The 72,089-nt window shown below is 46.1% G+C and overlaps 2 protein-coding genes and 1 pseudogene across 2 annotated transcripts; 1 reads left to right on the plus strand and 2 right to left on the minus strand.

The window, feature by feature from the left end:
- Positions 1-14,254: 14,254 nt before the first annotated feature.
- LOC115316795 (protein Mpv17-like) lies at positions 14,255-14,800 on the minus strand. Its single transcript, XM_029976290.2, has one exon. It carries the CDS (start codon positions 14,798-14,800, stop codon positions 14,255-14,257), a length of 546 nt encoding a protein of 181 aa, XP_029832150.2.
- Positions 14,801-17,544: 2,744 nt separating this feature from the next.
- Positions 17,545-45,323, plus strand: LOC115315577 (annotated as a pseudogene).
- Positions 45,324-47,766: 2,443 nt separating this feature from the next.
- On the minus strand, positions 47,767-51,385 carry LOC120840697. Its single transcript, XM_040501278.2, has 4 exons — positions 51,285-51,385; positions 49,643-50,339; positions 49,152-49,354; positions 47,767-48,413 (listed from the first exon to the last, which is right to left on the minus strand). Exons 2-4 carry the CDS (start codon positions 49,946-49,948, stop codon positions 47,933-47,935), a joined length of 990 nt encoding a protein of 329 aa, XP_040357212.1. The 5' UTR covers positions 49,949-50,339; positions 51,285-51,385; the 3' UTR covers positions 47,767-47,932.
- Positions 51,386-72,089: the final 20,704 nt, after the last annotated feature.

Here is a 72,089-nt window from a genome sequence, read left to right on the forward strand (position 1 = left end):
CGAATCTACAAATTTTGGTAATCCATCCTCCTGCCGGAGATTTGGTTCCAGGATTCTTTGGTAGGAAACTTGTATGAACAGGGGCACCATTAAATACAGGGAAAAAAAGGACTAACGGCTACAAGTAACTTTAGCACTTCTCAAACTAATCAGATTACCGCCGTGATTACTTCCTAGCAAATGGAATAAAATTACTACGAAATTACTCTAAAACGTATCGGATTACAAGTAATTTAATTACTTGCAATGAGTGCCGTACACAAGTCTTGATGTCAGTGACATAAGGAAGTTTTAGGGAACCTTATTTGCACATCTGATACGCTACGAACTGCGCATGCGCTGCCACAGAACACTCGCACATGCGCAGTTTGTACCAGAGTGCCCGTCGTATACCGCATTGGGTGTGAAAAACGGTTTCCCTAAAACTCTGGAATTGCGGATGCTAGGGAGAGCTCTTGCCGTCACGTTGGGCGCAACGCAAGCGCCCTCACGTCGGATCGGCACAGGAGGCGTCCACCATTTTACAGCGGAGCTGTTAAGGGCTAGTTTCCCAGTTTCGTGTCCGTGGACAAATAAATCTCGACAAAACCCTTTGGACAGCTACCGCCATCTATGAGTGACAGTGGCCACCAGACATCCGGCGAGCCGGTTGTCTGATGGACACTGTCACTGATAGATGCCGTCGTCGCTTATAGATGGCGGCACGTAGTACGGCTCCGCTGCTCTTTTTTCTTCACCAGAGTGGAAAGGTTGAATTTGTTTTATTTATTCAGGAATACCGCGGCTCTCCATTGAGAGCCGCAGGATGGCGATTGGAATTTGCGATTCAATTTCAAACACACTTCGTGGTTTGCGTTGCTCCCCCTCTTAACTGTAGGCTCTCTAAAAGTGCTAATAGTTTCACTCTTAGGACCGCAACGAGGTAATTTTGGATATCTGCGGAAACGGCTTAATAAGTTTGCTTTTGAGATTATATTAAACTGCCAAGCTTTTTCCATGAAACGTTCAAAGAGAATAAGCTAAAACTTAGTGCAAACGTAAAGCAATTTTATTACATTGCCGCCAACGTAATTAGGGAAATAGTAATCGCTTTTTCATCGCTTGTCGCTCTAATCATCTAATGGATCGGCCATCACTCGGGACAAGAAACACATTTCGTTCTTGAGCTTAGGTATTTGGACGGCACGCGAAAATAATGGCCTCCTTTTAAGTCCTTCTTTTAGAAAAGAAAGATTAACTAGAAAGTTTCTTATTTTATCTCTTGTCGTTGTCGTTTTTATACATTCGCCAAGCCGTGGTTAGGCAACAGTATCGCAGATGTCTCTCTGTACTGTTTTTGTTCGACTGTTCTAATGCACCCGTTACCGTCCCCTGACGGTAAAATGTGTCTTTTTCTTTTACTTTGAGGCAGGTGTTTCCTGAGGGGAGGGGAAGAGGGAGGGAAATCACAGTGTTTGAGTGTATGCTCCCTTTACACGATGGATCGCTGAGGGACGCGACGTTTTATCTAAGCCAATGCAATTGCTCACGAGTGTCACGTGTCTATCGTGAGGGGCTCAGCTTCGCGCGGGTCACGGCGTCTGTTCGCGGCGCTTTATTGGCTGAGATGGCTCGTAGCATTCGCTCCGGTTCATCTTAAGGTCAAGTACAGCGTACAATATGACGCGCATGAGCTCGCTTCTTTATCACAAAAAAATAAAAGCAGTGTCTTTTTTTTTTTTTGCTCTTGCTGTTTTCCCGTCTTGAGAGTTTCAAGATGTTTCAAAGGATGTCGACATGTCTGTCTGCGCCATGTTTACGGCACTCTATTCGAGAGTATTTTTTAGCGTTCCGCAACGAGACGGAAGACATAAAGAAACTATAACCTTTCCACGTTTTTCAGATCCTTAGAGACGAAGCGCATCTTGAAGTCCTTTGACCTCAAGTACTGTTATACTGCAGTCAGACGGGCACATTAAAGGCCTTTAGAGTGAACTCTTCTTAAAGAACCGGCCAATTAGCTCGCGGTCTTTGCGCTTATCGTCGTGCCCTGGTTTGCCGACCCTTTAAAGAAGTTCGTTCGGAAGGCCTTTAATGCGTCCGTCTGACTGCGGTGTTAACCCTGTTTCATTAAACTCTCGATATGTGAGTGAGCATAGCAGAGTGTTTATAGCCGCACACTGATGACACATCATACACAAGACACGCGGTTTTTTCGCCGCACACACGAAGACAGAACTACTCGCGGTTATGACTCGAGCATGTTGGAACTAAAGCCCGTTGGAACATGTCAGCAGGCAGCTTTTGCGTGAGCAATCTGAGCGTCGTCCAAAAAAGAAACACGCTTCAGACAGTGTGTGCAGGCTGTCTTTTGTATGTTGTATTAGCAGTGAAAGCGAGGCTTATTGTTATCGTATCTTAATATCGCTACACAGTCACTTAGAATGCGACATTAGCTGATAAGAACGCAGGAGGACGAATCACGATGAAGTACCGTGGACGCAATAAGCCAAGCCCTGCATTCTTTAAGTTGTCGGTGACCGTAGTTAAGGTAGTCTCGGTGGGAAATGGAGCGTCCTCCTTTTGGCCACTGGGACCATATACTGCCAGTGGTACGTGAGGCTGATCGCGCTTGTCATCGGACGAAGTGATTAAATTAAGCCCAGTGGATGCACTCTAAGAAATTTGCTGCGTCTGCTTTCCGGTAGGGCACTTGGGGGAGCCAATCTGTTTAACCTTCGCCAGAAACTCGGCGAATCACTTGGCTGAAAATGTGTTAGACCTAAAAAAAAAATTGCGTTGTGACATTCAGCGTGGCGTTTAACGTGCTTCCCGCACGCACAATGTTGTGTCGCTGCGCGGATCTTCTTTCTTTTTTTTTAAGCGTAAATATAGTTTAATTTTTCTCACTCGCCCAGCTCCTTTCGCAGATTGGTTCTTGGAATTGCTTTGCTGGAAAGTATACCCTTATTCACCTTAAAAAAAAACGTTGTAAAAAAAAAAAAAGAAAAAAAAAGATTGGCGCTTTGCGGAATGTTATTAATTTCCCTTTTCAGGTGTTGAATTAAGATATATGTAGATGGTGCCTTTGATGAGGTGTATGTAATTTTATCAAGACGTACGCGTTTCAAACGCCAAAAGCATCGTTTCTTCCTTCGACAGCCAAATCTAGTCGGAACTACTTTGTGCAGCGCAAGAATAATGCGCAAAAACTTCCTTTTCTTGGTGTGGCAACGATTATTAGACGCATTGGATTTCTCAAAGTGTATAGCGTCAAATCACGCAATGGCGAACGTTTCAACGCTGAATTTCCAATCTCCAAATTTTTGGAAACTTCTATAAAACGTTACGGTCAGTGACAAGTTCAGAAACGCGGCGCAACGAGTCCTGTGTATTTAATTATCGCTCCTTAGCCAATTAGGTTGCGGCATTAGCGGAGATAAGAGCGTCGAAGCGCTAATTGCAGAGCGAGAAGCGCGACCATACTAAACCACGCCCTTCGTTTGTTCACCTGTCCGTGCCTATAGATTTCAAACGCTCGATGTCGCGACGTTTGATCGGTTATCGAACATCTCACCCCGTGTTTTGGGGCCGGTTCCCAATGGCAACGAGACGCCAACCCTGTACCTGCCAACTTCGTCTCCAAGGAAACATCCTTTGTAAGCTGAGCTTTCCTTTTTTTCTTTCGTTTTTTTGTTTTCTTTCGTCGCCGTTCGCGTTTCTTCGTCTAGCATTCCTTTGTCCGCCCGCACGAAACCCGAGGAACCTCCTTTGATGCTTGCTAATCGACCCGCTTCGATTCTCTCGACATTTTAAAAGAGATCGCCCCATCTGCATGCATTCGCGATGCGACGACGCCTTGTTCCGTAAGGCTCCCGCCCCGTCTCGAGCTGAAAAACACTGTTCACGCTCACTAACGCTGTCTTTCGTATAAGAGATAAGATCTGGGTGTGTCTCGCTCGCCGGTCGGCGCCACCGTCGTGAACGCTACGCATTTGCACAAACCTGTTTTGTGTTTGTTTGTTATTTTTTGTAGGAAGGAAACATTTGAACGCGTCTCTTTTGAAAAGCCGGAGCCACCCACTCCCTCATAGACACGGTCCATTCGCGTGAACCTGTTAATGTAAGAGTGTAAGATTTGAGCGTGCGTCGATTGACGGCCGTCGTTACCGTCGTGACCCAACATCGGTAAGATAAGTTGGAGTGTCAGTGAGACAGCTTAAGAAACGGGCGAGTGCCGTGCATATAATTATCGCTCCGCACCCTATCGGGTTGCGGCATCGGCCGATAACAATGCCGAAACGTGAATCGCGGTGGAAGAAGTGCAAAGGTCCCATGACACGACCCCGTTTCTGAAACTATCGGTGACGAGAAAAAAAATTCTCCTTTTTTATTATGCCTAATGTTGGATAGTCAGTTTGATTTCGAGTTGATACGTTCTTGTTTCGGAATCGTTAAGTTTTAGAAGCGAAATTTAACACGGGGCTATACCTGTTTTCGGCCGAAGAATAAAAACAAGTTTTGCGCTTTGTTCGTTCTAGCGCGACGTAGTTTTTACGAGATTTGGCTGTCGGAGCAAGAATATATGCTTTTGGCGTTTGAGACGCGTACCTCTGGATGAGATAACGTATAGACCTTTTCACACTTCGTCGCATGGGCGCTGCCATCTTGGAGTCACGTGACGCGGTCGCCATAAGATGGCTTCTTCTCGTCTCTCCGCCCTCCACTCCTCGCCTTGGCGAAGGCTTTGTATTCGTGCATTTCGTCGCGTTTCACAGCGTTTCTCACCTTATTTTGTAAAATGTCCTGTGCTCTGCATTTCCATCGCTATGTGCTCAAGGTGTGCGGGAGTTTTGTAACAGGTTTTGACTATTTTCATCGTGGGCCTACGAGACGCGAGCAGGGGGGTGGGGGGAGGGGAGGGGGAGGGAGTGGGAGCAGGAATGTGTTTGCCCTGACCCACACTGATTATGTAGGTGGCTCTTAAGTCAGCGCGAGGGTTGAAAGCCCAATTCCTTATGAAAACTCAAGTCTCCTCAGTGATATAGAAGCGGAACATTTGATATAATCAGCGCAATGTATATTTATTGTCGCGCGTGTAGGACCTTGACAGAAATAGAGTGCCAGAGGAGCTACTATGTCTCTTACCTGAAAGCATCGTGGTCTACCTTCAATAAAAATCAAAAACAGTTTGTTTTGATTGTATGAGAGAACTCTCGTATACACATAACGAATTTATAACCGGAATATTATCTGGTCCTGGGAATAATGATAGCGCCAACATCGGGCGTTGTGTTTATTCACGGTATTATATCAAAATGTGTTAGACGTTCATAATAGTTTTTTTTGCGATATAACCCGTAGCATATAATAAATCCGTTTATTTATAAATTTAAAGTAACTGCACACCGTGTTGGGTGTGCAGTTCATTCCAGTGCTTTGACGAATTTCTTCAGACATGGAATTCAAATAATTCATTTCGACTATTTCAATAAAAATGTGGGGACTATACACCGACAAGAATACCGCCAGAGGTAGGTTGGTCTGCCTCAAAGGGCAACAAGTCTCCCAGCTGTAGATGAGCAATTTGGCCAGTGCAGTACAACCGCTAGCCATGGGGTCTTTAGCGTGCACCACGCAGTAGTGATACGAACCCAGGATCCCTGGGTTCTGCAGCCTGAAGAGGTGGCTTGAGAGCGCTCAGGACCCGGAATATGTGATATGCCGAAAAGAAGGCACCCGAGTGCAGCATTGTCGATTCCGAAATGTGGAGAGCGCATCTGTTTCAACGAACAAGGGTTTGTCTACACAGGTTCATGAAGTGCATGGTGCCTAAGATTCGACTTCAGGCAAACTTGTCGATGGTTACTTCTCTGGCTCCCTTTAACATAATTTGGCGAATTTTGGACGCAAGACAAACGTCAGACTTCACATTATGTTCCTTTCCCTTATAGGATGTCTTGGGTACGTCGTGAGCAAATGTTTGTAAAGCAACTATACTATATTTCTCGACGCCAACATTGTGAAATGCTGTTAATAAGTGTGTTTGCAGGACCGATAGCTAAAATAATTTCCCGTCGTTCCTACGATGGACTATGAAAATGCTTCTCGAGCACCTTTCTTTCTTTTTTAAGAAAACAGTTTGAGATGTTATTACTTTTTTTTATTATTTGCGTTAGGAGATTTCTCCAGTGACTAAAGTTCACAACAGGATGGCGTCCGCGAAAATGAAACGGTGAGCAGCGACTTGTTGCGTTCTTCACAATCAAGCACATTCCTAATCTGGTTGTCTATCTGTTTTTTGTTTTGTTTTTACTATGCTCTTCATTAGTTTATTATTCTGGAAACTAGGGTCAGCGGGTACGGCAATAGACGACGGAATCCTCTCCGTTCATCAGTTTGTACGATTCTCCACCGAAACTGGCAAAAAGATGATGATAAGCATGGTTAGATGCCTCGCTAAGTTTTCGTAAATGTCGCCAAATATGGCTAGAAACGACTTCATAGTTGTCAAGTGATTCATTACCACGTTTACAACGGAGAGATTTGTATCGAAACCCTAATCGAAAATTACATAAAACACCAACACGGCCGCGAGCGCGCTGAAACCGAAACTAACCAAACTGAACCCACCCAATGGTGGCGAGTACACCAGCGCCCTCTGTTTCCCGGTCGGGTAACTACTTAGATGAAAAGGTCAATGTCTAATATAAATTACACTTACCTATATTAATTCTCTACATTGAGGAGGGAAATTAGTAAAGCACCCCGAGCCGCGGGACTCTTTCACTACAGTTCTTGAGGTGAATTCTGTTTTCAGTAAACACCGACAAGCCCCGAAAATTAACCCCCTAGCCGGTTAAATAAAAATCGAAAAAAAAAGAACGTTTGAACTATACCTGTTCTTGAATATAAAACGGGAAGAAAATCTTTGTCTACAGCTTTGTGTCGTGTTGAATCTCCGTCAGCCAGAATTCTTCCATTGGAACCGCAGATCTTATCTGTTTTTTGTTTTGTTTTTCCTTTAACGCTACCGGGAAGTTTTCTAATATTTGGGTCATCCGTGTGTTTTCTGAATGTTTGAAAATCTCATGCCCTTGTCCTATTTTTTTCAGTATAAATCGCGGTAAACCCCGATTTTTTTTCGGCGCCAAACATTTTCGCCGCATCTTTGGAAGAAACTAAACCCCCAAAACACGCCCCTAGAGTTGAAGAAAAATAAGCCCCGAAAATTCACATTTTTTTCTTAAACATGTGCTGCCTCCTATACTCGTGTTTAATGAAGTTTTGCACACTGTTCACACGCCACACGAAGTAGTTCTTACAAGATTGGGTTGTCAGAGGGATAAGCGATGCTTTTGGCGTTCGAAACGTATACGTCTTGATAAGATAACATATCTCATCTAAAATGCACCTGCGTATACCCTAGGGTGTAAGATAGAAGCCTACAGGTGGGGAAACGGCCCATAGAAGCCTACAGCAGCGCCGTGACCGTATTATGTACTCGTCTGCTTGCGGGTACCCCCGACTTGCGACAGATGGCGCTGCGGCAAGAGGAAAAAAATCGGAATCGGATTTGCATGGAACTTTATCGGAGAGTGCGCAAAATAAACCGAGAGCACGACAGTCCTCCATTGTAAATCCACGAGAAACCATCTCCGTCAGTTTAGCCGGTCGCGATCGGTCACCCACCCGGAGTGAGAGTTCGCGGTGCTCCACATAGATGGCGCCACAGAAAAAGAGAAACCCGAGAGGGACACAGTCCGGTCGCTCATTTGGCTCTCGTTTCCCCACCTGTCTATCTTACACCCTGGTACACCCTAATTCTCTGCATAAATTGGGAAATTAGTAATGCCCCACGAAGAGCCGGACGTTTTTTTACTACAGTTCTTGAGCTGAAAATGAGTATGGGCACGCGACTGGGTTCGAACCTCGAGGCCGTTCAACACCCAAAACGTTAGCTACATCCGGTTTGCCCATTGAGACGATGGGGCCTAGATACGGCTCCCCCAAATTTCGCCTTTGTCCCCATCGTGGGTAATCTTCGGTCACGAAGTAGGTAGAGAGAGAGAGGTGGTACCAAATTCATTTACCTTAGAAGCGATATTTCTGCAAAAGGTACATTAGCGGCAAGTAATAGAACGAATTCAAAGTTGTTCGTTCGGTATAAATTGATATCCTAGAAGGATAATAAACAACATTTAATTTATACTCGAACCGTTCTAGCGCTAAACGCATAAATGAAAAGAAGCAGTAAAATTGTACCGACGCTATGTTTATAGGCTAGATTAGAGAACCAATATTGCGAACAATAAATATCTACTTGGGAGTACAAAAAAAAAAAAAACACGTAAATGTTTGCCTTTATTTTATTTTTATTTTCGGCTTGCGAGGTTTAGATAAATATTTCAGAGCATGTGCGCATATTTTAGCCTTGTTATCGGGGTTCGCGTACTTGTTTTCGTTTATGCTTTTTGTTTGCTGTTGGAAGATTTACTAAGATGGCAAGCAATTTGCAACGGTGCCATTACAAGGAACGCAGAGTTATTTTTCTCCTTGAGATTTCTTTAGTGTACCTTGTACTAGCGTGTTTGTTTAGGTCGTTTCGCCTTGTTTACACAGGCGCGAGACAGGTTATTTGTTCCTAATTTTTTCCCCTTCGAGTGGTAGGACTGCGATCGGAAGTAATCGAATATCTGGCGGACTTTTATTTGTAGAAACTCGGAATGTTTTAGGTATAAGAATCCCCTCACATTTCCGCTTTGATTATACCATATTTAAGTTGATGATACATTTATTAGAGCATTCTATTTTAATTAACACGTACAAATATACCAATAAAATCGGAACGAGCCATTTTCAACCTCTACAAAATGAACGTTGAAGGTTCGCCACGGAAAGCCAACTTCGGCGTGATGTTTTCTTTGTTCTACACTGTTGTTCTGCGTTTGAACTTATTAGGCTGACACGATTTGTTAATGATCATAAATTCTTAATTTGAATGAAAAAAAGAAAATTACGATTTTAATCACACTTCACTGTAACGCGAGATTTAATAGTAATGAAGAAAATGCTAAAGCGTAGCAGCCATCGGGTGTATCAATGTGATCTGAATATGCAGCAGAGGTGTGATGGGACATAAATAAAGATGGCTCGACACATGAACCAAAATACGGACGAGCGCATACATCAATACTAATATACTCTTTAAATCAAGCAAAATAAATGTAAAATCTTCTGTTTCTTTTTTTTTTTTTGGGGGGGGGGGGAGTTTATATATTGAGTAACAGATAAAATGCACGTGACGCAATAACTGAGAAATTTACAAAATTAAATCACCATACAAAACAAATTAAAACAAAGAAGAAGAAAAAACTTCAGGCGAGGCACCCAGGAAATTGTCAAAACAGATCCATCTCCGAGTTGAGACGGCGTTGGTTCTCCGCCTCTGTGGGGAGCGGTGAGCGATTAGCAGACAAGAGATTCTGCAAGGCAGAAGATCCTCCTCGCCCTGGGGGAGGAGGAAACAGGCAACGGTGGACAGGGTACAAGGGGGGAGAGGAGGAAGTGGGGAAAAAGTGGAAAGCGCGAACTGGTCGTCGGTCTTCAAGGTACAGGTCTGAATATAAAATTAGTTAAAGCGCGGTTTTATAGTTTTTAGCTGGTATATAAACAAAGTAGAACTCAAGAAAGCTATCTTAAGTTGAGTCTAAACGATTAAATTCTTCGAGGTAATATAGACCGCTTTCACCAAATGCTGGGCGCATACGTGAAGCCGCCGTAAGTTTAGTTCACAAGAGGCAGGCAGCAGTGCCTGAGACGGTTCGTCCCGCCTCGTGCTCTTCAAGCGCACAGTTCCAGCGATCGAGGCTCGGGCACGTGCGGAAAGACTAAAGTTTCCTCAAAGCATTGCGGCAGCGTAGTCAAACCGGCCGATGAGATCGGTCTATTACGTGCCCACGTATAGGGTCACGAATAATCGAAATTGAAGTCTCTGGCGATCAGTAACCTTATTTATAGCAAATATAAAAACAGCACTTCTAAAATGTATTTTTATAGTAAGTGACACCCCCTACCCGCTATCTAAGGTAGACGAAACGGTTGCAATGAATATATTATCTTTCGTTGCCAGCAAGACTCGTGTGCTTAAGTGTGAGCTCAGAAACCGTGCCTGGTGAAGCATTTCCTTTTTTGTGTGTTAAGATAAAAGGTGGCATTTACTTACGCACCTATTTCTATTACTGCCTCCTGCTACAGGAAACGTGAATAGCATTTCCTTCGTGTGTGCTTATTCAGACCACTAACGTTTTTCCTTTTTAGGCAGGTATTTATTAAGTACGTTCACAGCTCAAGTGGGGCCAGCAAGATGATGAATTGACTTCGGATTAATACTGCCTGTTTGCTTTTTCTAGCACGTGCTTTCAGGTTCTATTAGGCAGTTTCGCGTTCTATTTGCCAAGTAGCTAAATAAGTTGATGCAGAGTGGCGAACTTACCAGAAGACCAAAATCGACAGCATGGTGCATTGGAGGCTCGGCGTCGCTGGGATCGGTGACCGTGTGTGCACGTACTAGTGCGCTGCATCTCGCAGCTCTTAATTACCATCAGTATATTTTGATATAAACGCGCATTATACTCGGCGTGTGTTTATGTAGTTTTGCTACTGCGTGATACACACCAATGAGCCTATAGCAGTTGCACTGTATGGGCCATACTGTCTCAAGAGAGTGAGGCGCTGCGTTTTACCGACGATGGCTGCAACGCCGCTTCGATCGGTTTGTTTAGAGTCGTATGCATTGAAAAGAGACCCGGAAATGGCGAGATGGTACGTCACAAGATCTAATCTGTCATGCTGTCAGATGTCGCGATCCTGACGGGTGGTGGTGTAAGGGTTGCCGAAACAGGCGAGTCAACGCAAGTGTCGCTCTCGTCGTCGCGGCGTCACAACTTGTCACTGCCAAAGTTTTCGTGGAGTATAAAGCAGAAAAGCGATCTACAGTAGAACGGGCGTCTGCCATATTTACTTCGGCCGCCGTGCCGCCGCAAGGATTGCGACAGGCGACATCATGATGCTTGTGTGACGTCAACAAAAGGAACTCGACGGACCAAAAACGGCAGTGTGTAAACACACCAGTCAGAGACGCGTTCCAAGTTCCCCACTTCAACTAGAAAAGAATCTACAATAAAGACGGAAAACCCTTTGGTAATGTGGAACGCTTTTTTGTCTATATGTTAGGCATTTCGTGAAGCGCCCAAAAATGAAGCCTAGATAAAAGCGTGGCCACGAGGATCGACACTGCGCTGTAAAAAAGCGTTTGCGCCAGGTGGGAATCGAACCCAGACCATTTATATTATTAAGCGAGTGTCTTCCCAGCATGTCACGACACTTTGTTTTTTTTTTTTTCATTGCGTGGCATGTCATCACACATCGCCGTGAGTTGAGGTGCTATTCGGCGGGAAAGCCCCGCAGGGCATCCGCTTTGCATCCCGGCAGATAGCGACAAAACACCCCGTTATCGTTTTTTTTTTTTTTTTTTTTAATTTGGGTTAGCGCTGGTATCTCCGTTCCAGGAATTGCTATCGAGTGTACATGCCACTAGTTAAGGGAAAGCTGAAACGGTTTTGAATATGATTAAAAACACTCGATTTGTTTTAATCCGACATCAAGCTTTAGGAATATCACGAAAGTAGAATATTTCATGCCCTTATCATCCAGAAAAACGCATTTCAAATTACATAGAAACCACGCCCCTCCGCGGCAGCGGGAGAGGGCAGTAAAAGGAGAAGAGAAAATATGATACCGAAAGGAAACCAAAAACTGATGTCACATTATTTTTTCTTTTAAAAGTAAAGCAAATGATTTATATGCACGTTTTTCGATCATTATAACATTTAAGACAAAACAAAGCAAACTTTTTTTTTTTCAGGGTAAAGAAATGATAATCGGAACGTTTCACACGAATACAAGCAAGAGAGACACAACGAAAGTCATATCGGCACCGACATCACCATGGCCGCCCTCGCCGAGCTTTGGCTTCCACGACGCGCCGTGACCGCTCTAGCGGCAGCTCTTGCTCCCGAATCATACCTCTTCCGACAATATTTGCGGCACGATACTCTCTATATACCTCTCTCAAACGTTTGCAATAGTAAGGGCTTCGCTGATGCTGGCCATGGGCGCCAATGAGGCGGACGCCGCCATCTTTAGTATACTGCAGCAAACCACCATAAGTTAATTGAGGTAGGCCAGTTCAGTTGAACTCAATAATCGTTAGCGGCTCAATGACAGTTGGCGCCGCCTTGTAACCCCGGCCGCCCTGCCGATCGCGATTAAGTCAACTGGCTTTGGCTTAATGGCAGTTAAGAGTGCTAGAATAATTGGGGTATAAGTCATACGAGCCATCGCAGGACAACCGCATACCATCCGCGGATGAATGGTTTGACTGACTGACTTAATTAACAGGACGGTCGCTGACATTATCGCCATGTTCGTAGACGCGAAACACAAAGCGCGGGATGAAGCTCTGCCGTATGTTTCGTTTCCGTACAGCGATGCGGTTCAAGGAGCCACGGGGATGACGCCATCCCATCTGGTGCACGGCCGAAGATTTATCACCATGCTCGACACCATGCTGCCTCGCGCGCCAACCGACGATGGCAACGACGACATTCAACTGATCTCTCAGCGTGCCGAGGAGTCTCGTCAGCTTGCATTGGTCAGGATTCAAGGTCAACTGTGAGTCTACGCACACCGGTACAACCTTCGTCGCCGCTATGTCCACTTTCAAGCACGTGACCGGGTATGGGTGTGGACACCGATACGGGTGCCGTGGTCTCGGCGAGAAGCTCCTGAAACGCTATTCTGGACATTACACAAGATTCTTCGCTGCCTTGGGGATTCGAACTACTAAGTGCTACCCGACTGAACGCGTCCTTCAACACGCCACCCACCGCGACCCGAGGTCATTCACATCGTTCGCCTCAAGCCGTACTATGAATTCTGTTTTGATTCTTTAGGAATCACGGTTGTTGTTATTAATGTTGTTTCTTTCTTCTTTTCTTTGTTGCATCGGGGCGATCCGTTTTTCTTGTGTCTTAAAGGGGGGAGCAATGCCCGGTGCGGTGACCGAGTAGGCAGTGCGCGCGACTCCCAAACGGATCATCCGGGATCAAATCCCGCCAGTGATGTTTGATGTTTAGTTTTCCTTTTGGTTTCTCCTCTTGAAGGTTCCAGATCGCTGCAGTAATTTGTTATGTCTTCTGGTTTAGAACATGCTGGAACACAAATCGGCGATAAAAGCAGCCGCAGCGAGTTGCTTCAAGTTAGTCTTTCCCCACTCTCGATCATGCTGCTACGCCGACATCGACGCCCGCGACGCCCACTTACTGTAACTGTTGTTTCGTCTCAAGTTCGCCCCCAACAAATCTTTAGTTCGTTGAGCTTTCTCCCGCCTCATCGTCTGCCATTCGTGACAATATGGCCAGTGATCTGACCAAAAAGATAGTTTGACTCTCTCAGGAGGCTCACTCTCTTAGCGAAACGTCGTCTGTCATTCTGAGGCTTGCAGCAAATTATTTTCGAAGTTTTTAGACCAGCATGACTACTTCCGTCATTTCGTTGGACGTCAATTGAAGCCAAAGCAAGTAGGCAGGCGACATGGTTAAGGGAAAACACGGTACTTCTGGAGCGATGGGACAAAAAGGGACGGACAAGCACGGAGCTTCATGTCCGTCCGTCCTATTTGTCCCCTCGCTCTAGCGTGACCACGTCTATTTGAAGCCAGACTACTTTGGCTTACAGCACTGCCATCCACTCAACAACCGAGGTTAATCTCTCTCCATCTGATTTATGAAAACAACCATCATCCACCCTCGATGCAATTTTCCCGTGACTTTCTTGATGGCAATCTAATGTTGCGAGCTACATCCAAAGTTTTGGAGTTTCTGGCCTGATGGCCCAAGCATGGACATTTCCGCAACAAGCGTTGTCCAATAAAAGGTACGACGCCCACCACCGTCATCTTTAGTATTCACCTGGTAAAGTCGTCTTAATATTTTTACCACTTCATCAAGTCAGACGCGGTGAAAAATGTATCCCGAAATATTAAATGTCCGCGTCCGATTCAATGCCCAACTTCTTCCGCAAATCTATACTCCTAATCGCCAGACATACGGCTACCACATTGGCCCCGTCAGCCGAGTGAAACCCCTTTTACAAGAAATTTGAAGGTTTATGTCGCTTTCTGAAGGCTGGATGCACCGGTGAAGGCGTGTAGCTACAGTTCGTGAGGGTTAAAGCGGTTCGCCTTCCAAGACATGTACGTGTGCCAGACCAAACTTACACAATTCATGTACAAGAGACGGTACGGTGGCGGTACGTATTGAAAGTTGATGACCTGTGCCACCGGCCAGAGCTTGTAGAAGGTCTTCATGATGGTAGAGTACTTTTCGCGGATGTTCCGTTCGATGTCCACCCTAGTCCTTCCCTGGAGGACACCCAGAAACACAAGGAAACCGAACACGGAAACCGGAGAAAATACGAGCTGACCCAGGACCACTTTCTTGACCGTGGCTATGGGTCCGGTGCTCCGCACGAGGCGCTTGTCCACCAGGATTAACCAGGTGCGTTGAGTCGGTCCGCTGTACGCGAGTCCCACGAGGAAGAACCTGACGGCTCGCTGGGCGTCGATGCTGTCCCTCCGTTCCACGAGCTTCTGGGTCATCAGGTCGCTTGAGAGCATCACGGTGGCTGTGGTTAGGATTTGCGTTTTGGCCGGATGCGTTTGAAGTAGCCTGTCGTAGATTCTGAAGAGAGATTTCATTCCGGCTGGCGCTGCGACTTTTTGCCTCTGTATACGTCAAGCAGTAAGCGCGACAGATGTAGAATGGCTGCACAGATGCGCGTAGCTAGCACAGCTGCATCCGGTTAAGGCCTGTCCAAAAAAGGATACTACAAAAATAGGGAGGCTACACAACTCCGGCAAAAATCTTTAAGGGCAACTCCACTCACTTTTTACGGTTTTTGTTTTATGTTCTGTTGAGTCGAAGTGGGCGACCCTGAATTACGAGATATAATTTGTTTTTCGGTAGTGTGTATAGTATTGTAGATATCGCGTATCCAAGTTTCGTTCCGCGGCAAGGCGAAACCGAAACTACCGGCTCGAGCAGCTTCTCGCGCTTCTGAGCCGACGCACTGACACGGCCGGCTCAGTCGCGCGCGGAGTTTCAAAACAGAAGGTAAGTTGCACATTTGCTTCTTTACCGCTGCAGTTCGTAAGTATGTATCAAATGTAGTCCGTTTCAGTGTGTATTTATAAGTTTGCCGGCCGAAAAGTGAATCTGACTGCTGTAATTAATATGACGCGGTCAGTGCGGGTGGCGTGACTGTATTTGTTTCTTGCTCGCGGACGAGGAGAAAAAGAAATAATGGGAGACAGATGGACAGATGGTATCCACAAGCTGTCTATGTTGTTAAAGCTCAGGTGCCCTCATGTGTGCGCTAGTTAGAGCTGCTGTGACCTGCTGCGACCGGCCGCTCGTGCTGGAGCAGCCGGCGGACGGTACACGCGAACAACGACGGCACCGCATCGTTCTTCAAAGACGCGTCTTTCGCGACGAAACCCGCAGCAGCTCTAACTACTGCTACCGTACTGTCTCTTGTACAGGAATTGTGTAGGCCTGGCCTGGAGTACGTACACGTCTTGGAAAACGAACCGCTTTGACCCTCAAGAGCTGTAGCTATGCTCCTTCACCGGTGCCTCCAGGCTCCAGAAAGCGACGCAAAACCTTAAAATGTCTTGTAAAAGGCGATTGATTCGGTTGACGTGATCGATGTGGCAGCCTTATGTCTGGCGATCAGGGGTAGAGATATGAATCCCTACTCCCGCCGTTCATTCTGACTTTCGGCTGTTTAAAACCTGGATTTATTCGATCAAGCACGACTCATTCATTTGCATATTTTGGATTATATACTTGACATATGCATATCTTACACCGTGACCATGACTGAAGCGCGAGACACATGCGCGAAAAAATCCATCCCATCCGACATCCGATCCGGCAGTACGACTACCTGATCCGAAAAGTTTGGTCGCTTCAGACGTCGGATCGGCGATGTGACATGCGCCCAACGCGCCAGTTAGTTTCGCACGGCGGACGGATTGTCGGATGCGTCCAGCCAATGACAGCACAGCTAGCGCGAACGTCATGATGACGTACTGGGTCTGTCGGGACGAACAAGAAGATGGGACGGGCGCCGGAAGCCGGACGCGTGGACCCCGCTGACCCATTTGAGAAAGATGGCCCCGGCAAAGAATGCACGCCCTAACGAGAACGAGCTTCTAACTTCGCTCGTCTGAGCTAAGCCTTCAATCTGGGACCAGAGATCTGTGAACGTGGACCTCCGCTGGGGCGCATGGATCTCCTGGGCGCAGCCGAACGGATCGTCGTGTCGCATGCAAGGGCGGAAGCTTGTGTCTCAAACTGTCGCGTGCGGCGATTCGGAGCGGCGTTCGGACTGTCGGGGCGGACGTCGGATCGGACGATTCTGCCGTCCATGTGTCTCGCCCTTAAGGAAATAAACACACTTCCCAATGGGACAGAGGTAAAACGTTATCGTCGCCGGCGAATTGAGAAACACAGGGCGAGGAAAGCCACCTTCTTATATCTACCCAGCAAATGGGAGTGTGACATTTGACGATACGAACTCCGAAGAGCTTATAGACGAGTGTCTGCACTTTTCCATAGGCGCCGCCATGTTTGTTAATGCTGACGCCATCACACAGCATAAAGGCTGCTCTTTTTGCAAGACTAGCTCCGTTGCTTTTTTTTTAGTTTTCTTTTTAATCTTTTGCACGTTGTGTGATGCAAGAATCTCAGAAATGCTTAGTCATGAAACTCAAACAACAACACCGATGCCAAGGGTGCTCTAAAAAGCAAAACCTTGTTTAAGGTGCAGGCCCTCTCTTCACGAGAGCCCGTGTTTAAGATTATTATTTCTCATTTTATCGCTGGGAGCTAGGATTTCGGGCACTGGTCTATATAGCCCAGCACGTGGCGAGTCGCGCGCATTTCATTATCGCTCCCGAGCCAACGAGATTGCGGCATTGGCCGACACGAACGCCGAACAACCAATCACGAAGCGAGGGAAGAGAAGACTCACGCCCCACGCATCTTGAGGTGCCAGTGACTGTGGTCGGTAGACGCAAGGACTAGCCGCCTCTGTACCTTCTCGCTGTCCGGACGCGTTCGAACGGGTAACGCGAACATCAGGCGTTCGAACGGGTTTGAACAGTGAATGGAGGCAAAAATGGCGGCCAGCCTTTACGTCTACACACAAATTAGTCCAAAAAGAGCTCGGCATTCTCACTTCCCCGCGTGCTGTCGTCCCCTTCTCTCCCTCAGTTTCTATCCTTACCGCGACCTAATTGCGCTCGAGGACAACCTCCACATGACCGTGTCACAGGATGCAGCTGTGCTATCTACGCGCGTATGTGTAATCACTCCACGCGTGTCGCGCTTACTGCTTGGCGTAGGGAGGCAAAAGGCCGCGCTGTGGCCTGTCGGAATGAAATCTCTCTTCAAAGTCTACGACAGGCTACTTCGAACGCATCCGGCCAAAACGCAAATCCTAACCACCGCCACAATCATGCTTTCCAGCTACCTGATGACCCAGAAGCTCGTGGAACGGAGGGACAGCATGGACGTCCAGCGAGCCGTCAGGTTCTTCCTCGTGGGACTCGCGTACAGCGGACCAACGCAGCGCACCTGGTTAATCCTGATGGACAAGCGCCTCGTGAGGACCACCGGACTCATAGCTACGATCAAGAAATTGGCCCTGGACCAGCTCGTATTCGCTCCGGTTTCAGTGCTCGGCTTCCTCGGGGTTCTGGGCGTCCTCCAAGGAAGGAACCTGGCGGACATCGAACGGACCATCCGCGAAAAGTACTCGACCATCATGAAGACCTTCTACAAGCTGTGGCCGGCGGCTCAGATCATCAACTTTCGATACGTACCGCTACCGTACCGACCCTTGTACGCGAATTGTGTAAGTCTGGTATGGAACACATACACGTCTTGGAAGGCGAACCGCTTTGACCCTCACGAACTGTAGCTATACGCCTTCACCGGTGCCCACGGACTCGGAAACCGACACGAACCTTGAAATTGGTTGTAAAAGGGGTTTGATTCGTTTGACGTGACCGATGTGGCAGCCTTAGTCTGACGATCAAGAGTATATAGGGATATGAATCCCTACTCTCGCCGTTCATTTTGACCTTCAGCGGTTTACAAACGTCGATAAGATTTATTCGATCAAGTAGAATTCATTCATTTCCCTATTTTGGATGATATACATTATATATGTAGGTCTTACACCGTGACCATGACTAAGGAAATAAACGCACTTTGCAATGGGACAGAGTTAAAAAGTTTATCGTCGCCGGAAAATTGAGAAACACCGGGCAAACGAGAGCCACCTTTTTATCTCTACCCAGCCAATGAGGTTGTGGTACTTGACGGTAAGGACTAAGACGAGCTTATAGACCAGTGCCTGCTCTTTTCTATGGGTGCCGCCATGTTTGTTTATGCTGACGCCATCACACAGTATGGGGGGGCTGCGCTTTCTTAAAGACTTCGTTTTTTTTTTAAATTTTTTGCACAGTGCGTATTGAAAGAACGACAGAAATGCATAGTCACGAAGCTCCAAGACCAACACCGATGCCAAGAGTGCTTTAAAAAGGAGAGAAGCTTGTTTAATGTGCAGCCCCCTCTTGACAACAGCCTGCGTTGTAGATCATTATTTCCCATTTTTATCGCTGGGGCTAGAATTTCGGACGCTGGTCTATATAGCCCCGCACGATGCGCGAACATAGTAAGCCACGCCCTCTTAAGCTGAGCATGTGACTCGAGTCATCAAAAATCAGATTGAAGAGCCGGAGAAACGCCGATAAGACTCAACAGTGTTTTAATATTCGCAGATACATCTCGAAGGTAATGTATAAATATACAACGCCACTATAGTAGATCAAAGCGCCCGAATCTCGGAAACTCGCAACAGACGAGCGCGACGAACTCTTTATTTGTTCTCAAATGTCGTTAAGCCTTCAAACTCAAACAGAAGCCAGAATGTGCAACTAGTGCGTGTTTACGTTGTGAGGAAACGTTATACGTAATTGTCTTCCTCCATTCCTTTTTTTTCTTTTTGCTGCCTTAAACGCACTGGAAAAATAAATACGTATTAAACCTCGTTAATTGACCTGTGACGATGTTATCACGTTCACGTTTGCTTTCCACTATCATCGCGGGAAATATAGGAATAAATAAAACGATTTCGTGATTATGTTTACATAAAATAGCTCAGATGGTTTAAACGTCACAAACACCTGGCAGTTCTTTTGTGGGTTAAGATATAAACAATGAGCGTGTGATGACACGAAGCGGTAACAAAACCTTCTTTCGTTAAATCAAAAAGATAAAAGACAACAAAGAAACGAACAAGGGAGTCCCCTCAAGGTTCAGCAACAATGCGAGATGCCGGTTTCCATCGCTGTGTCTGTGGCTCCCGAGTTGTCGTGCTGTTTCCAACGCTTGACGTGAGCCACGCCGTGGTTGTCCCAGATATGAATGTCTTCTCGTCTTCTCCAGCCATTCTGTATAGAAATAAAAAGAACAAAGACACAGATGTATACAGTGGGTGTTAGAGTTAATCGTGACTATGAAGGCCTTCTCACACATAGAGTAACTGTTTTGCAGCGGCGTAGGCTTTTCACCTCCATCCGGGGGGAGTGGGGGGGGGGGGCGGGGGGGGGGGGAGGCTGGGAAATTTGGGGGGGGGGGGGGAGGTTTCGCGCAATTTTCTTTTACACCGGCAATTATCAGTAGTGCGTATGTATATCGCCATGTGTCCGTCGCTGTGTGTCAATGTCAATCACCGTGCAAGCGACGCCGTGTGTTCATCGCCGGTACCACGGCGCATGCGCCGCCGAGCACAAATCTGAAAAAAAAAATGCTTGTGCCAGCTGCGAAGTTATGGGGGTAGAACCCAGGCCCCTGTGCTTCTGAAGTATTAATCCACTCGGCCACGAGTCTTTCTCTTTAATACATGGAAATAAAGCCTGCGGCTGCAGAATATCAGGTCACAAGACAACTAAGGATCATAGCCCGGGGGGGGGGGGGGGGGGTTTCGAGCCCCAATCCCCCCCCCCCCCCCGTAGTGTACGCCTATGACTGTATGGGCTCTGTTTGCAGAGCCAGAGTATCGTGTTCCTTTTCCTTTCGCCGCCAACTCCGCATTCGCGGAAACACGGTCACGTGCTCCAATTGCTCGATCCAACCTTTAAGCGGGAAAGCGATCTTGCAGGCGCCGAGTTTCAGGCAGAGCAGGTTTCTCGCTTTGCGTTTGCGAAGTGTACATCCAACAATAAAATCGAACGAACATGAAGATTCCTTGACAATTGAAAATTACCTGAAGCCACTGGGTGCAGTATAGTCGTGTTGTTTTTTATGACGCGAGCGATGTTTTAAAAGATGTTTCCAAAGGTCTGGGAAGCAGATGACACAAAGGATGATCGCGTTGCTCGCGTCTGCGGCGCTCCTGGAGGGATACGCGACCGGCACATCCGGGCACTTCGGACCAGACAATAACGCGCAGCTACTGCTTGCCAAGGGATGACGTTTTCATCGACTACTACGTTCTACCGAGGGCATAGAAAAAGACAGGAGACAAATGATCGGATGGCCGCAAATGTGCGGCGAGTTGCCGCACTATACTTTTTTCTGCTCCGCACACTGCTTCACAGTCACGCCATCCGCACCTCCGCGGCTCCTGCAGAAGCGACGGTCGCTTCCCGCAGACCGCTTGGACTTAACATGGCCGCCCTGGGAGCACCATCGCGATGCTCTGCTCCGCAAGCGGAGCATAAAGAGTTACTTTATTCACACATAAATAGCAGTGCTCTCAACACAGTGGCGACTTTGCGCTAAGCGCGTGCTGACGGGACCGTTCATCAGGTTTGTATCGCACCGTCAAAACTGTCACTCATGGCAGACGAAAAGTAGCTGAAGACACGTGAGCAGCGCCGTATCGGAGCTCCACGGCACGCAAGCACGGCATCTGGCCGCTAGTCTCTGCTTGTGGAGGCAGGTACAGTCGGCACGGAATGAAACGCGAACAATGGGTGCATGGTTTTCGCTAGATGCTGCACCACTTGAACCAGATGGGAGCTGCAAGAAGATGGCTCCTCCTTCGATGTGTTAGACTCTTGTTCAGTGCATCCAAACCTTCGCTGTTGCGTCTCTAGGTGACTCAGCGTGGGTCGAAAACCATGCTCTCCTTGTTCGCGTTTCATTCCGTGCCGACTGTACGTGTAATTGCGAGCTTGCCAAAGCTTCGTTCACGCGCACGCTGCACATGCTAGCACGCGTGGGGCACCGGTGAGGCGCTATACATGTATTTGTTTATACTCGTTGCTTGTTGTGACGGCCCAACTGTAAAACAATTTGAATGTGGGCAGATTTTCTTTTATCTCTGTATTTTTTTATTTTATTTCTTCGAAAGGCGAAGAAAGTGACGCCAATCCCTCAGACGAATTTTATTTAATCAATATTTCGCGGCACGGCTACTTCGTATCGAGGTCAGAAGTAAACTCTAAAACAACAATGTATAAAAAAGAGTTAATTAAAATATTATTTAATTAATTGGACAATTATTCAATTTCACCTCATTTCCGCAATGGCCGCCAACTTGACTTCAGGGGTTAACCAAAACCTAAAGCAAGTTCCCTTTTGTTTTCATTCTGGACGAACTAATAAAAAAAAAGACCTGTATATATTGAGGGTCTGCTCCTGTGAATTGCTGTCTATATATGCTTTGCCTGTTCGCTTTGACTAGCTTGAAAGGGTTGTAATGTTCGCACTTTACAAAGTTATGGGGGAAGTTGAAGTATGGCTGCGTTTACAGGAATAGGCTCTTCCGGAAATATGTGGCGCCCCCACAGTCTGACGAATTCGGACGTTTCGACATGTACGGCACGCGAGATTATCCAGGAATCAAAGACGAAGATCGCGTTAGCTAAACAATATGTGGCTTTAAAATGCAAAGGAGCAGGAAGGAAAAATAAAATACGGACTATGTGGTAACTTCTATGTGTACTCGCTTTGTTGTTTGTTTATTCTGAGTTGATAATAATAAGAAAACCAAAAAGCGCTCGAGTTGCCATGAGTTCACCCGTGCGGATATTGTAAACTAAATCACCAGATCCATTTTTTTTTTGCGTCTGCGGTTTTTAATATTTTTTTTTTTAATTTTGTCGAGTAGTCCAGAGTGTATAAAACCTGAACTTTGCATTCCATTCATAGTCGTAACCACAACTCTCTCAAAAACAGGCACCTAGGCCAAAGGAGCCCGGCGGACTGCTTCAGCTGATATTGTCCTCGATCATACATCGGAACAGCCCCACAATTTGCCTTGCAGCGAGATCTCCTACGACTTTCCGGAAAGGTCTATTCGACCAAAGCGCATTTCATGCCGCCAGCTTTAATCGCGGAACTTCCAGTGTGCTGGAAAACATAGTGTTGCTCTCGCCATAACCACTGTAACTTTGCTTTGAATCGTATTTGTTTAACGACCAAAGAAGTGGGCACCACATCCGCCCTGCTGTTAATAATAAAAAAAAAAAAAAAAGCTTTTAGCTGTTTTGGGAATTTTCAGGAAGAACGCAGAAGCTCACGTTTTCATCGCGTATGTCTATCCTTCTTGTTTAGCCTTTTTTTATATTCCATTACTTGTACTAGATCGTAATACTTCGTTTTTGTTTTTATTTTTTCTATCTTTTTTTTCTTCCGCATACCGGGTTTGTTAACTATGACGCTGGGGATGAGGGTAAAAGAAAAAGGTCTATAGATTAGCCGCACTGTCTGAACTTTCTTGTTATGGAACAACCAGGACCTCCTTGAGGCTGTCAGATTCTCCCAAATAGTATAGCAAAAGCAAGGAATGGAACTCACGATATGTGCCTGCAAGCTCAGACGAGGTCCCGGGGTAAGGTCTCGGTGGACACGAGGGCGGTCTTCTCCCTGAAACGGACTACCGTCGCCTTTTGGGCCTGCGGACTGGGCTGCTCTTCGGGGCTCTGGAAGCGCCGGCAGTTGGTGCTGACCAGCAGCAGGATGATGGCAGCGAACAGCACGAACACCACCTGCCGCACATGAAGCGAGAGTTGGTGAAGGCTCACCTTGAACTTGCAGAAAAGAACAAAAAAAGGACGGAAGAGGACAAAGTGCAGCTGACTAATAGCTCTGTTTTTGTGTACACTCCTTCTTCGTGTGAAGACGAAGTGCTTAGTTACGAAGAGGGAAACAGCGCCAAAAGTATGGAGGACAGCGAACGAGGAACACACAGACCGGGCGCTGACTGACAACTGGTTTATTACTGGAAACCACCTACCGGCCTAAAAACACAGACCCAACACACATCGGACCATCGCCTAAGGGGACGTGTCACAGCTCTCCAAGAACATGATTTCCTTATCGAAGAGCGCAATCGAGGGAGCACTGACGCACTCATCCTTATACTTCAAAATGTAATAGGCCTCGATTATTTCACCAGTCACTTGCTGACTGTGCCGAGCAACAATCGTCGCCTTTTCCAAAAGAGGGGAGCACCCACATCTCGTTCTTTGTCTTCCGTACTTTTGGCGCTGTTTCCCTCTTTGTAACTATGCATAACCAACTCGCCCAATTTTCGATGGTGCGACCGAGTGCAATAAAACAAACTTGTTAGTCAACTGTTTTGTCCCGTTCAAACTGACCATTCGTCAATATGTATCAACTAGCTCAACTCCTGTGAGCGAGAGTGTCGGGGACATTGAGCTCAAGGTGTAGTTTAAGTCAAATACCGTATATACGAGCTTATAATGGCTCCCAAGCCAATGATATTCAGGCATCGGCTGATAAGAATGCCGAAAAACGAATCGCAAAGCAAGAAGCGTGAAGACTATAGGCCCTGCGTCGCTGTGAGTGATTATAACACTCTTAAATTGTCTCGGTGAATGCAAAGATTGTGCTTCTGATAACCTATATTGATTGTGCTGGCGTTTGGTTTTTTCTTTGTTTGTGCCAGGCCGAATGTGTTAGTTGAGATGATAGAATCTAATACCTCGTTCAGACGGTCATAAAGGTACCTTTGACTAAAGGGCCCTTATGGTCAGCGGCAGGTCAGTTCGCGGTCCTCCGCGCGTGACAAATGCTCGTGAGCCAACAGAGCGGGCTGATTCGCCGATTGGAGAGGAACCTACACTCGAAGAAATGCCTGCACGTCTACTTACCCGCAAAACACTTAAAGACCCAATCTCTGCGATCTTGGAAATCAGATCAGCGAATGATGAGGCGGAACACCAGTTTAGACCTAAAAATGAAGTCTGCGCTCTGTCATTACGTCATGTAAAACGTCATGCTTGCATTGCGTAATGCCACAGCACAGACTTAATTTTGAGGTCTAAACAGATATTCCGCCTCATCATTCGCTGAACTGAATTCGTGAATCGCAGAGATTGGCCCTTTTAGTGTTTTGCGGGTAAGTAGACACGCACGCAGTTCTTAGAGTGTACGTTAAATGTGCCTTTACGCTGGTCGTGAGAATGGGGTATTAAAATAGTCTAGGTGCACACGAGGCCAACCGCCTCGGTGGCTCCGAGGCGAGAGCGCTAGCCTACGGATGCCCATGTGGCGGGTTCGAATCCCGGCCGAGGTGCCCGCAATCTGACGGAGGCTTATGGCGGAGGAGGCGCCGTGCAACCGAGCTTTCGGTTGCACGTCAAAAGATCCCCCGGTGTTCCAAATTGATCCTCAGTCCTCCGCTGGGGCGTGCCAGATGCCCGTCGTTGGTTTGGCACATAAAACCTCCAAAAATGTTTTGTGCACACGAGGCCACATTTGCAGTGGTAATATGAAACATTGGTCCTGCTTTACCCAGTTCGACCCTAGGGAGGGCGATCAGCATTATCAGCCATTATCTTACGGTCCCAATGGCGATAAAGGTGGACTCCTTTCTGCCACCAAGAGTGCATGATCATCACGTCGCGATACCGCACGCCCCCCATCGGCTGAGATGTATAGAATAACAGGGCCAGAGATTGCTGCTTCGAGTTCACCATTTTACAGTCAAAGACTATGCAAAGTGCGAGTTCGTCTGCTTCTTTTGCAGTGGTTGTGGTTGCGTCTGAACTCCGAGCTGTGATTGGCCTTGATTGAAAGATAGTGAGGGGTAGACCTGAGGGCACCTTGCTTTGAGGTCTACCCCCTCTCCTTCAATCAGAGCCAATGAGAGGTCGGAGTCTTTCTGACGTCATAAGAAGCCCTGCAAAAGAAGAAGGCGTGCGCTCTGGATAGTCGCTGGCAGCTTAAAAACCGCAGGGCGTGGCCAGCCTCTTGCATCTTATGCTAATCATTGCTTCACAGCCAATAAAATCACTAAATTAGCCGATAAAAAAAAAAACTGCCGGAGAACAATTGTTGAAGCAGGAAACGTGAGCTTCGCCCTGCGCCTCTTAAGCTGTGCCTGCAACCGGTTTCTGAGATAGTGCACGCAGAAACCGACAGATGCACTGTCAAAGTAAAAATTGCTTCGTTTTTAGGGAGCGAGACGTGTCTCTGATAATAGAGTTGGGTGGCAGAGACAACATAGATAAGTAGCAACATAGACTTAGACTTTTGAGATAATGAAGCCTAGTGATGAATTTTTCTGCATTGCTAAAAAAGGCCACCGTTGGCCACGGATTACACGCCGCTACGGCATCAGCGTTAGGCTAAGGGTTGTATTCTCACAGTGATTGGGCACGAATCCTGGCCGAACGCTGACGCCGTAGTCGTGTCCAATCTGGGGCCAAGGGTAGCCTCCTTAGTGGTTACCCAGGAAAAGTCAGCACTTAGGCTTTCTCATCTAGGAAGTGTTAGGAGACACCTCCGTCCGGTTCACACCTTTATTCATAAAAAAAAAAAGGGTTTGTCTTTGTTTGCGTTGTACCCTTTCAGAGATCCCCAAGTTCTAAACGCTTTGTGATGCAGTCGAGACACCAATCCTTAAACTTTGATTGAGTTCCAGCAATGTGAATAATGATGAGTAGCATTTTCCATTGGCTACGCGGTTTCAGTGGCAAAGTAGGCGACACTGAAGCTGCCCCCAGGCCCGTTCACACCCTTGCGGCTCCTTCGGGTGGTACGACTGAACCATTTTCTGCGATCGTCTATTTACTGTTATAACTCAATCTAAGGGCTCTAAGCATCCTACGAATACAAAGTAGAACATATATGCGTGGCCAATTAAAAAATATTAAATTCGATCTCAAAGATTGATTTCCTCGAAACTATCGCTGACACCAGAGGGCGCCATCGGGCAAGGAGAATGGAGTTCCCGTTGATGGCTAGGTGGCGTAAGCTACCGCCCGATCCAAAGGGCTCAGCCGGATTTATCTATCCATCCATCCAACGGTTTCTCTAGGCTTTTTGTCGTCCGATGGCGCGCGTCGGCGATAGTCACGAGATAGTCGATCTTTGATACCGATTTTAATAGAGAAATTGGCCACGCATGAAGGGAGGTTGTTTTTTTTTGTTGTTTTTTCATGAATTTTTAGTGCCCGTAGATTAAGTTCTAACCGTAAACAGACGATCGCAGAAAGTGGTTTAGTGATATTTTAAAGCAACTTAAAATCTCTTACGACGAGAGAACAGACTGCTACGCTGGCGCCATTTCACTAGTTTTCCGGTGAAGTGAAATGCCCCAAACTGCTCCAAACCTCTCTCTAGTGAAATGCACTAAACTGCATTTCACTAGAGCGAAGGTTTCGCGGTATTTGCGACGTCAAATGTACACAGCGCGACACTGTTAGCGCGAACAAGCAATCGACCGGTTTTTCCAGTTTTTCTCTTTTAAACCGTAGGATGTCATCCAAGTTATTATTGCTACGGAAAGAGCTCATTTACTTATATTATGTAAGCGATAATATTTTGTTATCGCTAATACTATTCAGAGGTAAAATGCGAAAATGCGCCGATGTCGTGTTCGCGCTAACAGTGTCGCGATGTGTACATACTGCCCAGTGTTTTAGGCGTTACCGAAAAAAAAAGTAACGAAATACATTACTCCTGACTTCTAAATGAAACGAACGCGTTACCGACCTACGCGACCTCAAAATAAAAAAAAAACGCGTCACCGTGACCGTTAATATATACCACATGTTACTTTTGCGTTACTTCGTTTATTATAAATTAACACCTTTTACTCTTCCGGTGTTACAGGTATGCATAAGGGCTATATTTTAAGAAACATTATGTCCATTCAGAATCTGAACAAAATTACTTGAACTTTTTTACAGTTCCTCTTTAATACTCAAAAAAAAAAAAAAACGAAATATAAACGGAAAAATAAAACTCAAAAGTTTATGTGGCTTGGCACCTAAAAGAAAAAAAAAAAAAATTTGAATTTTATTTTGGTTTGGTAAAACTTGGGAAAAACATGTAAAAAGTAACGTAACTACGTTAGACGTTGCTCTAAGTAAGTGACGCAAGTAAGTTACCCGTAACAGTTTTGAAATAGTAACGAGTACGTTACCGCGTTACCGGAAAAAGTCACTCATTACCGGTAATGCCGTTACTTCTAACGCGGTGACGGTAACGCCGTTACTTTAAAAGAAGAAGTTGATGTGCGTAAAAAGGAGAGCTGTACGGGGCTGCCATGTGTTCCACGGCTACCCGATAGGTGGCGCGAGCCTCTTCTCTCGCCGTAAGAGATTCTAATAGGTTGCAAGGTACGCGGTCCTCAGCAGTCGCGAGTGTGTCAACAAACCTTGAGCGTTTACTAATCGGCCTTTGATTTTCTAAAGTGAATAAAGTACAGTCGGGTTGGTGCAGAAAGTCGGTCGTGGCGCGGGACAGAGTATTTATAATAGTCAGGGACTACGATAGCGTAGTAGCAATATAATTGGACTCCAACTTAATCTGCCACTATCCCCTAACCATCCTCCTTTTCCCGATATTCTATAGCCGGGTAGCAAATTGCCCGGTACCAGAGGTCCAGTCCCCTCACGGCCATCTTGTTTTTCCTCGAACCAACAACAAAACAAGCAACAGCGCTTGATCCGTACTTATACAACTACAACTGCAACGGCAAGGTAATAAACACCAATGACCAAGCCCCCTTTCCACCCCTTCCCCCCTCCAAAAAAATAAAAAAAATTTCTAAAGCGACAGTTGCACTGCTTATGCATCATACATAACTGCAAGCATGATGACATAGCTATCGGCGGACACCCCTGAAGCATCTTCAAAGCGTGTTCGCTTCACACACACGTATCCTTGGAACATCTCTGCAGGCACCTTTTCTACGACTCATACGACAGGCCTACATGAAATAAACACGCCTCAGACAGCGTCTTGAGACCGTCTTTTGTTCGATGTATTGCCAGCGTAACAGCGGCTGAAATGTCGCCAAGAGTGCGGAACTTATCGCTTGAGGCCAGAGTGGCTTTCATCGACGACACTGCGCGCGCGCGGAGTGACATCGGCCTATTGATCCAATCGATGGTTGCGCGGCAGCGCCGAACGCTGCACGGGGTGGCAGAGAGGGCCTTAGCTCATAACGAGCTCCCGTTTCCTGTGTGCCCGGTATCCGCGGTCAAGTGGCCCAAGTAGCCCCGATATGAGGCTGCTCTGTGCTGAACGCCCCGCTTTGCCACGGGCGGTGGTCGATAAAGCCGCCGTAACGCTGCGTATACAGCGTGCAAATGACATGTCTGTAAACATTTTTTTGAGGTGTGTTTCTTTATTTTATGACGGTCACATTGGTCATATTAAACCTCTCTGCAGGAATGTTCGAAACATACACATGAACGAAGCAAACATGTTTCCAACATGCTTGAGCCGTGTCCGCGGACAATATTGTTATGTGCGCGGAGAAACACCGCGTCTTTTGTGTGATGTAGGAGTAGTGTGGCTGCATGCGGCTTTAGAGCCTCAGTAATATAAACCATGACCACCTATATACTGACAAAGCCTGGCAGATCGCCACGAGAAGCGGCGGCCGAAATGGAAAAGGTGGAGCGGCAGACAACGGATGAGAGGAGAGCCACGTGACTGGCGACCCGCTGCGGCGAGACGCCGAAACACACTTCTCCCGAGCGAACAAGTGTGTTTCGGGTCCTCGCCTCTGCAAAAGCTGTGCGCTGACGTCCAGGTTCCTCGAGAGATGGCTCATTGATGCACTGTGCTACCAGATTCTCGAGCTCTAAATGGACGACCGGGCACTCTACGGCTCCGTCGTCGAACTGCCAGGCTTTGTGAGTATAGAGGAGGCTATGTCTAAACGTGCGGAGATAACTCTACAGAGTTTATGACTCCGACTCTACCTTTAATAATTAAACGCACATCTGTCTGTTCTTTTTTCTCTCACGGTTTTTCTAATTTGTAATTGTTCAGCTGACCCTATGCCATCATAAACCGTGACTCGATTCAAATTTATCGGCAGAAAATCTTTCTTGCAGCGAGTGCCGCAACCCCATTGACTGTGTTTCGTCGCGGACGAAAGCCACTTACTGTGACGTAGATGATGGCGTCGATGGACTGGTCCAGCCTCGGGTGGTGTAGTCGCCGAAGTCCATGGCGGAAGGGGAAGTTGCTGATTGGCATGGATCTGTTGCAGACGACCAACCTGCGGGGATACAAAAAAAAAAACCTGGTCATCGTTCACGCCCTTTCTCGCCTCATCGGTTAAGCAAACGTTCGGGCGTACGTTGCACAACAAGCGGACGGACGCATTCTTGTCCTCTTAAGCTTGATTCACACGACGGACTGATCCGCGGACGGATTGATTGCGTGACGACATGTCCGCGGTTCGTCCGTCTCCCAAGCACATCCACACGAGGAAGGGGACGTGCAGACGCCACCGAGGACGGACCGAACCTGTTCGCCACCTCACAGTACCGTGAAACTCCGACATCGCACCGTGGCACCGTTGTCCAAGAGAAAAATCGACGTTTGCTACCGCGATAAAGAATCGTACGCCGCTGTTACGTACCGATCGAGACAAAACACCGTGATAGGCTTCGCGCGAAGCGCCGCTGGCTTTACTAACCCAAAGCATGACAGTGGCTCAGACATGGTCCTGCTCGAGAAGGGTTCGGCGTAGAAGCGACAAAATTCTGGGCTCGCGGAGAAGCGTTTGGAGATGCCTTCACGCACTCCGCGCTTGTGCACAACGCCACAACCAAGTACGCCACAACCACAAGAGAGGTCTTGCTCGTTGAAATCCTGATTGGACATGCAAGAATTATCGCGGCGTGCTCGACGAGTTTTGACGGGAGCTTCTTGACACGGACCCGGAGGAGTATCGAAACCTGCGTCGCGTCAGCCGGACAAAGCTTCTGCAGTTTCTTTTACGCATGGAACCGAGAATCCGCGACAAAATGAACCAGCGAACACACGAAACACAACGATGCGCCATTTTTTTTAATCGTCCAGAAACGAAGAAACCAAGAAAACCATGTACCGTTGCCAGACTATACGCTTTTGAAGCCCATCTCCCGCCAAATATCCTGGAGTGAAAAAGGCGCTCGAGTTTATCAGTCCGCGTGTCCGGGGACGAGGAATGGATCGCAGGAATCGGTGACGTGATGGTCACGTGGTACACGGTCTGCGGACGAAATTCGCGATTCGGTCTGTCGTGTGAATCGGCTACTATCAGGAGCGAACGGCGACACGGTCAAGGCCCGTTCACACACTTGCTTATAACCGAGTTCTTGTGACCTCGTACGACGAAAGAACACTGGCACGGTGGCGCCATCTATGAGGCGACGCTGGGACTGCATTTTACTATATAGAGCGAATGTGTTGCTGTATTTTCGAGATTAAATAAACGCACTATCTGTGGTCAATGGGAGTTTGCAACGTTGCCACAACTTTTTTTGTGCCAATAATAAAGAAGACGATACGTGAAAGAAATGGAATACTGCTGTCTGTTCCCTACTCGTAAACAAATTTAAGAGGTTTTAAGGCACACGGTCGTAAGCAATCCCAAGTGTGGGAACCAGTAAGCCGACGACCAGACTCGAGATTCTGCAAGGCAGAAGATCCTTTTACCATGGGGGGGAGGAAACAGGCTACTGTGGACAGGGTAGAAGGGGGAAAGGAGGAAGCGGGGGAAAAGTGGAAAGCGCGAACTGGTCGCCGGTCTTTAAGCTACATTAACGAGTCCTCGCCACAGATTAAAACCCTATTTATATGACACTCTTAAGAGCGCCCTGAGGAGGCATCTGAGGGCGCCTAAATATGGTGATAATTCACTCAGCTGGCTCTAAGCATCCTAGAAATTCATGAATCAAAAGGATGCGCTGCAGATTTCCCTATTAAAAAGCAATCAAAGACCGAGCACACCGAGGACATGTCCGCTGATGGGAGGAGCATGAAACCTCCTGAGAGCACCTTCAAGCGCAGTAAAATGTAACTAAAACCCTATAAAAAAAAAATGTATATATTTTTGATAAAATCAAATTATCTCGGTTTAGATTAAAATAATTTGGTTTAAATTACTGTAGATAGAAAATGATAATGATGATTAATTATCAGATGTATTTTCCAACAGGCAAATTGATTGATCGATTCGTTTGAACACCGTTAACAATGCAAGAAAATTACTGTGTATGCAAAGCACAGTTTAAATAACAACTTATTAATGCTCTATTCCCTGCCATACTGCCGGGTGCGATCGATAAGATATGACAGCGTTGTTTTTCGGCCGGCGTAAATAAACTACGCATCGCAGATAGCTAAAAATCCGTGGGTATATGACGCTAGCGGTGGTGATTAAATTCGAAAGTTTTGAGCATATGACACTACCTGGATCAAAAGTTACGAAAGAAAAATAATTATTTACGAGCCCAATCCTAATATTCATCAAATTTTAATTTCAGACTGTGGGCTCGTGTATCACTCATGTTAGCGGAAATGCTTGTCAGCCAAAAAGAAAACATTTCCCATCTAACTGAAAAGTCGTTTCTTTTTTTTTTTCTTTTTATCGCGAAAATAATTGCTACAGGCACCCACAATCTCAATTATCGGTATGAAGACAATTAGGGTTAGGTGGACGTCGCCTCACAGATAATTTTTTTTTTTTCTTTCGAATCTTTGGATCCAGGTAACGAGTTGTGCGCTGAAACGCTCGGCTTTTATCACCACCACTGGCGTGAGTTTCTCAGGGAGTTTCAGTTCTCCGCGTTGCGTGTTTCACTTTCCTTCCGAGTTCTCACTTGATTGCACAATGTCACTACTTCTCTAGTTTCCGTTTCTTTTGCGTTCTTATTTTGTTGCAATAGGGCGTCACGTGACTGACGAACTATGCCTAAAAGCCGGGGTCACACTGCCCACACATCATACAAAAGACAGTCTGCAAACACGAGTCACGGCAATATCCCTGGTTCGAATGCCGCGTGTGTTCTCTTTCAACTCATATTGCCATGCGGCATTTCAAGCGCAGATCTTGCGGTGACTCGCTTTCGAATCTGTATGATTGGATGAGCTGCCTCCGTACGTTTCGGTGATTGGCTATTCGAGTGCTGTGCGGGAAAGTAAACGCACAGGATTTTTTTTAGAATGTAGAAACCATCGAGCGATAAATAAATGGTAAAGAAAGAAAACAAATATCGGCAGAAATTTTTGAAGGAAAGGTTTTATTTCGAACATCAGAGTAAAAGGGCTTTCATCTAATTAACTCACAATTTAAATCATGATATAAATTGCTATTTTAATCATATTGACTATTATTATCCACTTTGTTGATATCAGACCTCACTGCAATTAAGGGAGCCCACGGGCACTCTGAGGCCAGATTCACGAAGAGCTTCTAAGGTTACAACAATTTAGCTAAGAATTTCGTTAGTTAAGAACATCGTAAGAAAAGGAGAAACAAACATAGTAAAAGAAATCGGTATTCGCGAAAGTGAGAGGAGCAAAGCGACGTTCTCGAACGGAAAAACTAGAACTTCCTGCACTGTCCCGCAAGCTCACGATCCCCGCGAGAGCGGTCTGTTGCTATGGCGAAGGCGTCTTCGGCAACGCAAACGACCAATCGGAGAGTTGGGCATGGTTCGGAGCACGTGGATATTGAATCACAATCGCAGGTGGCCTTCCCGCCAACGCCTGTCTAGGGTTCATGTCCGTGCAGTGAAATGTCGGCGCTAACATGATATAGACAGGCCCGAATGCCGAAGCCGCGATAACCACCTTCGTCGACTACTAAGAACTCGATCGCTACGAAGTCAACACAACTGTCATCGTTGCTACAAGAAGACGGCCCATGTCGGTCATTTGCAAAGCGGCGTAAATAGAAACAACTCGCCGTGGCGTTTTTCACAGCCTCGAAGATGCAGGAGTGAGCCGACGTTCAAAAAGATACATTTGAACTACGAGAGTTTCAGCGAGAGCTACGTAAATACCTGTTCCCAGTCCGAGCGTGTTTGCGCGTTTGATAGATGTGCTGATTTGCGCTGTTGGACCGCGTCTTCGTACGTGCTTCGGGACCGATCTATTACAGTTGCAACTCAATGTTGAAGTGACACTCAGTAGAGGAAGGTTGGACTGTCATCGCGTAGCTCCCACGGACTGTTCTAACTCGACAGTGTTGACGTATCATCGTGTCGGAATAAAAATCAGCATACAATAACAAACTTTGCATACCATACGTTGCGAAGGTAATCCATACCGCGTTTATTTGAGCAACGTATCACAGAAAACAAGGATAGAGAATCGATGAGAGTTCCTTCTCGACGAAAGCGTTCGTAACCGCTGCCTCGGAAATCAAGGGAAAGAGATTGATCTCTTGATCTAAAATTAAGGTCAGCGATCAAACTATTTATACTGGAAGGGTCAACAAGGGTGGCGCGGGCATATTCCATTCAGCAAGCCAGCCTGTCGTGGGCAGACGGTCTTGGCCAGGGACCGTTGGAGCAACGGTGCGTCGGAGCAGGTCGGAATGCCCTGCTCTATATTTTGCCAAGCACGCCAAGCTAGCCCACGGCAGTCGATTGGTCGGTGGCATCGCTGCCGTTGTAGCTTTTCCCGGGTATTTGTGGATCCATCGTTCATGGCCGTCGTGGTCAGTTTCTAGTACTTTTTTTTCTTACTGCTTGAAGTCGGGATGCGCGAGAAGAGCGCGTAGAAAAACTAATGTCCGTTTGTCGTCGCGACCATGTAACTGAGCGGCGCTGTCGGCCATATTGATTTGATCTTAAAACAGTACGTAAGACAACTGCGGAGCTGTCGTGGGATTCCATCGTAACCCGCAAAAAACTTACGATAATGTCGTTTCGTTAATACGAATTTGTTCTTACGTTTTTTGTCGTACGTACATTTTTGGCGCAAGATCGTTTCATGAATCGGGCATAGAACTACAGTTTTAAGTATGGTTACAAGTTACTGTCAACTATATACCCTAAAAACAAGGGCACTCTAAGTTAATTGCAGTTTAATCTCACTTCGGTTGCACTTGAATGCGGTTAAGGGTACCCGTCAAACTAGGGCGTAACACGCGCGAACACAAACGTGGTAATATTGAAGTGAACAAAAGAAAAACGCGTATTAAGTAGAGCCAGATATGACCACAAAGTCGTGAATGAGAGCGGAGCGAACACACGTATTCGTGCAGCCAGATATACGTATATATGTACATATATGTATACCATGCGGTATGCTGGAAAGCTTCTGCATACGTAATATGTCTCGCGATGCAATGGGAACATCAATCATTCGTCTCTCTTTTTTATCAGTGACAGCCAATGAGAGGGGCCTGCGGTGTCCCGATGTAATGGATGCACTTTCAGTGCGACAAAGGTGCTGATGCCTTGTTGATACTGCGACTGATGATCATTTTGAGTAGGATATATCTTTGTCCCTTCTCGATGGCTGAACTGAAAGAGGGTGAATCAGTGATTACTGCGTCGTTTCGAACGCATGGCGGTGCGGTAAGCAGTTGGTGATTTCATACATAGCCTCCTCCATACTCGCAGAGCCTGGCAGTTCGACGATGGAGTCATAGAGTGCCCGGTCGCCAATTTAGAGCTCGAGGATTTGGTAGCATAGAGCATCAAAGAGCCATTTCTCGGGGAACGTGGACGTCTGCGCACAGCTTTTGCAGCAGCGAGGACCTGAAACACACTTGTTCGCTCGGGAGAAGGACGTTTCGGCGTCTCGCCGCAGCGGGGCGCCAGTCACGTAGCTCTCCTCTCGTCCGTTGTCTGCCGCTCCACCTTTTTCCGTTTCGGCGGCCGTTTTTCGTGGCGATCTGCCAGGCTTTGTCGGTATATAGGAGGCTAGGTTTCAGAGGATGTATATTATTGTCACCGACAGTTTCAGAAACGCAGAATGTTGTGAGCCCCGAACGTCCTGTAATAGCTCAATCTCCTTGGCCGAAGAGCGATAAACAGAGGCCTACGTATCGTAATGTGTCTGTAATTTTATACCGTGGTTAAAAAAAATTCCGTTAAAGAAAAACTAAAATAAAAATTGCTCCCTCGTCGGAAAGCTTGACGGGTCGTTGCAGCGAGTTTAAATGTAAGGTCTTTGAGAGTGTGCGAAGTAATTCCGCGAAGTGGAAATAGCGTTGAGAAAAAGCGCAGGTGCAGCCTCGAGTATATTACACTAAAAGCCACGGGGAGGCTACCGGAAATGAATGGCTTGTCTTCAAGCGACCCCGCGGCACTCGTCCAAGTAAGATTTGAGCACAAAAAAAAAAAGAAAAAAAAAAGAGCAGAAGGGTAAAAAAAACAAAAAGAAGTTTCGCCAGAAGTTTGCTATTTCGAAGAGTGTTGCCACTACGCACTACACTCCCAAGACAAATGTCTTCTATAGCTGTGCTCGGGGAGTCGGTATTTTAAAGCTGATTTTGTGTTTCCTTGCTCCCTAAAATAAGACTTATACCTCTAGGAATACCCTTTTAACTCGAAAATAGTTCATAAATGTTTTTACGTCTCTTAAAATACCCTTTTAACTCGAAAATTGTTTACCTGCGGAGCCCGTAGTGGTGGCCGACAGTTCCCTGAAAGGCAACAGGATACAGCAAGACTCTACGAGAGGTGGAAAGTGGAACTGATTCGCAACAACGACCTCGTGCATTTAATCCCCTTTCTTCCGTCGGACTAAACCTGAGACACGAGGGGACAATGACAAACACACAAAGCTGCAACCATACTGCTTACACATCATACAAAAAACGCGGTGTTCGCGTCACGTGACATGGTCACGCGACACCGATACATGACGTAACTTTACCCGGTTAAGGTAAAGGCTTATATCCCGCTGAATTTAGAGGGACGTAACGTCGCGGGGCACCGTGACGTCACAGGGTTACGTGGTCTCGAATCGGAATCGAGCAATAATTATTTAGACGCAATAGGGACTACTTTTAACAAACCGTTAGCTTGTTCCGCGTACCGTACTACCTGAGACTTTGAAGCATGCCTTTACGCGCGCGCCCGGTTGATACCATGACAGCGCGGAGCACGCGCTTAAAAGCATGCTTCAAAGACTCCGGGAGTGCGGTACGTGGAAACGCGCTAAGGGATTGCTAAAAGTCCCTAATGTCTATAAATATTTACTTTTGCCCTCAGGCAATACGAGAGTGGATTTTTTCTAATATATATTAATTTATTTTTTCCAATTGAGATTTTTACTGCTGTACTCAACGACACATTTTCTGAGACCGCGTTTTGATGTGTCCCCGATTCTTTTTTTCAGGTGTGTGTTTTTTCCACTTTCTATTCCAATCCAGTTATGGTTTTCGATAGAGAGCCACATTATCGTTAAATAAATAAATAAAATATATATCCGCGAGGTACACCCTTCTAGTTCAGTTCAGATCAAAACACACAAAAAAAAAAGAAAACTAAAAAATAACTACTTTTTTTTTTTGTTTTTTAAAAACGGACGATTATTGCATATTGCTGCGCGCGCAGCTAGCCAAGGATAGTAGCGCGAACGTGTCCGATTGGTTATCGTACTTCGCTCCCGCGGTCAGGGCCGAGGTTCGATGCGTGGGAACGGACGCACCTTTTTGTCATTAATATAAATGTGACGTTCTGGTGTATTCGAGAATGCTGTTGCTTATTCGAAGTACAAATTTACCTTCGACGCGGCTTCTTCCAGAAGCCCACGCGTGTATATATACTTACTTATAAGAAGCTCCACGTGGCGAACCGGTGTTACTCTATCGCGTGCGGTCGATTCTGCCGTTTCGCCGCCATTGACGCCTGTGGTGTTTAATTATTCGCCACTCATTCTTATTTTGTTTTGGCACAAGTTCTCGACATTAAGCGTTTAGTTTCTCCAGTTATTCGCCGCCTCATCATTTGCCATTCGTGACAATATAATCGAACAGAAGACTTCGACAGGATTCCGCTTAAAAACGGGTGAAATCGAAGCGTGCGGAGCCTCGGACGGGAAACATCAATACGCTTTAACTGATTTTAATTAGAATCTAAGTCAGCGGCCCGAAAAACAAAAAAAAGTCGGCGAGTATACGCGCAAAGTAATTTGCCGTCGAATATACGCGGTTCCTAAACAAGCACGAAGGAAATATGTATGCACTTAAGAAAGCTCGGCATATAAAAGAAAAAAAGTTAGAAAAAGTAGAAAAACTTCAAAATATATCGAAGAAAAGAACAAGAACCTTCGCCGCCGGATTGAGTTAAAATAGACATTTTAAAACGTTAAACGAAAAGCCTCAAATTGTGTAATGAGATGTCGTTTCCCCCTCGGCATCGTGAAACAGCGAACTCTTGGTTTTTATTTAAAAAAATGTATATATATATATATATATATATATATATATATATATATATATGCAAGTTAAAAAAAAACACAAAGAAAGTTTGCGGACAATTACCAGTCGCTTCGGGACGTGTATATATATATATATATATATATATATATATATATATATATATATATATATAACGTTCGAGATATTTAATCATCATTGAGAACGTCTAACTTTGGTCGAGTATTTAAAAGCCGTGTCCGCAAGGACAGACAAAGAAATCGGAGCGTAAAATGTACCCAAACAATGCTTAATTGCTGTGTGACGTTTCTTTCGTTCCTTTTTTTTTTCACTTTCTGTTGTCTAAGTGAGGAACTAATTATAGGAACTTTTTTTATTGTTTTCACGCAAGTGAAAAAACTTGTACGTAAGAGGGCTTTTTGAACGAATTCCGAAAACTAAAAAAGGAGTTTCTTGCCGGAGTAGAAATGCGAACATGAATAGCCAGCGTCGTCCCTTCACGTTCTTTCGAACTTGTGAGTTACGGTTGTTCCTTTTTTTTTTTTTCGCTTAATGACATTATAATTTGTCTAATCTAACGTCACACGCCGGAACTTTTTTTATCGTTCGGCCTAATTATTTGGGTGATGATGATGATGCAATTAATGCAGAGGCGCGAGCGAGCTGCACAAAAAATAACGATAATTAATGAAGAGGTCGGTGGGTTCGATACCAAGACCGGCCAATTTTTTCAGTCGCCCACCAATCATTGTTCTTCCTTTGTCCCCCTTGTTTCCCTTCTCCGGGAATCATTATCGTTATTTGGGTTATCCCGGCTTCCTCTGATAAATTTCTGAATGTACACTTTCCCGTGGTGCACTCTGAGCACCAATCACTGATCCCCATTCTACCTGCGCTTAGAAAAATAAGAAATACCAGCGCTCTACTCTAAACAACTTAATTCATTTCGAGTACCTAGTTTTCGCGCAGCTCGCGCCGTGGTAAAAAATACGTGCCATATCATTTCCAATTGAGAAATTTTGTGCACTCGAAATATTTCCGAAACAAGCACAAAGCATGACGATAATAATCCCTGGAGAAGGGGAACAAGGGGGACAAAGGACAAACGTAGATGTTCAAACACAGCTAAGTGACTGGTGCGTGCTCCCCTCTTAAATTCTGTAAGTGTAAAAATTTGGGAGGGGGGGAGTCTTGAACATATGACGCCCTGACCCCCCCCCCCCCCCCCCCCCCCCCTCATTTCTAAAGATACCTGCGTCCGCGACGGACAGTGTCCGCCTCGTCACTTACGTGCTGCGGTCCTCCCCGCTGCATATATCCGGTCCAAAGGCGTGCTGCTTCGAGCACTGCGCTACGCAGCACGTTCGCACCATATCGCTACAATCAAATATGCAGCGAACGCGGAAACAACGCGGCGTACGCTATAGCGAATGCTGGCGCCCGAGTTCTATGCTACTCAGCGATTGTTTGTGATGTTGATGATGATGATTATAATGACACTGCGCCCCCTATCGTTCGATCTCCTCGCCGATACCCAAAAACAGCAACGAGCTTGAGTCTTACCTTAGAGCGGTAAACCGGAACCCACTGCCTGCAGCGGAAATGGCACCCCCCCGGTTGCCGCCATCTTGCCTGTTTGCCACATTAGTGATCACGTGACGTTAAGATGGCTGCGCCCAAAGGTGGGCCAGATCAGATTGGCCAGATCGCGGTCAGCAGATGGGCACTCTGGGGCTGCGTTCGAATCTTACTCGAATGGCGCCCAGTTATTCCGGCGGATCAGGTCACGTGACAAGACAGGTGCAGCGACGCTGGACGCGGGTAGGTTCTCGAACGCAACGGGTACGAGAACTTCACCCAGGAGTGAGATAGAAGCTGCGTTCGATTTACTTGCACCTCCGGCAGCCGTGCAGAAAAGTGTGGGCGGTGTACTTCCGGTCGTATCTCAATACATATACCGGAAGTAGACTGCCCTACACTTTTCTGCACCGGCGCAGGAGGTGCAAGTAAATCGAACGCAGCTTCTATCTCACTCCTGGGTGAAGTTATCGTACCCGGTTGAAAAAACCCCGAGACTGCGGGTAAACGACACAACACTATAAATAGAGACTTTATAGTGTTGTGTCGTTTACCCGCAGTCTCGGGGTTTTTTCAACCATGTGCAATGTACACCAGCTCGTTTGCGCCCTTACTTTTTGTTCATTATCGTACCCGTTGCGTTCGAGAACCTACCCGCGTCCAGCGTCGCTGCACCTGTCTTGTCACGTGACTTGATCCGCCGGAATAACTGGGCGCCATTCGAGTAAGATTCGAACGCAGCCCCAGAGTGCCCATCTGCTGACCGCGATCTGGCCAATCTGATCTGGCCCACCTTTGGGCGCAGCCATCTTAACGTCACGTGATCACTAATGTGGCAAACAGGCAAGATGGCGGCAGCCGAGGGGGTGCCATTTTTGACCGCTGGTTTACCGCTCTAAGTTTACTCAAGCTCGTTGAAAAACAGGGTGCCACAATTTGTTCGAAGCTTCAGCGCAGAAGGCCTACAATTATATTTTATTTTAGACCCAATGTGCGTAGTAGAGGTCATATGACGTGAATATTCCCGCCAAAACTAGCTGGGAAACTGAATTGGTGTACAGGTCACAGGACGTAAAAATTTTCCGCTAAATTTAGCGGGTAACCTGAATTTGTCTGTGTGTCTCGTGACATCAGGTCACGTAACATGAGTTTTTCCCATAAATTAATCGCTAGATGCACGAATGCATGGACGGGCGGACGGACGGAGGGTAGAGGACACAGTTTGGGATTCGAAAAAAAGGGGGGGGGGGGGGGGAGGAGGTAGCGTTAAAAAGCATTTAATGCTCACGCGTGTTTTCGAAGCATGTTTGCTTCGTACATTGATGTACACTTCGAGCTCGCTTGCAGACAGTTGTTGTATGACCAATGTGACCCTCATACAAGGAAGAAACACGCCTGAGACAGTAGAGAGTTTTGGGAAACCGTACTTGCACATCCGATACGGCACGAGGGTCACTCCGGTATACGAACTGCGCATGCGCGCTACCGCAGAACACTCTCTCATGCGCAATTCGTACCGGAGCGCTTATCGTACCGTGTTCGGATCTGCAAAAACGGTTCCCTAAAACTCCATAGAATCGGAATTATAGGAACGAGAAACTAAAACTCTCTAGTGACTACGACATAGGCCACTTTCAGCTGCATCTTTTGACCTAACGAGCGACCTTTCGGAGTATAACCTTCTTGTAACCGCGCAGGCGCAGACGATTTGGTGTTGTTGTTCTTGTTGATGTTTTGTTGTTTCGCGAGGTTTCCAAGAAGGATCGTTTATGATGAGGACCTCATAAAAAGGCCGCACAACCTTGGAAACATCTACCCCCTCTCCCCTCGATCCCGAAACGCACTCTTTTTACTTCAGAGAATTTCCCTGGGGTGCCCATAGAGAAACGACCGTCACTGAGACGCCTTCGTGTGTTTCACTCCTTTCTTTTTTTCTTATTTGTTTTTTCTTTTTTTTTTTTTTTCGCCGAAGAGAGCGTTTACAAAACGAAAAGCAGCCGCGACACTAAAAAAGGAGCAGACGTCGAATAGCTCGAGACACACAGGAAAATTTGCTTCGAGCGCTGGTTCGCCGTCTCTTGCCAAAAAGGAATCGATACGAGGTGTATAAGTGCCGAAAACGCTAGTCAATCTTCATTTTGGCTTCGGAAGAAAAAAGGTGTCCCGCCTCTCGCTTTTCTTGGTTAGTGCTCGAAAGTTTCTCGCGGAGTCTTATTTGTATTTTCATTTATATTCTCCTTGAGGGGGCCATTCGGACTGACTACAGTGATAAATGATACACTGGACCGAGGGAGTCACTATTAACCTTCTTGATGCCCTCATATCTCTGAATTATACGTTTAATGTTATTCCGTATTAAATATACAGGGTGTTTCCGAGAACTCAGGCCAAATCGCTTCTGCGAAAACTACTCATCGCAACAAAAAAAAGGCTTGAACTAATGTGGCGATGCAGGCGAGTTGGTTATGCATGTTGAAAGTAGTGAAAGCGCACAATAAAGACAAATACGAAGACGGAGAGGCAAACAGGACGAGCGCTGACTATCAACTGAATTTTTTATTGGAAAAAATAGAAACAGCAAAATAAAACCAGGGAAAGCCACAAATACTACAAATGTGACTAGTCATCAATGACTCGGCCACCACACGTGTCAATAAATTCCACTTCCTTTTTGCGAAGGAAAAGTGAGGGTTGGCTGATACACTTATCAGGACATTCCTTCTTTATCATATGAGCCTCCAGTACCTCCCTCGCCACCTTTTCTTTACCTCTCCCAACGATTGTAGTGCCTTGGAAGTTGGGAATGCAGCGGCAATCTCTGCAATGTATGTGTAAATGGGCTCCTGTTGTTGAACGCAGTGATAAAGCATGTTCGCGCAACCGTTCATTCAAGCACCTTCCGGTTTGGCCTATATAAACCTTGCCGCAGCCCAATGGAATTTTATAGACCACGCCCACCGCACATTCCACGTATTTGTTTACGTGCTTCACTGTGCATTGCCGCTTATCTTTGTTTTTTTCCCTTATCCTCGGACATAGTTGAGCCAGTTTACGTGGTGCTGAGAATACCAGAGGTACCTCGAACCTTTCCGCCACTTTTTTAATATTGTGTGACACCCTGTGTAAGTATGGCATCACGTGGGGTCTTGCTCTCTTTTTTTGCTTGTCCTTTTGGCTTTTGCCCCTGAACTTCTTCAGAAGTTTTTCAGCCACTGCGAGCATAAGGGAAGTAGGATACCCTGCAGTTCCAAGTCTCTTGACCTGACTACAGAGGCTGTCGTGCATGGCATGGTGACATGACTTTCCAATTGCCGTCTCTAGACATGACGACGCAATGCTCCGTTTCACCAACTTCGAATGCGCCGAATCATAGGGGAGGATTCCCTTCTGGGTACGCGGTTTGTAACCCCAGCACACGTGTTCCCCTGTGAATTGCATTCGCAAATCCAGAAACTGTAAAAACTGCCCATCCTGGCGCTCAAGGGTGAACTTCAGGCCTCTAGAACTTTCTTTAAACACGCTCATCACATCTTCAACAACTTCACATACAGTAAGGTTTTCACAGTTTTGCAAAATAACTAAATAATCGTCTACGTATCTAAACAACTTGGTCACAGGTTTGCCTTTCAAGGCATTCTCAATGGCTCGGTCACATTTGGCCAAAAAAATATCACAGAGCACTGGGGCAGCACAGGAACCAATGCAGATACCAGCCCTCTGCACGTAATGGCGGCCCTCAAAAAGAATAAAAGTTGACTCCAAGTAAAATTTTAAAAGTTCCAAAAAACCCTTTTAAACTTTTAAAATTTACTTGGAGTCAACTTTTATTCTTTTTGAGGGCCGCCATTACGTGCAGAGGGCTGGTATCTGCATTGGTTCCTGTGCTGCCCCAGTGCTCTGTGATATTTTTTTGGCCAAATGTGACCGAGCCATTGAGGATGCCTTGAAAGGCAAACCTGTGACCAAGTTGTTTAGATAAGTAGACGATTATTTAGTTATTTTGCAAAACTGTGAAAACCTTACTGTATGTGAAGTTGTTGAAGATGTGATGAGCGTGTTTAAAGAAAGTTCTAGAGGCCTGAAGTTCACCCTTGAGCGCCAGGATGGGCAGTTTTTACAGTTTCTGGATTTGCGAATGCAATAGGGGCTTCCCAAAAGTAAGCGCCTCTGGTGCCAAACGCGCGAACTACACAAAATCCGCCATTACTACGGCGTCGGTTTTTCGTACCGTTCGGCTAGTGCTTAATCGGTGCGATGCCGACTCACTGCTGCGTCCCCCTATGCAGCCAAAGAGGACCGAAAGATGAACAAGGAAACAAGGTAAGTCACTGTTGTGAAGTTGCATGCCAACAATACTGTGAATAATATAAATTGGGTGAGGCAGATCCGCGCGGAAGAGGCAGCCTTCATCCGTGCGCACGGGGGGACGAGCTTCACTAGGACTAGGACGCTAATGGCCCAACAAATCAAGATCAATCTTCCTACGTTGCACGTTTAGTTGCGCTGCTCGATCTCGTCTGTGTCAACGCTTTCGAAAGAATTTTACGCGTGTGCGGCGCTTCGTAGTCGCAAGTATTCATAACGAAAAGATAATCGTGACAGGATAACTCGCGTGCACGGAACATTGTATTGAAATATGTTTGAACTGCACGTCTGATCTTGCGTAAGGCAAACATAACTGTGCGTATTCGAAAAACTTCGGCGAGCACCCAGAGTTGATTTGTGACAACGTTTTGTGGTGCGAAGTTCGATCGAAGGCATGAACATGAGCGTTGTTTTCACAAAATACGTTGTCCGCACAAGCACTCACGCTAGGACTGCTCGCGCCCGTGCTTGTTACGCCACACCCCTGAATTTATTGTTGGTATGCTTCACGGTGCGTAAGCATGCTTCAGGATCCTCACCTAAAGGTAGAAACTAAAATAATCTGTTCTATCCGGGGCAACATTCTTTGGTAAGGTGCACATTGATAGTTTTCAACACTGCTTGAAGACTAGAAGAGACTCCTAGCATAGAGCCCCCTCGGTCACAACTATATGACACTGCATGCCACAGTTACACACAAGTCATGTGTGTGTGCCATTATATAACACTAAAGTAATTCAAACATACGCACAGGCAGGATGGGAAACATGACTTTATTAAGCACTTTCAGCAGCTTGCTTTTTGTGACAAGTAGAACAGTGATACAAGCTAATGTCTCACATTATTTCACTCGCAGGTTGCCTACTTCGGTTTTCCAAAGGATAAGGAGCAGTTCAAAAGGTGGATTATTGCAATAAGGAGAGATGAGGGAAAGCATTTTAAGGTGACCCAGTCGACAAAAGTGTGTTCTAAACACTTCAGGGACGGAGACTTCTTTCCAGGCTACGTGAATGGCAGGAAATTTTTAAAGGAAGGGATTGTGCCCAGCACATTCAGATTCTCAGCTCAGAAAGTGCCAAGAAGAAAACTTCAGAGGCACAACGCTCAACCAGTGAACAACCGCAGCCCCGTCGACATGAGAGCTGCTCTCGCACATGACGAGAACGACATCACAACAGCTTCTGGAAGCGAGCCCCCACCAGATCCAGAGATATCCGTGCTGGTAGCCACACTTCAAAGGCAAGTTGCCAAACAAGCTGCACATGTGAGCAAGCTTGCGTCTGATCTTCAGGAGGTTCAAAAAGAGCTTGCCGAAGCCAAAAATGAAGTCGTAAAGTTGACAAGGCACATTGAACTTCTAGAAGAATCAAACAAGAAAATGGAAGAGAAACTGAGCCGGAAGTTTTCTATAGAATGTTTTAAGGACAGCCCTAAGGATGTGCAGTTCTATACAGGACTGCCAAACTACGATGCCTACCTTGACCTACTACGGTATGTGAATCCTGGAATCAATGGGGAAAACATCAAAATGTGGTCAACCTCCTACTCTCTGGGTAGTAAACTAGGGCGGCCACGAAGCTTGCACCCTCACGACGAACTGTTCCTAATATTGGTTCGCCTTCGGCTAGGCCTCCTCGAGAAGGACTTGGCGTTCAGATTTGGGATTTCGACCTCTACAGTGTCACGACTCTGCATCACATGGATTAGCTATCTCTATCAGCACCTGTCACGACTTCCCCTGTGGGCGACACGGCAGCAAGTGGACGAGGATATGCCACCTGCTTTTACAGAGCAGTACCGAACAACAAGGGTGATCCTCGATGCAACAGAGATCAAGTGTCAAGTTCCGACCAGCCTCGTTCTTCAGTCTGCAAGTTTTTCGACATACAAGTCGTCAAACACCTTTAAGGGACTTGTCGGGATATCCCCAGATGGAACTGTGACATTCGTGTCGCAGCTTTTTCTGGGGTCAATGTCAGACAAAGAATGCGTACGGCAGAGCGGATTCCTGGCACTCCCCTTCGATGAGAATGACTCGGTAATGGCTGATAAGGGATTTCTGATTTCTGAGCTCCTGGGGGACATCAATGTAAGGCTCAATATCCCCCCGTTCCTTGGCCAGGGGACATTCACAGAGAGCCAAGTTAAGGAAACTGAGAAGATTGCATCACTGCGTATACACGTTGAAAGGAGAATACAGCGAATCAAGAGCTTCCATATTTTTGATCGAGCCATCCCTCTCTCACTCGGCCCAGTAGCAAGTGAGATATGGACCATCTGTACAATTCTGACGAACCTTCAGAGCCCCCTGTTACGCCAGCATGAAGATGGAAGCAGGGACGCAGATTAGCTGCGTGTCTTTTGCGTTACTTGTGCATATGTGTTTAAGGACATTGGCAGTTATGCCAGATAATAAAGCTTTCCTTCAACTTGTTTGTGCGTGTTTTACATACAACTTCTATCAACTCTGGAACACAGCACAGCAGAGTGTGTGTGAATACAAGAATGTAGCTTTTCACATTTTAGTCATTAAGCCTAGTGTCGAGCATATGTTACCGCCTAGGTTAGAGCGCTGTATATGTGCATTTCACTACACTGGTATTTAGACCAAGATTTTAAATCTGAAAGACAAGGAGAACAGGTAATCAATTTTTTCATGCTCAGTAAGCTTAGCCATACTTGTTACCCTCATATCAGATCGTAATTTTGAATGTGGACATAGCTCAGAACACCCTGGTGCAATGTTCTATAGACAGGCACAGGCTAAGCATGTGCCAGAGCCTCTGCCTCCAGTGCGAGCGTTCTACCTTGGCACTGTGTTGCGTCAACTTCAAGCGTGCAGCTGAAACACTACGAGGGGTAACGAGCACACGTGTTAAGCTTCTGGTTCATTCTTAACCTGTTCCCAAGGCTGTTTTCAATCAAAGGTGTTGAGGCAAGAAAAAGCAGACTGCATGTGGTGCTGCTGTCGACTACTGGAGCTTTGCACAAAGAAGTGTCTCTGTTAAGAATGCGCAAAGCAAGTCCTTTTAATGATAGCGTTCGAGCTTTATTCGAATCTCGGCCGCTGGGCACCCCAGTCTTCCCACGCTTCCCTTGAGCAGTCTCAACCGAGATGCTGCTTCGAGCAAGCCGGCCCTGAAGGATAAAGCGGCTGCAGTTGGTGGCCTGCTGTGTACCACATCGGCCCCTTAAACAAAACAAACTGCAAGCGTCAAGCCCCCATCCTTATCCGTTTTGAGAACCTCGCAGAAGGAAAATTGTATTTATGACCTAGAACCCCTTTTAGAACACTAACCCTGGTAACTGACAATTTTATTTGTTTCATTTGCTATAAAGTTGATACTCCTTTTCCAAACAAGGGCAGTTTGTTAGTGACATAGACACAAGTGCTGAACTCTCAGCTAAACATTTATTGGAAACACGCCACTGCACTATAGTCGCAGAAAAGGATAAGGGTAAGGATAAGAGCAAATGCCACACGAAACATAAGAATAAGTGATTGTGCAGTTGCCATGGTTCACGTGGTTTCACTGACCTCTGGAGTGGTTTACATCGGGCAAACAAGTTTGAGTGAAAATGAAAGGATGCACAAGAACGACTGATCGCTTCGATCCATGACAGGGGCGTATAGTTCACAAATGTCATCCCGTTTTCGAAAACATCACAGTCATTGAAAGCAGAACAGACGCAACAGTCAAAATTGTTAAAAGTCGACGCAAAAAAGGCGTGCGTAGATAACTCTGTTGACCATACTTATGCTCATTTACATAGAAAAGACATTGCATTCTTGCACATATGTTGCATTCAACATGATTCCCCACTTGCCCCCTTGTTCCGTCTACTTCATTTCACTAGACTTCATCTTTCTTGCGTGATGTGTACATTTATCTTTTGATAACAAAAAAGAAGCCCTCTCATAAATCTTGTTGACATCTGCAAGTGTTCAGTAACAATTAAGTTCCACATCATACAAGCTTCACAACCAGATTGCTTCACACGTCCTAAAGATGGCCTTAATTTGAGTTTCTACTTTTTTTGTGAATTTTGACTGCAATATTATAAGACAGCCATTTGAACATATATATTAATTGACACTAAAATACAAGAGTACACAAATGAATGCAGCATGAAATGTCATATTAGTTGGACAATGTTCAATGAAAACATTCAGGCCACAAGTCGCATAAGTAAACAATTATGTGCGACTTTCGGACAGGTATGGCAGCAAAACAGAGAAGTAAAACTTGTCTAGTGTAGTTTTACATTCTAGCCACTTCTCTTGAGAAAAATAAATTCTCTCAACAATCAAAAACTTGTGGGAATAAACAACGAAATCCCCCCACAGCAGGCCAGAAAGCGCCATCTGACCCAGAATCTGGTAGTAATACCTATGTTCCCGGTTCAAGCGGTACACCCCTGAAGTATCCTTCACCATGTAAAAGTCTACCGCAGTCTCGAGGCCTCCATCCTTCAATGTATAAGGACATTTCACCTCGACAACCCCATGAGCAGTTGCTTCGGTCGGGTCCCATGTCGTCCTGTCAGGAGACGCTCCGAGCCAGGGGCAGTCAGGTTGAACAACAATGCCGCAGTGCGATGTCTGGATATCATGTCCCAAGACCCGCAAGGCACTCTCGTAACGTTGCACAGCCGCTGGCTCGTACTTGATACCGTGTCTATTGGGAAAAAAGATTAATGCGTAGGTGTCACAAACCACTGGTCTGGTAAAGGCGAGCGGGTTGAACATGAATACGTAAAATTGAAAGAATAAAACACGGAGGACAAGCACGGGACAACCACGAAAGAATGTGGTTGTCTCGTGCTTGTCCTACGTGTTTTATTCTTTCAATTTTATGTACGTGTCACAAACCAGCTGCCACAAAAGTATCAAAATAGGACTCCGCTATATATGAACACCTAACAGATCCTCATGCATTCCGAGCGACTTTAGTCACGCCAACTAACCAGTCACAGTCATCGCACGCATGGATCAGACATCTACATTGCAGGCCTGGATCATAGTCACAAAGTGGGCATTTCATTCTGGAGCTCTGACACATTGTGTGTGTCCGTCACCCCAAAGTATATGAAATTACTAGAATCGGTAACTTGCATCTGTTGACTGTGCACCGACTGTCGTCCTCTTTGTGCAAGTGTTGGTAACCAGACACTTTCTACTGTTTAGCTCTTGTACAAGTTTCTTTTTCTCACCATTCTCCTCTGTAATGCCTCTGTTCCCTACAGTACAGCAAATCAAATCAATAAATTGACGAAGGTAGCGCCAACAAAAGAAACTGAAACCAGAACCTTGCACTGTCGATACCCAGCATACACGTCGGCAGCTAGGGACAGCATAATATTGACATTATCGGGTGGAACACTGCTTGTTCTCTAGCTGGGAATATACAAATTACCTGACCGCACGGACGTGCGAGATGTCCTTGGTTGATGTCAGGTTGTTGAGGCCTTTTAAAGACCAGCTCTCGCGTGTTGCAACTTCCCCGAAGGATGACGCTGTCAGCCTGTTCCGTCGGGCTGCCCTCCATAGCGGACTCTTCGACTGCTGCCGTGTGTTTTTCTCCAAAACTGTGGCTTGAGTCGAAGTCACCAGCAGAGACTGCAAAAATAGCAGCCTTCGTAAGTTGTGAGAAGCAGTGAAGCCTTACAGGTGACATGAATCAATATTAGGAGTCATTTTTACATACTCTACACAAGCATACTGGCATAAGTGTGAAACGGGCATACTTGCAGCCAATACCACAGGGCCCGATACTTGTATGTAGCAGTGATTTTTACAGATAGAAGTGGATTATTTCTTCAGTCTCTCCTCGACTAAGCTTGCTGAGATCACCAAGACAATCTAAGTATTGTGCTGTAACTGAACTGCGCTTAACAATAATGGTACCTTGAGAAGCAGGTCCTGTTGCAAGGGAAAGTTGTGCCCGGAGGTATCCCAGGCCACGCCGGACTCAAAGAATGCCGGGTCAGAAGGCAGTGCAGTGGTCCTCCTTTGTACGAGGCTCAGTTCCGGGCTGATATATGTCTCATATCCAAATGGAACGAGTGAGTGCTGGTACGATAGGGGACTACCAACAGGAGCCAGGCCAAACCTCGTTTCGACAGAGTCCGCAGTGGCTTCTCGAAGGCGCTTGGCAAAGGGCGTGACATCACTTGAACAACGATCCGCACCAAGTTTTCGAATGGACAGCATTGTCTCATTCTGGTCCAACGGTTTTCTTCGCGCATCGTAAAGTTTTGAAGAGATGGGTACGTCACTGCCATCTTCTCGAACACTTCTCCAGTCGACAGACTGTAGGCTTGTCGATGCAACTGCCTCTCCCCGTGGGCGGCGCCACTGCTGGGGCAGCTCAGTACAGGCAACAACAGGCGGAGCTTCAGCATAGTCCTTAGCTCGCAGTAGAGCCAGAAGTTTCAGAAGGGCTAGTGAGTGATTACACACACCACTAGTTCCAGCGGCGCATTCGCAGCTTGCATTGCACACAAGTCCACTGTAGAGGATGCCACAAGAAACTTGGTACGGCCTTGAATTCTTCTTCTGGCTTCTAAAGCAGCTTGCCTTTACACATACTTTGGCGGTGGAACTGAAATAAATTTGAAAGAATCAAAATTAGAAAATCAGCATTCTTGTTTTACATATTTTTGTTGCATAGAATGTGTTCCGAGGAGACAGTCAGCATTCGGGCTTCTGCATTTTCACTGCCTCTGGCACTCAGCTGTGTGGAAGTTATGCCACCTTTCACCCTGTAATGGCATTATGCTGAGTTGTAAACAAAGAATATGTGATTACTCATGCTTAGAAATGTGCAATGCTTAGGGTTCAATCTAAGACGTTCACTAACCAGCTCGCCAGCATACTCTCACTTCCGACAGTATACGGTCGTATGCCCTACGTGCTTTTATTGATTCGGGAACCTTCATGGCGTACACGTCGATAGTTCATACAATGTGCCTAGGCCTGCAGCGTAATACATGATTGGCCGTCGCCGCGAAATCTAACGTGCCGGCAATGAGGACAAGACGAATGAATTAGACAGCTTGCACTGTGACTGGTAGAACAGCTAATCCACAGTATGGTACTATCGGAAACAATATGAGCGTCAACGCGCCTCCGCGGCGACAAGCGGAGGCGCATTCACGCTCATATTGTTTCCGATAGTACATGGCGTGGAGTAGCGAAATCCACCGACACGACGGAACGAGCGACTCCCGTCTTGACTTGGCCCTTTAGCCCCGCCGAAGAACCACGTTACTGAGTTTCGCAACGTTACGTAAACCAAAAACAAACTCCGAAATAAAAAGTACAGCATTCCGTTCCCCCTGCTTCCATCTCAAGCGCAAGCGAAGTCGAAAGCGTAAGCGGGCAGCATGGTACCTTTAACGGCACTTGGACGGCACGACTGCGCACAAAGATCGCTTACGGCGTTTTGCTCGAACTCGTAGCTTTGGCTTCGCTCATACTTACGGCCAAACGGAGTATAGAGATAATATGATGCATGTCAAACTCCCAAGAAAAGAATAATGCTCACCTCGACACTCGAATCGACGACGGGTCTATGTAGGCTTCCGTCACGAACTTGTAGCTTCGTGCAGCCTGACGGCTCGACCTCAACCTGGACGTGCGGTACGATTCGACTTTATCTCCATCGAAGCTCTGGGGTATTTTCGATAGACTCGTGCTCCACGATGAAGCTCCTGGTTCTGTTGAACCGCTGTCAGCGGTTGGTCCACAGTCAGCTGCAGCCATCGCTTTCGTGGCGACGCCGTAGTAATGGCGTCGAGTAACTTTGCCAAGGTTGCTTGACTGACTTTCGGGAAGGGCCTATTCACAGGGGAACACGTGTGCTGGGGTTACAAACCGCGTACCCAGAAGGGAATCCTCCCCTATGATTCGGCGCATTCGAAGTTGGTGAAACGGAGCATTGCGTCGTCATGTCTAGAGACGGCAATTGGAAAGTCATGTCACCATGCCATGCACGACAGCCTCTGTAGTCAGGTCAAGAGACTTGGAACTGCAGGGTATCCTACTTCCCTTATGCTCGCAGTGGCTGAAAAACTTCTGAAGAAGTTCAGGGGCAAAAGCCAAAAGGACAAGCAAAAAAAGAGAGCAAGACCCCACGTGATGCCATACTTACACAGGGTGTCACACAATATTAAAAAAGTGGCGGAAAGGTTCGAGGTACCTCTGGTATTCTCAGCACCACGTAAACTGGCTCAACTATGTCCGAGGATAAGGGAAAAAAACAAAGATAAGCGGCAATGCACAGTGAAGCACGTAAACAAATACGTGGAATGTGCGGTGGGCGTGGTCTATAAAATTCCATTGGGCTGCGGCAAGGTTTATATAGGCCAAACCGGAAGGTGCTTGAATGAACGGTTGCGCGAACATGCTTTATCACTGCGTTCAACAACAGGAGCCCATTTACACATACATTGCAGAGATTGCCGCTGCATTCCCAACTTCCAAGGCACTACAATCGTTGGGAGAGGTAAAGAAAAGGTGGCGAGGGAGGTACTGGAGGCTCATATGATAAAGAAGGAATGTCCTGATAAGTGTATCAGCCAACCCTCACTTTTCCTTCGCAAAAAGGAAGTGGAATTTATTGACACGTGTGGTGGCCGAGTCATTGATGACTAGTCACATTTGTAGTATTTGTGGCTTTCCCTGGTTTTATTTTGCTGTTTCTATTTTTTCCAATAAAAAATTCAGTTGATAGTCAGCGCTCGTCCTGTTTGCCTCTCCGTCTTCGTATTTGTCTTTATTGTGCGCTTTCACTACTTTCAAAAAGGCTTGTGTCGTTTTGGTCCCGGGCCAGGGGCCCGTTTAGAAAAATGATTAAAGTCCGGGATAATTAAGTTAATTATTTTTTGCGTAATTATTTTTTAAATATTGTGTTTAAGGGCATGGTTTCAATTAGAAAATTGCTAAGCATCGTCGAAAAACAGTAAACCAACAAATTGCAGAACGATAGAAGGCCCGCGCATCATTTTGCGGCTTTCTGAAAAACCGCACAAATTCACCAGGTTTTTAAGTTTCGGTTTGCTATCGGAGCGCATCTCGGGCCTGTCGGCACCGCGCCCCATGGTGAGATAGTGCAACCAGCCTCTGCTGCGTCGCGCGATGACAGCGCAGCAGAGGCTGGTTGCACTGTCTCTCCGCCAGGGCCGAGATGCGCTCCGATAGTAAACCGAAACTTAAAAACCGGCGAATTTGTGCGGTTTTTCAGAAAGCCGTAAAATGATTCCAGAACGATAGAATTTCCAGATTCCAGAACGATAGAAGGCACTTCTATCGTTCTGGAATTTGTTGGTTTACTGTTTTCCGACGATGCTGAGCAATTTTCTAATTGAAACCATGCCCTTAAGCACAATATTAAAAAATTAATTACGCAAAAATAATAAACAACTTAATTATCCCGGACTTTAATAATTTTTCTAAACGGGCTCCTGGCCTGGGACCGAAACGACACAAGCCTTTTTTGTTGCGATGAGTAGTTTTTGCAGGAGCGATTTGGCCTGAGGTGCTGTTCTGTCCGTCCCTATGTTTATTCTTTCTGTTTTTAATTAATTATCCCGGACTTTAATAATTTTTCTACAAGGGCCTCTGGCCCGGGAACAAATCGACACAAGCCTTTTTTTGTTGCTATAAGCAGTTTTCGCAAAAGCGACTTGGCGTGAGTTCTCAGAAACACCGTATATATATATATATATATATATATATATATATATAAAGAGTGACGAATGTTGACAAATGCTTCCGTTGATATATGGGCAAAAGTGATGTGCGCAGACACAGCAGCCGTAGGATGAAAAGAATAAAATTCTAATTTAATGGCGAAAAAAGTCACGCAAGAAAAAAGGGTGAAGTGCCGAAAAAAAGTTGTATTAGTTTACGGGAATAATGAAGACTAGGCACAAGAGCGCTAATTACGCGGGAAAGAAACTTTTAAACAGGACGGAGTAAAAGTCAAAGTTAACACACAAGAACTTACAAAAAATGAATTGTTAAATGAAAAATAAAATAAAGAATTGAAAATAAAAAATGTATAAAAAATAAGAAAAGGGCCTGACGTCCGTCGAAGTTTCGGCAGTGGCACTGCCTTCTTCAGGACGGGAGCCCACATGGCGTGGTAGGTTAGTTTTATAAAATATCTAGGGAGAGGGTTAGTAAACGCGAAAGTTCGAAGGGGTTTGTAGGGTAGGGGAAACACGTGGGGGACGAGTCCAATTTTGTCGCGATGAGGGAGGCGGTTCTGGGTTTGTTTTTTCACAGGTGCGCTGGTGGTATGGAGGAGCTCGTAGGGAAGGGGAACACAGAGGGCAAAGTCCAATCTTGACGCGATGAGGCATGACAATTGTAGGTTCTGTTTGTCGGTGCATTGGTAGCAGAAGGAGCTTGCCGGGAGAGGAAGCGCCAGGGGGTATGAGTGGACTCATACCCCCTGGCGCTTCCTCTCCCGGCAAGCTCCTTCTGCTACCAATGCACCGACGTGGACTCATACCCCCTGGCGCTTCCTCTCCCGGCAAGCTCCTTCTGCTACCAATGCACCGACAAACAGAACCTACAATTGTCATGCCTCATCGCGTCAAGATTGGACTTTGCCCTCTGTGTTCCCCTTCCCTACGAGCTCCTCCATACCACCAGCGCACCTGTGAAAAAACAAACCCAGAACCGCCTCCCTCATCGCGACAAAATTGGACTCGTCTCCCACGTGTTTCCCCTACCCTACAAACCCCTTCGAACTTTCGCGTTTACTAACCCTCTCCCTAGATATTTTATAAAACTAACCTACCACGCCATGTGGGCTCCCGTCCTGAAGAAGGCAGTGCCACTGCCGAAACGTCGACGGACGTCAGGCCCTTTTCTTATTTTTTATACATTTTTTATTTTCAATTCTTTATTTTATTTTTCATTTAACAATTTATTTTTTGTAAGTTCTTGTGTGTTAACTTTGACTTTTACTCCGTCCTGTTTAAAAGTTTCTTTCCCGCGTAATTAGCGCTCTTGTGCCTAGTCTTCATTATTCCCGTAAACTAATACAACTTTTTTTCGGCACTTCACCCTTTTTTCTTGCGTGACTTTTTTCGCCATTAAATTAGAATTTTATTCTTTTCATCCTACGGCTGCTGTGTCTGCGCACATCACTTTTGCCTATATATATATATATATATATATATATATATATATATATATATATATATATATATATATATATATATATATATATATATATATATATATATATATACATATATATATTTTTAAATCCTGTTATATTTTTATTTTAGCTCTACGACCGAATCGTCCTTCTATGCTTTTACCGCAAACTCGTTGGCAGCGGAGGTAAAATAAAAGGACCGTGTCTCGCCGTGCATGCATATGACTATACAAACTGAAGGTAGTTAATTTATTTGTCGACGTGCAACTAAAGTCAATGGTCGCAAAACTAAGAGACACCGACGAAAAAAAAAAAAAAAGAAAGAAAAACCTTTTTGAGCTGAGGAGTCAATCTCGATGATACTCGAATCAAGAATTGCAGCTTACCGATGAAGGTGATCAAGCAATCCGATTAAAGAAAAAAAGAGATGAAATCGTCTTGGATCGCGACGTTTGCGCTCTAAACATGCCGAATCAGGCTTAGGCTAATCCAATTGTACGCTTCTTAACGGCGCGCTGGTGGATATCTCTGTCACGTTCGCGAACATAAATGTTCCATTTTTAATTGGTCGCCTCGTGTCTGCGCTGCGCTGCCCGTTCAGAAAATCGGATTATCGCCTACGGGGGGACTAATGGCTACCCGAAGCGACAATGCTAATCTGATTACCGGCGTTAATTCGGTTTTAATACGAAGCATGCCCCGAGGCTCACAAAAAATGAACTGTTTTTGTTTAGGTAAAGGCGCCGGTATTTCTTTTCCTTTTTTTATTGTGGCCAACATTGGTTGGAAACCCGAATGCTATAAGACCGGGATTCCATTCGCCGGAAGCTAGAAACGATCTGTCTTCATAGCAGTCTAATAAACTTGCCGCATTTGCGTTGTTTTGGCTTATATAGACCCTTTTCAAAAGTGCACGCCATCTATTGGCTAGTGCGACAAATGTCCGAATCCGCCGTTGTTTGGTACTCTGAGCATCTCTTTGACTCCGAGATTGCGTCCCCGTCATACGTGAGATAAGTCGGTTCTGCTCGTTTCGAGAACGAGTGCTCCTTATCTGAAAGCTCGGATCCCATCGCGGCCTTCGTGCCTGGGAACTAGCGACAGCAGGTGTTGCTTGATCGGGTTTCGAAAAAGATTTTATTAGCGGAATATCTATGTCTGGCGATTTTTTTACCTACCTTATATTTTTGTATCTTATTTTATTGCTTGATATTGCTTTTGAAGAGGGTTTATTGAATGACTACTATCGTCTTACCTCACATATATATTTTATGTATTTTTTTTACATATATTTTTTGCCTCACTCTCTTGCTCGATGGGGTTTTGAAAAGAGTTTATTTACGGTAGGTTTAAAGCACGCGATATTTTTTCACCTCACCCAATATTTTTTTTTCATCTCATTCTATTGTTTTCTTGCACTTCGTCCTTCACGGCGCCCTACTACAAGAACAAAGCCGAAAAAGGGGGGCAGCTCTAGGAAACAAGCTCTACCGAGAACAGGCGAGTCCACGTAAGAGCCCTCCAAAGCGTCCTTCGTTATCGAAGCTGCTCTTGCGCGCTCTGATTAACTTACCATAGCAACGACGCATTAAGTTCGCTCGAGCGGCATTGCGCATGTGAGGAGGATGCCTGCACCTCTCAGTGAGAAAACTAAAAGCCTAGCCGACAACTATACTTTAGTTCGGGAACTATATAGGAGAGCGCCGTTCTTTTGTCATTGTTGTTTTTGCTTCTTTTTTTTTTTTTTTTTACTGCAGTTTGGCCAAAATATTGGTTTGGCTTTTGTTATTCCGTGTTATTTAGTTTCATGGACTCCTCCAAAAGTATCAAATTTTTCCTGTTTCTTTGCTTGTTTTCGGCGGTAGTTGTTATTGGCGAGATTTGCAGCGGATCTGCGAAGAAGTACGTGACGTTGCAGTGCTGTGGTGTGACATGTCGTCGATGCGTTCCGTGACATCACAGTGTCTGTCTCGTAGATCGAAGGCGGTCTCAGGGCGCGTGGTCAGTCCGCGCTCTATTTCAACGTGACGGCACGAGCGCCCGAAAGCTCCCGCTAGCAACGCAAAGCTCTTGCGAACGATCTGCCGAAGAGGTCCCTATCTACTAAGTTTTAAAAGACCCCCCCCCCCCCCTCCTCCCAACCCCCACGCTTTGGGCCCCTTAAACAATTTAGGGAGCCGCACTGCGCATGCGCAAAACGTGTGCGCGTGCCCGGCGCGACGCCCCGAAATCTTTGGGAAGCACAAAGCTTTATTACGGCGATAGCTGTTAGTGGGACACTTCGCGTTTTTGCGTCGTCGACCCCGCTCCATATCGACGCAGGTCATTTGCGGCACTCCGCCAAAACGTCCCACGGGCCTCTGATAACAAGATGACTAGCAAGACGGATAACATGCATGGTTACGCATGCAACGCGACAACATGGATGGTCACTAACGCAGACCCCACCGGGGAATCTGGCAGTGCACTGGGGTAGGTACCCACGTGATTGAGAATTATCACAAACAACGATTATCGGGAGATACGCAGATAAAACTGCCTTAGAATTGTACGATGCATTCTGTATAAGAAAGCAAGGGGAAAGCAAGTGCGTTAGTGCCCTGTCAGTGCACCTGACAGATAGGGATTTTTATAATGCGTTAGCATTAGTACCCACAGGACAGGGAAAAGTTGACGGCGTCCATCTGTTGAAAAAACAGTGGAAAGGGAAGCGCGTCGCGTAGAGAGGAGGAGAGTAATGAAGGTCGAAGGCGAGAGGGGCGGAAGCCAATGCGCGCGCGGATGCTGGGACGAGCCTGAACTTGCAGATGTGCGGAGCGCGTATGCCTTGGTATGTGCTACAAAATGGAATGTGAACCAACGACTAGCGCTGGTCCAAGTACGTGGTAAAAAGAAGACAAATAGTGAACGAAGGAGACGGGCTGCCAAAACCGGCGAACAGTGAAAGCAGCGTCTGGCAGGTAAGCGTGAGAGGCGAGCGAACGAGTCTGAGGAGCGGAAGCAGCCCCTAGATCGGCTGGCGGAAATGCGGCCAGCCGAGCTAGACATTGAGCGTCTCAGAGCCCGAGAGGAGACCGCGATACTCCGCTACCACACCACACCACACCACACCACACCACACCACACCACAGCACACCAGACCTAACCTAACCTAATACCCGTGCCACACGGGCAACTCGAATGTCATTTAAACGAATGACATTTGAGCGGACGGCCAATCCACGCGCTACAGATTGCGAGCTGATTCGCCGATCACACAAATGTCATTCGTAGTAGTAAATGGCATTCGAGTTGCCCGTGTGGCACGGGCATAACCTAACCTAACCTAACCGGCGTGATTCATGTTAAGAGAGGGCATGTACTCATCTTGTACCCGTTCAGGTGCGAGGTAGGCAACGGCAACAAAAAATTAAAGGAAGGTTCTTTGGTGGATCCTGATGCAATGCGTGGCCATGACCCTTGAGAGACGCCACACACGTCGCCCTTTGGGAAATGCTAACGAAGCCATAAACAGGCAGCCAGAAATAACAGAAGCAAGAAATCAAGCCAAAAGAGAAAGTGAAAACTGAACTGCGAAAGGGTCAGCATCAGCGTTTACCAGAGGGGGACGGATGTAGCGTTTCTTAAGGGTCATGCTAACGCATTTCCTAAGAATCCACCAATGTATCTTCTCTAAATGAAGAGCGATAAAGGCTGTATTAATAGAGTGTGTTTGCTTCAATAAACCTTCATTTTGATGGTGCACTTCGTCTCGTCTACTTCCTCATCCCTGTTTATTCGGGGCTTTTCGTTCAGCCCCTCTGGCTATTTGGACCGAAGTGACGTACGAAAACACGTTCCCCTTTTACGCAGACAGCTGAAATGCTCTCTACTTAATACGCCCTCATTGGCACCAAAACGCTAGGGAATTTTCGTTCCGTGTGTTACTCGGATTAGTAAGGAGCGCATGTGCGAACTCTGAGGTGCGCGCTCGCCCCTCTACCGATCGCTCACTCCCTCTGGTCCGAAATGACGCTTTAGCGGCTCCAACCTCACCCGTCAGCTTCCGTATGTGTTTCACATTATGGATTGAGTAAATGTTTACAATTTATATTTATTTATTCACTCGAAAATACCGCAACATTGCATGTGGTCAATGCAAGAGTGGTTTGAAACCCCCTATTCTAAAACTCTCTTTAATCCGGTGTGTTCAGAAAGTTAAAAAAAGTATCTGCTATATTTAGTCGGAAAATGCCTGTATGCTTTGCGGTTGTGTGGAATACTCTGTGTGCAACTGTGCAGCGCTGAAGCTGCTGCAATACCCCCTAGAAGACAAGGCCTGAACCTCCCCCCTCTCTACGTCATCACTAGTGGATCCACGCAGCGCGACCTAGCTGGCTTCGTGCGGCGTCTCACAACAAGCGCGACGCTATGCGGAGAGGAAGCCTCTTACACGGTAGTTGCGGTGACGTCACAACGACGCCGAGCTCCGATTGGCTTTCAATGTAAGAATATAGTGGGTCGACTCCAATGCTAGAGGTCTTAAGGTCTGCCCACTATTTTTTTTTTTTCCAATGAACCAGTAAAAGTTTGGCGTTCTGACATCTTCGCAACCCCTGTGCAAGAAGCAGACGAGCTTGCGCTCCGTATAGCACACCAAGACGGACGCGGCTGCCACCTTGTGACGTTTCGCTTCGAGCTTCACCATGTCTGCCGCTAGGGATGGTGAGGGAACCACTAACGATGACGTCATACGCAGGCCTTGTCTCCTATACTCGTATTCACACATAAAAAAGAGCAAGTATGGAGCATTCATCGTACGTTGCGCGAAATAGCTCTTACAAGATTTGGTTGTCGGAGGGTTAAGAGGCGAGGCTTTTTGGCGTTTGAAACGTGTACGTCTTGATAGGAATACATATGTAGAATATAAAATGTAAGTACATATATCTGAACTCTACACATAAAGAATTCAATTAGTATTGCTCCTTGAAGAGTCTGACTCTTTCTTTTTTTTTTTTACTACGGTACTTGAGATGAAAACGAGGACAAGTGGTCTATTGACCGTTGCCATGGTTATTTTTTTTAACCCGAGAAGGAACCGGATCTTCTTTTGTGTGTGTGTGTGTGTGTGTGTGTGTGTGCGTGTGTGTGGGCGCGCGTGTGTGTGTGTTTAGCGAATGCTGGTCGCCGCAGCGGCATTTGTCTAGTTCAGTATGATTTCTCAGGGGATTCCTGTGTAAATGTCACTCTCGTCTTTTTACTTTCTTTATTTTTATTTATGTGAGCTGAAGTTTTGCTGTTGGATACCGGGTATACGGCTTTTTTAGGTGGGAAGCTTCCCACTAGGATATCAGGCACCAGGGGACCCAGAAAAGCTATTGCCGTTCGGGTATTGGTGTGTGTGCGAGTGTGTTTCATTTGATATGGTGTTTCGAAGAAAGAGATGAGTTTATTTTGGGTCGATGAAAAATCCTAGAGATGCTCCTCCGCCAAGCAACCGGTGCCTTTCTCGGCGTTCGTGAGTATGGAGCGGGATTTGCTCGCCTTGCGCAACGACGAACACGGGCGCGCTGGGCTGTGGAAATGACATGCTGAGTTGTGGATTTGTAAACATTAGAATGGGCGTGCATACTTCGCGTTTGTTTAGCGCTTTGCACTCTTTGAAAGGGCCGTGAATTTACTTTTCTGCAGAACACGGAAGAAGGCAATCACAGCTAGGAATAGAATGATATCCCAGCAAATATTGGCGCCCAGAATGCGAATAAACAAATAAAAAAAAACTTTTGGCGTGCGCTGCATTGACATTGAGCACGGCGTCGTTCGCTGGTATTCAGTAAAGAAGTATTCACAGGGCGCCATATTTGTGGGTGCTGTTTAGGACGCATGATCAGAGCAAGCTCACATTGATCGCCTGCCAAGACCAGCAATCTTGTTCGTGTGGAATGCACGTTGCAAAAGAACTGTGGAAGTTCGTTATCAGCACGCGTTCAGCAGTCGCGCGCACAGTTAGGAACGCCAAGGAGTACTAAGGATTGCTCAGGGTGAAGAGAACCCATAAAGCGCGATCCAAACCAACGCTTCTGTTTGCGCCTGTAGGTCGTGCGGCTGCGGATGTGACATATTTTCGTGACGTCGCGCCGCTTCTTCGCTCCTTCCGGGCGCGCACAAGAAAGTTGGATAATTTCAACTTCTTCTCAACGCGCACAAAAACGCGCCATGACGTAGTAGGACGCTCCTGTGCCCCGGCCAATCGGTGGAGGGCAAGCTTGTTTTGGCTCCGCGTTTCTCGCCGTCTGGCTGCCCTCTCCTCCCCCCCTTTTATTCTCTTCCAACATGACAACGCGATCTCTCTCTCTCTCTCTCTCTCTTTCTCTCGCCGTCTGGCCGGCCAGTCTGTCGCAGCTGCACCTTGCTTGTGCGCTCGTGCCTGCGTGCGCGCGTGCGGGCTCGCCCGAAGTTTCGCCCGTCCAAACCAAAGCGCACGGTTCTGACTCAGAAAGCGCGCCCGGAAACAGCAAAAACGCCACGAAATGCGTCACATCCGCAGCCGCACGACCTACAGGCGCAAAAAGAAGCGTTGGTTTGGATCGCGCTTAAAGGGACCAAGAAATGATTTTCCGACTTCTCATTTGCTTTCCCGCTTAACTCAAAAGCTAAATGAGGAATCACGCGGTCGTGACGTGCTGCGTGCTTGGGCACCGGTACGATATGATTCTAAACTTCAACCTTCCGTTTTAAGCACACCATGAAACTCGTCATTCACAAGCGATGGTAAGTGTCATCACGGCAATCACTGGCCACGAACGCGAATTCAAATATTCGTCGACGGAGTGATTGTTGACGAGCGCATACGTCTGAGGGACGCAGTGCTCTTGTCTAATGCGTCAGGTGGGGTAGGCTGACATGCTATGGATACCGCGGATGTATTGCAGTGAAAAGGTGAAAAGGCGGAAAGCTTTCGAAGGAAAAAAGGCACGAAATAGTCCGCTATGTTTTCGAATTTTTGTACCGAAAAGCAAGCTTTTGACTTTCCAGCCTCTTTCCTTCGGCCTACTAAACGATATGCGATTAGTAAGATTCCCATCTAAAATTATTTATTCCAGCCCAAACACTGCTTATACATTATACAAAAACAGTCCGCATACAAATTCGAACTAGAGTCACCGCGAGCTCCGTGGTTCGAATGTCCCATGGCAAGGAGTTCAAGAAGAAACTTTGGCGCTCGGCATTTGAACCACGGATATTGCGCAGCACGTGACTCGTGTTTGCGGACTTTATTTTGTATAATGTATGAGCAGTGTGACCCCGGCGTAACAATACGCAACTTAATTCCCGCAGCAGCGGCTCATTTATGAGCCAGCTTTTTCGCCCAGGTTTCCCGTAAATTGTTTTCCCTATTTATTTAACTAATTGATTTTCTAAGCACTTGTACTATTAGCTTTTACCCAGTTCACCTATTTTTGACAGAATTAAGCCCGGAATGCTACCGCGGGAAAAGACTGAAGCACTTCATTTTTCATAACTTTACCCGCCTCGCAGATTCTTTTTTTAGAGAGTGACGCCTTCGATTGGTTCCAAGAAAACCCTTTGGAATCGGTTGCCTGGATTATTCATAGAGTAACATAATCGCATCATCAGTGCCCATAATAATGCTGAATTAATCACATACTGCCTTGAAAAGTAGAGTTAAGCCCGATTCACATGGTGCGATTTTAGTTGCGATTTTGGTAGTGCGACTGTAAACTCCAAAACTTCTACCACAATTCTTTCTTTTTTTTCTTTTTTTCCTCACAAGCGAAGTTGCAATAAGTAAAATCGCACCACGTGAATCGGGCTTTATTCTCGGCGACATAAAAAACATCCCCAAAAGTGCATTACCTAATTGTGCGTTTAAATTGGAATTCTCGTTTTTTTTTGCAGCCCTTTCAGTATAATTGAAACCAGGATACTCTGTGGGCGGTCCGAACTTCGAATTAGGAAGCGTCAAAGCTGGTGATACAAAGTCCGCCGTACATTTTACCGCGGAAAAGACCGGAAGTCGTTCGTTAGTTTCCAAGACCGACAGAAAATAAAATATCGAGCTCGAGGTCTCATCTGAATTATAATTTATAAATTGGAGGCGCCTGGGCCGATATATGCGATACCTTCAAATGGACGTTAGCAAACATGGCCAAACTTCTAGTCTAGTGAGTCAAAAAGAATTTGGCGGCTAAGCCGTTTATTGTGTAATCTTCTTTTTCCTTTTTAACAAGGCGGATGGGCAGTCCACATCGTAAGCCTTTTCCGACTAAAATGTAAAAAAAAAAAGGTGTTTGCGGAAGAGTATAAACGCTCGGTATTATACTTCATTTTCGCACGATCGATATTTGGCAAATTAGGCGAAGTGGGGGCTTTCTGGAATGTTTCGCGGGCCCGAAACTTAGCAATTGGAGATGGCACACTACACATTCACTGCTATAGAGTAATATCGTCGCGTGATCAAAAGAGAAACGGAGAATGACAGGGAAAAAAAAAATTTTAAAAATTGAAGTTTTGAAGAGATTGATTGCGTGATCAATAAGTCGTCTGCTTCTTTCGCGGAAGTTGCAGTAACGTCAGAACGGCGCCGAGCTGTGATTGGCTTAGGTTGAAAGAAAAAAATAGTGGATTGACCTTAATACTGGATGCCTTGAGGTCTACTCATTATATTTTTTTTTGTTTTCGATCAGCCAATAAGAGCCCGCGGCATTCTGACATCATCGCAACCTCTACTCAAGAAGCAGACAAACTCGCGCTCCGCATTGCACGAGTCGCGAAATTCGCAAAAATTTGGTCGCCACCATAAAAAAGAATTTGTGTACAGTATACACGCATATCACGGCAATGATACTCCCTTAGTGCATTTTATGGTGAATTAAAAAAAAAAAAAAGATATTCCTGGTGTGTATGAGTTTGAAACTGAAACGCTTAAAGAACCGCCAAGCAGCTCCCTAATCATGCAAACGTCAGCATGTCCGCTGCGACATGATGACAGAAATATATGTTGCGGTGTTTCCTTCGTACATGTCCGCTTCGAACGTGTCTGCTTACAGGTTTTTTGTGACCGATGCGACAGGACGGTCATATAAGAAAGAAGCACGCCTCAGACAGTGTACAGAGGTTTAGGGAACCGTTCTTTGCACATCCGATACGGTGTATACGGTGGGCCCTCTTCCGGTTCGTACTGCGCATGCGCGAGTCTTCTGGGGTAGCGCGTGCGCAGTTCGTATACCGGAGCGCCCACCGCACCGTATCGGATGGCAGTGTTGTACACGTGCCTCGAAAAAAGGAACGGAAGCTCGTTCCTCGTTCCTTCTGATTTTTGGAACGCGTTCCCGTTACAAGTTACATCTGAGAAAAAGGAACTCGTTCCCGTTACAGATAAAAAATGGAACGTATCGTTACATATACGTTACATTTGTAGTTCGCTAATTACTATATCTAGTTTAATCAAGCAGAGATTTTTTTTTATCTATCGCATTAGTAGTCAAGATACGAGTTTGTATGTCGTTGTGGAAGGACAACCGGAGAAGAAAACAAGCGGAAGCAGGGTTTCATTTGTTGATATATTCAAGTTAAAAATCTCAGCTTTTAACCATATTCATGTTTGTAGTGGACGATTCAGACGAGCCGAATGTACTTTTACCCAACATTGTACGTGCGTTTCACAGCAACCTCACACGTTTCAATTGAGCAAAGTCCCTTGTTCGAACTTAACAACAGTTGCTTCTCGATGTCGCTGTCCGCAAGACGAGGAAGTCGAGGAGAGGGCAGGGCTTTTGGAAGGCCAGTCTTAAAAACTACAAATCCTTCTTTGTGTGTTTGGCTTCGTTGCTCATTTTGAAGGGGGGGGGGGGAGGACAAGAGAAAGAATATTTTTTTTTGTGTATTTCTTAAGTGACCAATGTTCGGGACACAAGGGTGCGTTCGATGTCTGGCAGTCTGTGATCTTGTTGTAACTGTAGGTCTGGTTATGGAAGTTTACAAGTGGCTGTAGTCGGCCTTAGATTTCTGGGTGTTCGAGGATTCGTTGGACGAAAGAAAGTAGCTGAGCTTTAAACAACCCTCTTTCTTTTTTCTTTTCCTACGACCAAAAGCCTTGCTTTTTGTACCGCAGTCTCGGGCACTCAAAAATGAATCAATGTCCACCAGCTCTCCTGCACCCGAAACTGTTAGCAAGAGAGGACCACACAAAATAATCCGCAAGATTAGTAGCCAAAAAGGTAAAGAGATCCTGCGATTCGTAAAGATATTGTTTTTGCACTTTCATACTTTCCCTGTTAGAAATAAAATAAAAATGATCACACTGGACGAAAAAAAAGGAACGCCGTTACTCTTTCCGTTCCAGTAAAAATGTAACGCGTTCCCGTTCCAGTTCCAGTGGTGCAAAATGGAACGGCGGCGTTCCTTCGTTCCTCCTAAAAGGAACGCGTTCTAGGAACGCCGTTCCTTGGAACGCCGTTCCGTACAACACTGCCGGATGGGCAACAAACGGTTCCGTAAAAATCTCTGCTGTATGCAGACTGTCTTGTGTGCGATGGGTACGAGGAGTGTGACAGCAGCGTGATGGACGTCTCTCCTCATTAATTTGTTCATTGTTTCTAGTTCTTGCCTAATATAAATGGTCTAGTTCATTTATATATAGGATCGATAAAGTAATAAAAAAAACGCTCTAAAGTTTGCGCAGATGAACCAGGAACGATTTGCGTACGATAGCGATCAGGGGAGTCGCCGAAATAGCTCGTATAGACCCTCTTTTTCGTTTACATTCATCCCCTGTCACGTAGATGACAAATGGGGTGGGCGGGATAAAAAGAAAATCCGGAAAGAGAAAAACTGTATAGACAGAAAAGGCCAAGCAAAGAACGATAGAGCTTTCTTCCAGTGGTGTGGCTAGAGCATAACGAGGTTTTCCCGCATACCGGAAGTTCCGCGATTCAAAATGGCCGCGCCCACGCAGAAAAGGTCTCACTGACAGCTTGAGATACGCAGGTCGCGCCGAGTCCCCCGTGCATCTTATTATCGCTCTACAGCCAATAAGATTGCGGCATTAGCAAATAAGATGGCCCAAGGACCAATCACGAAGCAAGAAGCATGAACACAGTAAGCCGCGCCCTGCCTTTCTCAAGCTCTCAGTGACTACTATATGTGTAGTTAGGGGAACGCGTAACCGCCTCAAACCAGAAAAAAAAAAAAAAAAAAAAAAAAAAACGTTTAGAAACAAACCAGGCAGCATCGGAAAGCGAAATGTCCTTTTCACAAAAACGGCTCTGAATATGGAGACCCTTCCTTTTTTTCCTAACGAGAAATGGTTAGCAGCGTCGAGGTTCCCGAGCGCTAATTGTTCAACAGCGCCGCACAAGCAAAACACCAAATATTGGTCTTCCTGCGATTCGTTTACCTAAGGTGAATGGTGGTCGAAATCGTGCTTCAATGTCCGTGCAATCTTAATAGACAAAATAGAACAAAAAGTTGACTTTTTTTTATTGTTTTTACGGTTCTATTAATATTTTTTGGCAGTGATACTTATCGCTCTTTGGTGAAGTTAAGACCCTTAATTATTTGATTGCCTTTCATTTCAGTGATTATACCCTTAAATCACCCATGCGGCTTCACATAAAGGGGAAGAGAGGGGGGGGGGGGGGGGAGTGCGACATAACCAATTTAATATACAAAACTTAAATGAAAAAATTGTAGTGGCTTAGCTCGGCTATGCCAGGATATACGTAGCGTAAGCTTAGGTTCAGCTGGTTATTCTTAGCTTTCCTGGTTGTCTAGGATTAGCTTGATTATCATGCTTACTGCTGCTTCAGTGACACACACACACGGCATATGCATTATGTGACTACTTCGGGATCCGATGAGCTGTGCGCCGTGTTCAACGTTACTAAAACACTCAGTTGGGAAACTCGCCGTCGAAACCTGGGCCGCTGGCGTCCACCGAGACCGAGCTAAATGCGACAACAGCGCCACTCTTTTTCGTTTGTCTGTACTGTATTCACCTTGAGCTTTTTGAAAGCCTGTTTTTGCGTAAAAACAAACGGAAAAGACTGTTTTCGTATTAAATTTATTGGAGTTTAGTACCAAATGATGGGCGCGTGATGTTTTTATCATCTTTAGTTCGCAAGGTTTTGCGGAACAATTAATATTGTTTTTATAAAACCATGCCTCAGCGGGCCTTTCAGGTAGCGCGTCCCGACCTAGGTGCATTTAAACTTCGGTAGTTCGACGCGGCGCGTCCGCCGGGGAGACGGGGGTTCACCCCTGTCAAAGCCAAAAATAGAAGTCACGTGCAGTTTCTCCAGTGGCCGCTGCGGGAGAAGTGGTGGCGTCGTGTTCGTCATTAGCTCGATGCTCGGAGACAGATTGGGGCCATATTTTCAGGGCTGTCTCTATGGGAGTTTCCCAACTGAGTGTTTTAGTAACGTTGGCCGTGTTGTTATGTACCAAGCAACCAAGCTGCCGCCCAGAACAACCGGACAGCGCGAGCCATGATCTCGAGCGGGTACATCCGCGCGGCGCGTGCATCGGGGACTGACACGTGTGACGTCACTGCTCCTCGCGCATGCGCAGCACGGTTCTCCAGGAGCCACACGCAACTGCAAAACCTCGGCCAGTGTAACTTACGCTACAAAGGGAAAAGCGTGTTACGGTTGCTTTGCGTTTAGGTAAGTGGAGAGATGAGCTCTGAGACCAAATAATTCTTGAATGATCTACACTATTTTCGGGAAGAGAATTCGTATGTAGAGGCGAGAAAGAAAAAAAAAGTTTGTTTTTTGGGGTGATTAAATCAGGCTTTTGCGAATTGTCATAACGCGCGGAAATGTGTGCTGCAGCCCGGCAACACAGTTCTCTCCTCGATGGGCAGTGGTAGTGCAAAGTGTGTAATAATGGAAGTCTTGAATTATTTTTCTTCTGTTTGCGTGAGATGGTAGATCAAGTTTCTTCATTAGTGCGGTTATGCTTGTGCTCGTGTAGCTTTTTGAGAATGAAGCGTGTGGTTCTGTCTTACACCGATTCAAGTTTTCTGTTCCAAATACGAGTGATGAGTATTCTATAATATTAAAGCGTTTTCGAGTGGAGATCGAATGAGCGCGGTATATGCTACAAGCTTTGTTTTCCAGTCGGCCATGTGAAGATTTCATCTTAGAAAAGTTGGCATTTGGTTTCCTCTTGGACTTATGGAACTAATGCGGGTTTCCCAAGAGATGTTTGATTGAAATGAACCCCAAGATATTTTTACGTATGCACTTGTTCAAGGGCCCCATCGAAGAGAGAGTGGATAAAATCTGTCGAATTTCGCTTAGCGTAACCAGTGTTGTAGGCGTTACCGAAAAAAAGTAACAAAATACGTTACTCGTTGCGTTTAAATAAAAGAAACGCGTTACCGTTACCGTTAGAGAGTAACTTCCGTTAATTTAGCGTCTTTTTAGATTATGAATTAACAAGTTTTACTGTTTTGACGATACAGGTAAGCATAAAGGCCCTGTCACACTGAGGCAAAAGCTGGACAATTCTATCTGGCAACACGAAGAGACTGTGTTGCCGGCGACCCTGTCACATCGCGGCAACAACAACAGTCGGGCAACATGTTGCTGCCGCCCGGCAACCGTGTTGCCCAATTTGTTGTCCGACAACCCTCACACACCGCGCTGACGGCGGGGACAACACGGGGAAGGCTCCACCATCTTGATTGTTTACCTTCGTTCGTGTGCGGCGCGGCGTCGCTGGAAATGTGACTGTACAAAATGCTAGTGCGCTCGAAGGGCCGGAAATTACCACGGGACGACATCAACCAGTGACTTCGATTAGAAAACTTGACACTGGGAGTATTTTCCACTCTTTATTTTATTAAAATGTTCTCCATTCTCTGATAAAGCAGATAATCCTAAATGAGGAAAGTGACAGCGCTGATATAATGTTCGCTATTTACGCCACCGCATGAAATGTTTCTGTACGTTTTTTTTTTTCATTCCATTTCTATTTCTATTGTAGAATTGAGTTAGCACCGGCAGTACCCCAAACCGTCTTTTGTAGTGTGATTTTGAGTTGCACTGACTGTGCTTAAAAACTACGACACCGATACGATCGGCCTTCATAACAATCGGTGGAGTAAATATTTTTCAGCACTACCGCCTTATATGTGTTCGCTTCATTCCCCAAAATGTCCTCGGTATTTTAGAACAAATCCGGTGTCTGGTAGCGGCTGTTTCCAAGTTCCAAGCATCAACAATCATAATCAGAGTGGTCGTTTTAATGCTTCAATTTTTAAATCTTTGCTTTTCTGGATTATTTTTATTATACTTTATCAGCGGGTGAGTAGGCTTACTATTTTATTTCATTAGCAGCAATGTGAGCTGGTCTCTCGGCAGCTCTAATTTCAACACCAGTCTGAACGTTCACGACCGTAGCTATGACCATTTTGACAATCGCTTTCCGTAATCACGCAGTAGGAATATTTATAAAAAAATATTTAAGCTGCACGCCAGGCCTAATTATTGTTAAATAACGTTTTTCAAGCCTTCATTTGAGTAAGACGTTATTGATAGAGAACTAGCTCTACCATCGAAGCTATCTGCGTTGTCGTGTTGCCGGCCCGAAATTCGCTCAGGCATCGATCAGGACAACACACGTTGTCCAGGCAGATTGGCGCTGGGAGCACATGGAAAACACCAAATGAGGGAGTACAGGGCAACATGGGATGGCCGTCTTTTAAGAGCAGGGAGGCAATTAGTAATTTGAAATTTGAACAAAAGTTGACCGACATGGATGATACGCGGTGGGCACGGAAAGTATTTAAGTATTTATACATGAAAAGTTTAAACACGAAATGGGCAAACCGAACCCGAAAGCTTGCATGTAAATACCTACACACTGGTGATGGGGCTGAACAGACTACTTCAATGAAAAAGGGGGTGAAAGAGGGAGAGGGGAAAATGTGGGAGGGGAGAATGCAGGAGAAATCAGCTTTAAGAGTGTACAGGTCATGAAAGCAGGACATGAGAAAGAAAAATGTGTTCGACAATTCGCTGGGAAGTGCTTTGCTGTTCGAGGGAAGAACAGGAGTTTTGAGGGCGAGGACGTATAAGGCTGCATTCCAGGAGACCGACACATTATGTGCCGCCTGCCATAATGATAGCGAGACACTAGAGCACTTTGTTTAGAAGCGCACGGCGCTTCACCCTGCCCTCCCTGAAGGGGTAAGGGATTTGGCCTGGGCCCTGGGTTTTACTGGCGACGATGGAAGAACGGAAGAGGAAAGGATTACAGTGACAAAGAGGTGATTAGAAGATTGGTGGAAATTATCTAAGGAAATTGAATGATGGACAACTAACTAGCACAGCTGGGGACAGGTTGGAAAGGGAAAAATTGGGACTCCCTCCCGCGTGGCTCCGGCACAAAGTCTCAACCCTGTCTCCCAGTGGGTCCGGTGCTGGGGTAACGCCGACAAGGTTTGACCAGAGGAAAATTGGCGACTCCCTCGCCGGGGGAGAAGAGGCGGGGGGTGATGTTTTTAGTTTTTTTTTTGCCCGATTCCCCGAAGGTCATCCTGGTGATATCCCTCACTGCCCGGTGATAGTTGGGGCGAGAAAATTGGTCTTAAAAGGGCGGGAGGAATCAGGTTTTTTTTTGTCTTTTTAGAGTTAGGCTAGGTGGCACAAGCTACCGCCCGTTACAAAGGGTATAGCCATTAACATTCATCCATCCATTCCGCATACGTTGCTGCTGTTTCTGTTGTCGAAAGCTGTCATACCGAGGCAACATTTTAGTTGTCCATGTTGTCGTGTTGTTGCCGCGATGTGACAGGTCTGTCGGACAACACGGGAAGCGAACAACAAGATGCCCGACTGTTGGACAACGTGTTGTGTTGCTGTTGCCGTCGTGTTGCCTCAGTGTGACAGGACATTAAACGCCACATTTCAAGAAACATTATGTTCATGCAGAAAATGAACATAATTACATTATATTTCTTGCGGTTTCACCTAAATACTCACGAAAAAAAACAAAAAAAACTCAAGATACTCGAAAATCTACATACCTTGGCGCCTAAAAACACACAAAAAAAGGAGCGTTATTTTTTTAAGTTTTAGGAAGAAAAAGCGAGTAACGTAACTAGGTTACCCATTACTTGAAACAAGTAAAGCAAGTATGTACGTTACCTGTTACTGTTTTTAAAAAAAGGTAACGAGTACGTTGCTACGTTACCAGAAAAAGTAGCGCGTTACGGGTACCACCGTTACTTGTAACGCGTTGCGGGCACCACCGTTATTTGTAACGCGTTATCGATAACGCCATTACTTGTAACGCGTTACCGCCAACACTGCTCAATAACAAAATTTACAAATTTTGTTTTTGAAATATTTTTACATTTTCTTGAGACCTTCGCTGCACAGAATGCACTTGGGAACTTCACAGAGTGTGCTGCTAAATAAAGCGCACGTACCCACTTTAATCCTCTTATCCCGCATTGTCGCGTGCATGGCGGAGTTAACATCGCGGGCGGCTCCTACGCGATGGCAGCCGGCACTCGAGCCCCACGGAGCTAGTTCTCCATATTATTTTTCGCGCCACTTCTAGAACGGTTTTAGCAGAATCCTGTAAGGTATCGCTTGTTTCTGCGCAGAATATTCTAGGCTGTACATTCTGCATAAAAGAAGCTGAGACTGGTACCATAGAGACCATCGCCGAGGCAAGACTCTGGTTCCTTTCTCTAAGTTTGGAGACGCAAGTTAATTTTAGTTTTACGTTCACTGGCTCTTTTTGATCGTGATATAATAGACCAACCAGACTACAATTATCCCTTTTAAAAAGTGCGCGCCATCTAGGAACTGTGACGCCAATTATTGCAGCCCGCAATGTTTGAGCACGTACAAGGCCTGCGTAAGCCTTCGGCGAACACCCGCCTCAGCTGGCGTCGAATACGAGTGCTGCGTCTGCGCTTGGCTAGGATTCGGATACAATCATACGCTTCGTGCCAAAGAAAAATGGCGACCACCAGTGTTGCTTGACGGGGTTTTGAAAAAAGGTCTGTCTAGATTGCACTGCGTGGGAAAGAGAGACCAGGCTCGCTTAATGTTCTCCGGCGAACGAAATTGGATTTCCCGCTCTCAAATGTTAAGCCGCACCAGTCTCTTCTAACCCAATCGAGGAAGGCGTCCGATCGAGCCTACTTCAAAG

This window comes from Ixodes scapularis, unplaced genomic scaffold (genome assembly GCF_016920785.2).
Source record: "Ixodes scapularis isolate PalLabHiFi unplaced genomic scaffold, ASM1692078v2 PGA_scaffold10__122_contigs__length_95168666, whole genome shotgun sequence".
Classification (NCBI taxonomy): Eukaryota; Metazoa; Arthropoda; class Arachnida; order Ixodida; family Ixodidae; genus Ixodes; species Ixodes scapularis.

Excerpts from the sequence above, each read along its gene's own strand:
- LOC115316795 (XM_029976290.2), bottom strand. The coding sequence starts at position 14,800 with ATGAAATCTCTCTTCAGAATCTACGACAGGCTACTTCAAACGCATCCG.
- LOC120840697 (XM_040501278.2), bottom strand. The coding sequence starts at position 49,948 with ATGCTGTCCATTCGAAAACTTGGTGCGGATCGTTGTTCAAGTGATGTC. Across the intron at positions 49,355-49,642 it reads AACAGGACCTGCTTCTCAAG|TCTCTGCTGGTGACTTCGAC; the intron begins GTACCATTATTG and ends CTATTTTTGCAG. Across the intron at positions 48,414-49,151 it reads TCGCACGTCCGTGCGGTCAG|ACACGGTATCAAGTACGAGC; the intron begins GTAATTTGTATA and ends TTTTCCCAATAG.